Source organism: Peromyscus eremicus, unplaced genomic scaffold, assembly GCF_949786415.1.
Source record: "Peromyscus eremicus unplaced genomic scaffold, PerEre_H2_v1 PerEre#2#chrX_unloc_2, whole genome shotgun sequence".
Lineage (NCBI taxonomy): Eukaryota > Metazoa > Chordata > Mammalia > Rodentia > Cricetidae > Peromyscus > Peromyscus eremicus.
Genome location: NW_026734289.1, coordinates 3,517,874 through 3,589,962, shown reverse-complemented (window position 1 = coordinate 3,589,962; position 72,089 = coordinate 3,517,874). Strand labels below are relative to the sequence as shown.

The 72,089-nt window shown below is 39.9% G+C and overlaps 1 long non-coding RNA gene and 1 pseudogene across 2 annotated transcripts; one reads left to right on the top strand and one right to left on the bottom strand.

The window, feature by feature from the left end:
- Positions 1 to 38,827: 38,827 nt before the first annotated feature.
- LOC131901098 (uncharacterized) lies at positions 38,828 to 59,361 on the bottom strand. 2 transcript variants are annotated; one of them, XR_009376358.1, is made up of 4 exons: positions 59,170 to 59,361; positions 56,557 to 56,607; positions 56,248 to 56,317; positions 38,828 to 38,969 (listed from the first exon to the last, which is right to left on the bottom strand). It is a non-coding gene; the product is annotated as an uncharacterized LOC131901098 (long non-coding RNA). The 2 variants fall into 2 exon arrangements; XR_009376357.1 differs by lacking the exon at positions 38,828 to 38,969 and adding an exon at positions 46,356 to 48,452.
- Positions 59,362 to 68,598: 9,237 nt separating this feature from the next.
- The window catches only part of LOC131901046 (zinc finger protein 431-like), a 12,550-nt pseudogene continuing 9,059 nt past the window's right edge, over positions 68,599 to 72,089 (top strand).

Here is a 72,089-nt window from a genome sequence, read left to right as displayed (position 1 = left end):
TTTTATTTTTTATTTTTGTTTTTTTCTGTAGCTTCAGTGGACCTCCTGGAAGTCATTCTGTAGACCAGGCTGGCCTTGAACTCAGAGATTCAACTGCCTTTGCCTCTTGGGTGCTGGGATTAAAGGCATCCACTACAACCACCTGGTTTCAAGAATTTCATTTTTTTTTTCAGTTTTTCAATACAAATTTCTCTGTGTAGCCCTGGATGTCCTAGAACTCACTCTGTAGACCATGCTGGCCTTGAACTCACGGAGCTCTGCCTTCCTCTGCCTCCCAAATTCTGGGATTAAAAGTGTGCACCACTACCTTCCAGCAAGTATTTCATTTTTTACGCTTTGTTTTATATATATGTGTGTTTACCTGCTTGTGTCTGTGTGCAGTACCTGCAGAGACCAGAAGATGGAATCAGAGCCCTTGGACCTGGAGTTATAAGCAACCATGGTTTCCAGCATATGGAGGTAGCTCATTCCCACAGCTGAGTTATTGTTGAGTACAATTCATGCCAGCTTGTCCTCAGGTACACCTCTAGAATTGCTCTGGCATTTGAACCTTGGGCTTTCACACCCAAAGGTACTTCCCTAAAAATTCTTCAAAACTCCACAACTCTTTGTAGATGCCTGATTGCCTTAGCCTTAGACAGACTTCAGTTCTAGTCTCAGGATCTTCTCATAAACTGGATATCTTCTAGATTCACCACCATTCAGAGCTCCAAACTGAATGTTTTACAGGCATGAGGGAAGCAGAAAGTGATCACATTCAGACAAGTCAGACTTTACTCCTGCAAGTTCCTTTTCTCAAGGAATAAACTCAAGAAGGGGGGAACACCTGACATGTGAGTTTCTGTGCTCCAATTGCTGCCTATTATTACCAGATTGGAGGTAAACTCACTCTTGTGGCTTGGATTAATTGGTCAACCATCTTTTAAAGACTTTTAGTGTCAATTCCTCTCCTCTTTGTATTCTTTATATTTCCCCTCATTTTGTGGAAATTTGGGTTTAGAAAACTCTTGAATCAGTTCTCCTGTCAGGGACAAGGATAGAATCTCTAGTTAGTGGAAAAATACAGACCCTCATAATACAGGGAACTAGATCATCTTACAGTCAGGTTGCCTAGCAACAGGACATTGAGGCAGAGCCCTTGACCCTTTCACCCTGTAAACATCCTGTACAAACATCCTTGGCTTGCCCCACCTTATGCAGATGACAGCTTCTTGCTCCCCCCACCCTGCAGAAACTCTATAAACCCTCTTGGAGAAAAATAAAGTTGCACCTTGATCAGAATCCAGACTTGGTGTGTTTCCTTGTATCTCCTGTCCCTATCATTCTGTCCTTAGGGTGGTTGAGAACCCGTTGAAGCCCTGCAGGCAGGGCATTCTCCCACTGCCCCTGCAGTTCAAGGGGTGGCAGCTAAGGCAGTGCAGCACCATGTCAGGTTCAACATCAAACGTTCCTCCTACCCAGTGACACCACAATCATTGTCTGAGAGAAGGAGTGGTGAAGTCAGAGCCCAAGTGGTGCTCCATGAGACTGTTATCCAAGCCTGCCTCTGCCAAGGTGGATGCAACACTGGAAAAGGCCATGGGAAAGGACAAAGGATCACACAGAAGAGTGCAAACAAAAGGGAAGAGGAAAATAAAGGCAACTGGCTAAAGTGGCTGACCAACAGCTACAGATCTGCCAGTGGAAAGTAGAGACACTGAAAAACAGAGTCCAGTCTCTGAAGTGGAAGAGAAAGAAGCCATCTGACTAACCATCCATCATGACTGTCAGTGTCCCTGCCTCGCTACTTGTACAATCCAGAGGAATGTTTTAACCAATCTTTTTGTAAATGTGTTTTTTAGCAGCTCTAGAAACATTTTTAAATGGTGGGGGAAATCCTATTTCATTCCATATTTTAAATATAAATGATTTTTTAAAAAGTTAAATCACTTGACAGTTTTTGTTTTTTTCATACAATCAGAAAATATCAGGATACTGAATTAGGAGAGGATGTGACTGTCTCAGGGGTCCACCATAACATTCAGTACAGGGGGTTAGTTTTATATCCTACAATACACAGCATTCTAAGTGAAATTTGAAGAATCTTGGTCATGCATTTGTATCCAGAATATGCTTAGTTATATCTGGTCTCATATTTCTAGTAGAAATGTGTCCTAAAAAACCACTGCTTGGTCTTTGCATTTTCAGAACTGGCTCTGGTCATGAAGTCCATTTTCCTAAAATTTGTGATAATGTGCTGTAAAAAATGGAAATTTTGAATATGAACTGTATGTGGCATAAAACTGTGAGTCAATGGAATTGATAATTGTGAGCATTTGATTGTTATGTGAACTCTTAGGGAAAACTTGACAAATTTAGGATGGACCATCACTGGAATAAGTTCAAAGAGAAACACCACATGGCTCTTTTGGATACATGAACACAATGTATGACTCTTAGAGGTTGGGTAGATGTTTCAAAAATTGAAATGTCTGTGTACTCTGCTCCTCAACCAATAAAATCTCATTTGAGAAAGAGTAAAAACAAATTCTTGGAGCACCAAGTCTAAAGTAGTTTCAGGTTCTATCAATCATATATTTCTTCTGGGTGGCTGGGCTGAGTTAAAGATGAACTTTGATCAGCCATCCTCACCTTACTACTTTTAATGACATGTACATAGGCTTGAATAGAAGGCTCAGCACTGAGAACACTATCAGTTCATACACAGGGACTGACTCTCATTTCCTGCACTTACAAGATGAGCTGACAACTGTGAGTACCTCCAGTCACAGGGGATCAGACACCATATTCTGGTCACCATTGGTACCTAGCATGAACTTGGTATACTAACTTGCAAAACTTATGCCCTTAAATTAAATTTCATTCTTTTCTAAGATAACAGACACATGAATAATGACTTTCTTACAATATGGAATTACATTCATATCTGTCTTTTCACCATTTGCATATCTGGTTTCCTAGAGGCAAGGCAAATGCACTCAATGACATGGAAATACAGGTAGATGTGACAAATCTGATGTAGGTGCTGGGAATCCAACTTGACTACCCAAGAAGACCAGTACTACTGAGCCAACTCTTCAGGTCCCAAATATGTCAATATTATTTTGATGATGGAGATGTCCTGCTGATCTTTCTATCTCCTGTGACTTGAAGGTGAGGAAAGTCCTCTCTAGATGGTTGTCAAAGGATTCAATGGATTTCTATACCTCTGTGAATGGACTCTATATTGTTTTTTGTTTTCATTGTTAACACATTTCTTGTGAAGTGAGTAAAGATAACAAAAGCTTTTGTTGAAACCAGTCACAGTCCAGCCAGATTATCTTATGAAAAATTTCATAATTTGAGATATGCTGCTTCTTTTCAATTTTTTTTGAGACAGGATGTGTCCAAATAGGCTACCCTGGAATTCACTATGGGGACCAAGCTGGCCTCAAACTCAGAGTGCTTGGATTGCATTCATGTACCTCTAAGTTCAGAAATATGGGTTTCTAAGTGACCTACAATGGAATTAGAACATGAAAAGATAAAACAATATTTAAAAAGAAACCTTGTTTTAAGGCTGGGCGGTGGTGGCACATGTCTTTAATCCCAGCACTTGGGAGGCAGAGCCAGTCTGATCTCTGTGACTTCAAGGCCAGCCTGGGTTACCAAGTGAGTTCCAGGAAAGGCACAAAGCTACAGAGAGAAACCCTGTCTTGAAAATCCAAAATAAAAAAAAAAGAAAAAAAGAAAAAAAGAAACCATGTTTTAAAGAACAGAATTATTTCTTGAAATTCTTTAATTTAACTGGGCAAATAATTTTATATATTCTCAATAACTGGGTTTTCTTTGCTAATATTTTCATCCACTTAAAAATGTTTGAACTGCATTTGTGTGTCTACATCTGTGCCAGGATGTGTATGTAGCACTGAGAGGACAACTTACATTTCTCTGTTATATACTTCTCCTATGTGAGTTCTAGAGATGAAACCTATGGACTCATTTATTTTCAAATGACATCAATGACACTTATTCAGGTCTAAAAATAATTTATGTATGTGCTGATGTAGGAGTGTGCATATGTCAATGCCCAAGTGTAGAAATAAAAAAAAATTGTAGGAGTAGTATGAATCACCCAAAGATAGAATTCAGGTCCTCAGGCTTAGCAAAAACAATTTTACTGAATGAGGCAATTCTCTGGCATTCCACTGTGGTTCTGAGAAAATGTAATAAACAAATGCTTAGCGCCCATAATCAATTTTGAAAAATATATGGTTGTATAAATATTTTAATATGCAAAGAAAATTTATTATTCAATTTGTCCTTTGTTCTTGTATCCTTCTATGAAATTAAGATTACAAATTGAAAATAAGACAATAATTTAATGTTGTAGTATTTCTACAAATCTTATTTGAGCACCAGTGAAATGGCTTATTGGTAAGGTCTTTGGTGTGCAAAGCTGGAAACTAGATGATGATAATCCTATTAAGAGGACTACAAAGCTGTCTTTTTGTCTTCACATAACTTCCATGAGCCTACAACCCATAATCATATCACACACCACATAAATGTTTCTTACAAGAGATATCTTAGTGTTATTACATTACCTGGCATCTCTCGATAATTCTCTTGGAAGGAAGTACTTGAAGATGAAATGCCAAATTGTTAACTCATGTGGATGGGACAACCATGGAATTTCAAATTATATAAATATACATATATAATAAAGCAAGCTATGGGATGAGGTGCATGGTGGATTGCTTATTATCCTACTTTTTACATCTTTATCAGATAAATGAAAATAATGCTTTGAATAAACACATGAGGTATTGAATGTTTCTTTTATTCTCTTCCATTAAGCATTATAACATTACCATAGTTAAATTTTGTTGAAAAAAGCATACATGATGGGAGTACATCATCTACCTTTGGACTTGTACTCAGAAGGTGGATACATGAGGAATCTAAGTTCAAATGTATCCCTGAATTATTACTAACATTCAAGCAAAAAAGAATTACAAGCACATATCTCAAGGGAATTCATGAAAATCAGAAAAACAAAGCCAGCAAAAAAAAAAAAACCACTACCATTTTACAGATAACCTTACTTGAAAGGTATGATCACACACTGCCTGATATTTAAGTAAACAGTGGACCACTTAGATTGTGGGTATACCATTCTATACACTACAGAAGGAAAATACCTATCACTATACAAAATGAACAAAAGGCATAGGATAAATAAAAAGGCAAAAAAATAAACATCACTAAATGTACTTGTCACATATATAGAACACTTTAGTATCTACTTCAAAAGTTTCAAGATAGAAATCACAATGCACTGATCTCCACCATTAACCCTGAGTGAACATGGTAAGTAATTTATTTCCTTCAAGTGTGTGATGAAAAATAAATGAAACATGATTTTTTTCTCTTGAAGCCGAAGACAACTGTGATGTCTAAAGTCTTTACCAAATTATTTACATGAGTAGGGTTTTTCTTTTGTGTGAGTTTGTCCTCATTTCCACACTTCAAAATGACACAAATAGACTTTAAAAAATTACAGCACTAGAGATATGACTGGGAAGTTAAGAAATGTTCATTCCCACAACCAAGGTCTGATTTTTGACAACTTCCTGTCATTCATCGACAAGATTCAATGGTCTAACATTTTCAGTAACCAGATTGCATGATCACATACCCACACAAACACAGCGACATCACATAATTACAGGTACAACAACTTTTTAAAGAAACAATTTTATATGAAGGTTTTTCTTCCTTTAAGCATTAATTACTGTAACAGGTATTTAGGCATCCAACTGCTTTCAAAATTTTTCTTCATCATGAATTGGTTCATGTAACAGAAAACTAGCATGTAGGCTTGAAGCCAGGGTAATCAATCCTTCTAAGTTGGTGGTATCCTTTTGGAATTTTTAGGAAATGCTGCCCTGCTGGAGTAAATATGTGACTGGAGGGAAGGCTTTAAGAAATTACATCCACACACCATTTCCAGGTCCCATTCTGTGCTTCAGGCTGCAATTTAAAGATGTGAGTTCATAGCCTCCTGCTTTACCTGCCATGTCTGACACATATTGCCACGCCACTTTCATGCTGATATTGTATCCTCTGGAACCAAGGGCCAAATTATACTCATTTATAAATTGATCTGGACATTATATCTCAACAGAAAAGAAAATAATACAAATACATAAAATTTTATACCTGAATTAGATATTTCATGCAATTTAAGAGAAGTACAAAATCTAATAGTTATATTACCATTTAAATCAATAGTACAAGTTCCAAAATTACACAAAGAAACCTTGTCACGACAAATCAAATAAATAAATAAATAAATAAATAAATAAATAAATAAATAAATAAATAAATAATGCAAGTTTTTACAGTTTTGGAGGGAAAGATACCCCAACTGTCAAAGGTCAGCTTTTACTTAGAGCTATGAAGGGAAGATATCCTGGATGCCTACTGCTGTGAGGGAAAAGGTAACCTGAATATTGAGAAGTCAGGCTACACCTGATGCTGTACTTCAGTGGGAAACAGTCTCCCTGCAAAAGGTATTAATCCTGCTCCTCTCCAAAAGAGAGCCCTTACAGTTGGACTCTGCTCCACAATGCTAAGAGAGTTTCCCAAGAAAGATGTCCAGTGCTGCTCTCCTCCACTCCCCTGAGGGAGTTTTTAAACAGAGCTGTCAATTTGTTTTCTGTTCTGCTCTATTAGTTTCTAACAAAGACGTCCATTTCTTCTCATCTAGAGCTCAAATTCTTACTTCTATGCTTCACTCAAAAAGAAGTGAAATGCTGCAGAAATGTAGCAGTCTTTGGTGAAAAGTTGTTACTTCTGCTCCGATCTTTTAAGGGAGTTTGCCAGCAGAGGGGTCTGCTGCTTCTCTAATCCAATCCTATAATCAGCTTCTCATCTACTCCAGTAAAAACTCTTCATGCAAAATGCATTCAAGATATATATTTGGTAGGAAGGAATCTAGGAGAGCTCCAGAATCTCTCAGGCAGCTGCCAAATGAACAGACACAGGGCTTGAAAAAGTTGAAATATTGGTTGGATTTCATGCTCATGAATTGGTTGATTTCAGGCTCATGGAATGGTTGGATTTGTGCTTCCTTGGTCAAGTTTACAGTGTGTTTCTTTAGCTCTGGTTTCAGGTCCAAAGTGTGTTTATTTTAATGCCCCCTTTTAAAATTTTGATTCTGGTTTCATAACCACGGTGTTCCTATAACTGTTTCTGGATTCACGAACAAAGTGTGTTTCTTTGACTCTGGTTTCTGTGTCAGGATGTTTTTCACTCTGATTTCAGGGCCAAAGGGTGTGTCTTTCACTGGCCCTACTTTCAGGGTCAGTGTTTGTTTTTGTGGCTGCCTCATTTACCCTATACAAAAGGCTTCATAAATTCATAAATGTGTTGTTTCCATGAATGTGCTGCTGCGAACAATATAAAAGCAGATACTATAATGCTTGAACATTTTTTGACACTGTCAAATACTTTTCTATTGAAGACATACTCTTCTGTAACTGATCATAAGTGTGTTGCCTAAAAATCTTACCAAACCCTTTATAAGCAGATGGCCACCGTAACTTTTTCATATAGTCAAGGACTATTGTAATATATGGAAAGGCTTTAACAGACTAATTACACACAAAAGTATTATTCCCATATAATGTGAAAACTTAATCACATTGACTATGCCTGTACGGTTTTTATGCAGTATGAGTTTGAGAAATCTCAAGATTTTTAAGACACATACAGAGGCTTTACCATAGGGCTTCTCTCCAGTATGTTTTCTTTTATGCATTTGAAAAATTTTGAGACATGCAAAGGCTTTACCGTATTTATTACATTCATAGGGTTTCTGCCCAGTGTGTTCTTTTATGCATTTGAATGCTGAGTTGTGCAAAAGCTTTACCAAACTGATTGCATGCATAGGGTTTCTCTCCAGTATGTGTTCTTTCATGCCTTTGAAGAGTACTCAGAAGAACAAGGGCTTTACCACAGTGATTGCATTCATAGTTTCTCTCCAGTATGTGTTCTGTAATGCATATGAAGACTTTTGTGATATACAAAGGCTTTACCACATGCATGACATTCACAGGGTTCTCTCCAGTATGTGTTCATTTATGCATTGAAGACAATTAAGTTGTGCAGAGGCTCTACCACATTGATTGCATTCATATGGTTTCTTTCCAGTAGGTGTTCTTTTATGTATTTGAAGATTGTTATGACATGAAAAGGCTTTACCACACTAATTACATTAATAGGGTTTGTCTCTAGTATTAGTACTTTTATGTATATTGAAGGGTACTGTTTTGGGCAAAGGCTTTACCACACTAATTATATTCAGAGGGTTTCTCTCCAGTATGTCTTCTTTTATGCCTTTGAAGATTACTAATAAATGCAAAGACTTTACCACACTGATTACATTCACAGCGTTTCTCTCCAGTGTGTGTTCTTTTATGCATTTGAAGAGTACTGTTTTGAGCAAAGGCTTTACCACACTGATTGCATGCATAGGGTTTCTCTCCAGTATTTGATTTTTTATGCCTTTGAAGGCTTTTGACATGTAAAGGCTTTACCACATTGATTACATTCATTGGGTTTCTCTCCAGAATGGGTTCGTATATGCCTTTGAAGACTACTGTTATACAAAAGCTTTGCCACACTGATAACATTCATAGGGTTTCTCTCCAGTATGTGTTCTTTTATGCATTTGAAGATTACTGTGCCATGAAAAGGCTTTACCACAGTGATTTTATTCATAGGGCTTCTCTCCAGTATGCTTCCTTTTATGTTGTTGAAGATTACTTAGATGTCCAAAGGCTTTACCACACTGATCACATTCATAGGGTTTCTCTTCAGTATGTTTTCTTTCATGTGATTGTAAAACTTTGTAACATGCAAAGGCTTTACCACATTTTTTACATTCATAGGGTTTCTCTCCAGAATGGGTTCTTGTATGCATATGAAGATGACTGAATTGTGCAAAGACTTTACCACACTGATTACATTCATAGGGTTTCTCTCCAGTATGTGTTCTTTTATGCATTTGAAGATTACCCTGGCATTTAAAGGCTTTACCACAAAGATTACATTCATAGGGTTTCTCTCCAGAATGGATTCTTGTATATCTTTGAAGACTACTGAATCTTGCAAAGGCTTTACCACATTGATTACATTCATAGGATTTCTCTCCAGTATGTGCCTTTTCATGCATTTGAAGAGTACTCAGATATGCAAGGTCTTTAACACATTGAATATTTATAATATATTTCTTTCCAGCTTGATTTTCTTCATCACTGCAAAAATAATGGGACATGTAAAAGCATTATCACATGTAATATACTGTTTAATCTTTATATCTGTATGAATTAATTTTACAATTTGGTTCAATTGTAAAGAAGAACCATATCTTAAGCTTTTATCATTGTTCACACTCATGTTATTCCACTATATTAAGAGTTGATTTGCATTTGTGAAGATACTTGTGTGGGTAAGATCCTTTGTTACATGGTTCACACATACAGAATATTTTTATATATGAGATTATTCACAAATTTGAAGAAAACTGGAAAGTGACAGAGCTTCAACATCTGCATTGCATTAATAAATTTTCCTATACTGTGGTATAGGGATTAAGGTTTCTTCACAATAACTGAAAATAGACTCTTGACTCTAACTGCCCCCCTCTCTTAGGAGCACAATCACAACAAGTATACAAACTACATTACCATTACTATTCACTATTTGCTTATTAAAAAGCTTTAAAAATATAATTATCAACTCTTCATTATGTATACTTCTATAATATGAATAGGAAGAAATGAATTGATTAGCAGTTCTATGGAATATTTCCCGTGGTGCTATGATCCAAGTTGAGATATCTGCTAAAGCAATGTCCCTTGTCTTTTTTTTTTAAAGAATGCCTGGTAAATTTATTTCAACAACCTAAAAGAGACCTGCTGGCCTTGGTGTCACAGGTGGTCATAGCCATGTTGGGCCAGCTTGACACAGCCTGTGGCTGGTAGGTAGCACAGCAAACAGGGTAGCACCAGAGATGCCACTCAGGGCACTTAGGTCCCTTCTACCTAGACTAACCTATTATTCCTCAGATCAATTCCGAGATCTCTAGGAAGAGAAGCCAAGCTGAGATGACTGCCTTGATGGGAGCCTGTTACTGCCATCACCTTAGCAGTCCTTTTGGGGGTTGGAGCAACGGAAACAGGCACAGGAATTGCTTCTCTGGTCCTGTCCAACCAACATTACTCTGAACTTCGACTGTCCATAGACAAGAATATTGCCCAATTTGAACAGGGAATTTCTGCCCTCGAGACATCCCTTTTCTCCCTAGCTGAGGTAGTTTTACAGAACAGGAGAGGCCTGGATCTCCTCTTTCTATAACAGGGTGGCCTTTGTACTGCGCTCAAAGAGGAATGTTGCTTCTTTACCGACCACACCAGGGTAGTCAGTAACAGTATAATAAAGGTCAGAAAAGGACTAGAAAAAGAGAAAAAGAAAAGGAGAACAAGAGCTTGGATGGTTCCAAAATTGGTTTTCCAACTTCCCTTAGCTAACAACCCTTCTTTCCTCCCTCCTCGGACCTGTTATAGGCCTGCTCCTGGTCCTTGCCTTTGGGTCATGGGCACTTTCCTGGCTCACTCAGTTCATCCAAAGCCAAATAACAGACCTGCAGGCCAGGCAGATCCAGGTTCATTACCACTGCTTTGATATGCAGGACTCGAGGGTTGAAATTTCGTCTGACGAGAGATGCCCCACATAGACCCCTTCACTCGGGGGAGGCTGCACCTGTGTGTGGGAAAAAGGGTCACTCAAGGCATGATTGGAGTGCAGCTGGAACTGCACAGGCTGGGGACCATGGTACACCAAAATCCTGAGAGCCTGGATTATGTGCCCTGTTGCATAGCACTTGTGCAGTAGCAACCTTGCGCTTACCCATTTCTGCTCCCTCAAAAAACTGCACTGTCCATTGATTCCCACACTATGGGGACGCCTGTGGTGCTTGAGTCTGGAGAGACATTCCCTCTTGGACCCTTTTTTATCAACCTTTAGAGGGATAGGGCCTCTGTAATCCTCCATGCAAAGCCTCTTTCAGAGCCCTCCTTTTAGACCATTTGAACTCGGTTTATGTTGGCTCTTAGATTTATTACTAAGAAGGGGGAGATGTCAGGATCAAGGACAGAATCTCGAAAGACAGGCAACTAGATCATCTTGCCTAGCAACAAGACATTGAGGCAGAGCACTTGACCCTTTCACCCTGAAAACATCCTATATAAACATCGTGTTAGCTTGCCCCACCTTATGCAAATAAGAGCTTCTTGCTCCCCCCACCCTGCAGGAACTATATAAACCCTCTTGGAGAAAAATAAAGTTGCACCTTGAACAAAATCTAGACTTGGTGTATTTCCTTTGTATCTCCTGTCCCTATAATTCCATCCTTAGGGTGGTTGAGAACCCGTTGAAGCCCTGCAGACAGGGCAATGAGAGAAATTGTATGAACTAACTACAAAGAAGAAATAAGATAGACAAGCTATTGGCTAATGACTTTAATCCCAACACACCAAAGCCAGGTGCAGGTATATCTGCCTCTGAGTAGAATGCCAGAATAGTCTATGTAATCAGGTCCAAGACAGATAGAACCAAGACGAGCAATTGTCCTTGTGGTAAGATGGAAGAGTAACATTGGGTATATACACAAAGTGGTATAACTGGATCTTGAGGTAGATTGATTCCCAAATATCTGAGGATATCATTGATTTCCACGGTGCCTGTATAAATTTGAACCTGTGACAGCAATGAATTCCCTTGCTCCATATCCTTTCTAACATTTGCTGTCACTTGTGTTATTGATCTTGGCCATTCTTACAAATGTAAGACGAAAGCTCAGAGACATTTCAATATGCATTTGCCTGATGGCTAAGAATGTTGAACATTTTTTCAAGTGTTTCTCAGCCACTTTAGATTCTTCTACTGAGAATTCTATTTAGAGGTATACTCCATTATAATTGCATTATTTGGTTTGTTGTTTAGTTTCTAGAGTTCTTAATTTTCTTTTGTGAGAAAACCCAGAAGCACATAGACAAACATGTTGTACTCACTCATACATGAAAATTAGCTGTTAAGTAAAGTACACTCACAATAAACATAGTTAATCACAGTACAATCCACAGATGAATAGAGGCTAAGTAAGAAGAGCAGCTCTAGGATATATGCATGAATCTCACTGGGAGAAGTATATAGAATAGATTTTGTGGGTGCACTGGAGACAATTGGAGATGGGAACAGGATTCGTCAGGTGAGTAAGGAAGAGACAGAGGAGAAGATAGGGAAAGATAACTGGACTAGGGGAGATTTTAGCAGGAGACATGGACACAGAGCACTGCAAACTTCATGGGACCTAATAGGGTGACCCTAGTGAAGAGTCCTAGTTATCAAGAATTCAGAGGCTGGCTGGGTAGTGATAGCACATACCTTTAATCCCAGTACTCAGAAGGCAGAGGCAGGCAGATCTCTGTGATTTTGATTCCAGGTTTCCCTAAAAGTTGAGTTCTAGGACAGGCTCCAAAAGCTACACAGAGAAAAAATAAACAAACAAACAAAAAGAATACAGAGGCTGAACCAACCATCTTCTCTAACCACACAACACTTCCAGTGGTAGTATCGGGACACCAAGTTATACACAAAACACTCAGCTAACACTTGTCTTGCCTGAAAGATATGCTGGAGCAATGGTGGCTCAGAGTGTCTAACCAATGAATGACTAGTCTAAATTGATGCCCAAGCTATTAAAGGAGGCTCATGCCTTACAAAGCCTATATGGATAGGAGCTTAAATAGGATGGTCCAGAAAACTAGGAAAGGACCAAGTACAACTGACAAAGGAAAATACAATGTGATGATCTATAACTATATTCTGTTATAATCCAAGATTTGTGCCTAGCCTAATTGTCATCAGAGAGGCTTCTTTCAGTAGATGATGGGAACACATGCAGAGATCCTTACCCAAACATGAGGATGAGCTCTAAGAATCCTGTGGAAGGAGAGAATGAATATTGTAGAATACAGAAGGGTTGTGAAAACAAGGAAATCTTGGCCCATAGAATCAATAAAGCAGGGTGCATAGGGGTTCAGAGAAATTGAAGTGGCAGTCATGAAGCCTGTATGGTTCTGTGCCAGGTCGTCTGCATACATTCTATGGTTGTTTAGCTTGGTGTGTTTGTGGGACTTATAACTGTAGGAGTCCTGGTGTCTGGCTCTTTTGCTTGCTCTTGGGACCCCTTTCCTCCTATTGGGTTACCTTGTCCAGCCTTGATATGAGGGTTTGTTCCTAGCCTTACTTCACCTTGTTATGATGTGTTTGGTTGATATCCCTGGGAGGCCTAATATTTCCTGAAGAGAAACAGGGTAGCAGTGGATTTGGAGGAATGAGGATTTCAGGGTGGTGACTAGAAGGAATGGAAAAAGGGGAAGGAAGCTGCAAGTTAGGATGTATTGTATGAGAAAAGAATAAATACCAAGAGAAAAAGAAAAAGGGAAATGCATTTAATCTTAGTACAATGATCCTCATAGTCTGTATCAGCCCCAAACACCTCAAATATCCAGTTTCTTTTGACACTCAAGATAATCTCTTGCCTGTCACATCTTGTACAAATAAAGAGACAAGGATTTCCAACAAATAATGGGACAGTATATATTCCAATTCAGAGAAAAATGAATGTTACTGTGTTCCTGGACCCAACACATGCAGACATCCCCAGCTCATGTGCATGTCACACCAGCCAGAAGGTTAGGTAGCCAGGCCACCAGCCCATGAAACTTCCACCATCCCCACATACCCACAGACACAATCCTCCACCAAACATACAGCTGCCACACCCAAATCCATGTCCCCACTCCAAAATGGATGGATATCCTCTGCTCGAAGGCAAGCCACACCAGCCAGAAGAACAGGTAGACAACCTGAGGTAGAGATGCCCTGCTGGAACAGAGGCAATGCCAGCCACCAGAAATCCATGTAACCTGCTCACTTTTGGACATCCTGCAGTCTTTCAATAATCCCCTAACAATATCCTCAATCCCACTTCTCTCTTCATCTCTGTGTTGTTGCCTCAAAATTGGGTTGAATCCTTTCTCTAACAAAGGACACACAATCTTCCAGATGTCTATGCAGGCCACCTGCCCATAGAACTCCCCTACTTTCTCAATGCCACCTCAACCCTGTCCCCAAACTTCCTCTTCTGCTCCCTTTGGTCATCCTGAAACTTGGGCAGATACCCTCTGCTGGAACAAAAATAACACTGCAAGATTTCAAGGCCACAACTTGGGATGAGAACCCCTGTTCAATCATAGACCACAAAGAAGAGAAGAACAAAGAACAAATAGAAACCAAGGAATAAAAAACCCATCCAAGGGCTGGAGGGATAGCTCAGCCATTAAAGGCTAGGCTCACAACCAAAAATATAAAAAAACCCATCCAAAAAAAACAAACTGAGAAATCAGCACCCACAGTCACAATCACCTCAAATCCAGATACCTGGACACCACCGTAAGAACATAATCAACATCAGCTGGAGCAATGTTTCACTACCAGATTCCTGATATCCTACTACAGCAAGCCCTGGATATTCCATCACAGGTGAAGGACAATTAAGACAAATTTTATAAGGAGTTCTTAAGGAGGAAGTGAATGAATATGTTTAAAGAAAGCAGAGAAAGGATAAATTTAATATTAGAAAAAATTAACAAATCCCTTAAAGAAAACCAAAGACAAACAAACAGTTGATGGTAATGAATGATCTCTTCAAAAACTGATAATGGAAATAGAAGCAATTAAAAAATGCAAACTGAAGAAATTCTAGAAAGGAAAATCTAGGTATTCAAACAGGAACTACAGAGGCAAGCTTCACCAAAGGAATACAAGACATAGAATAGAGAATTACAGGCTTTAAAATTATGACAGAAAATATGGCTATATTGATGAACTAAAATGTTAAATTGAAAGATTTCCTGAAACATAAGATCCAGGAAATCTGCAACACTATTAAAAGACCAAACCTAAGAATAATAGGAATAGAAGGAGGAAAATCTCAGCTCAAATCCCAGAAAGGATTTTCAAAAAAAAATTCTTAAATAAAAGAACAGAAGAGAACGTAGCCCAGATAATCTACTAAGCAGAGCTCACAGGGGCTCACAGGGGCTCACAGAGACTGAAACAGCATTTACTACCTACATGGGTCCACACCAGTTCCTCTACATATGTGTTACCCTTGTATAGCTTGGTGTTTTTGTGCAACTCCTCACAGTAGAAGTGGGTGGTGTCTCTGACATCTTTGCCCGCTCTTGAAATCCTTTAACTCCTACTAGCTTGTTTCATCCAGCTTTGATATGAGGGTTCCTGCCTAGTCTTTTTGTCACTTGTTATGCAGAGTTTGATTGATAACCCTGGGATATCTGCTCTGTTCTGAAGGGAAAAGGAGGAGGAGTGGATCTGGTGAAAAAGGAAGAAATGGAGAGGATGCAGAGGAGTAGAGGGAGGGAAAACTGCAGTTGGGGTGTATTGAATGACAAAAGAATAAAAAAAATAAAAAAGAAAGATTGAAATGTGGACACAGAGTGGAAAAACAACAAATCCTGTAGCTCTGTTTCAGACAGGTGTGGCTTCATTCTCAAAGAGCTTAGTTAGCTCTGTCCATGAAATGTTTCTTACATGTCTCTGGCTTGCAACTTCTACTCCTTTTGGTATTAAAAAAAGGAGAGACAGAGACAGAGAGGCAGAGAGACACAGAGAAGAGAGAGAAACACAGAAAAAGAGAGGAGCTCCCAAAAAACTCACTGAACTGGAACTTACAATGTCCTCAAAATTGTAACAAGACTCTGTATTAATTAAGTGTAGCTCCCCCTCACAAAATGACACTTTCCCAAAGTCCCTACTTCCTACCAATATCTGTGTTAAATACATTTTTAAAAGTCTCTTTTTTTCCAAGTCTGGACACATGAAGCCGAAACTGGTGGATCTCTTCAAGTTCCAGGCCTAGCCTATCTACTACTTAGTGAGTTCAAGGCAAGACAGGGTTAGAATGTCAGACCATGTCTCAAAACACACACACTCAAAAATTTCTACTCAATAAACTTCAGGGCTGTTAAAAAGGTTTGACAAATAAAGTACTCACCTTGCAAATATTCCTTTACTTCTGTCTTATAAAAACAGTTGCCACAATGCATGCTTCTAATGCAGTAATTTTAAGGCAAGATAAAAGGCAGACAGAAGAAATCTTGCAAGGTTATTTACATGTGATAGTAAACTAAGGACCCTGTCTCAAACATGCTAAAGGGAAAAGACCAACAAGCAAAAAGTTCTCTATTATAACTAAACCACAAAACACATGAATACCTATTCCCATATAAATTAGGACACAGATAAAAACAGTCATAAGCCAATAAATAATAAAATTACAATTGAATGATGTGGCACATGACTTTTATTCCAATACTTGGGCAGCAGAGGTAGGCAGAGTTATGGGAGTTTGGGGCCAACCTCATCTATATTCTGAGTTCAGGGACAGCTAGAGATACACGGAGAAACCCTGTCTCAAAGTAAAATTTCAATTCTGATTTGTATTTTCTCATCCTGAAATCATTTTCCAAAATGAATTGAAGTGTCCCAGCTTAACCTCTGCAGAGGTCTCATGGTTCAGGACAATATCTCTTAAAATACTTTCAGGTGTCAGCCACTGGTCCCTGTCAAATCATTCTCAGAAATAAATATAGCTTAGTATGGTAGCAGAGCCAAGCAGTTCTCCTTGAATTCAAGACATTTTGGTCTATGAAGGGAATATGATAGTAAGACATTCCTCAATAAACACAGACACAGATACAGACACACATACACTCAGACACAAACACAAACACACACACACACACACACACAAATATAGTTTAATGTATTTTGCTTTGTTATTTGAGACAAGGTCTCATTAGAAAGCTTCAACTAGAATAATCCTCACACTGTATAGTTTAATGGATAATATCTATTGAATATTTTTAAACAAATCCCAGAAAACATTTCATTCTATACCATTGGCCCATTATTCAAAGAAGGACAGTTTTCTGAACAGGAGGGATCATTCAAAAATGATCTTTATATTTCCTTAAACTTCAGAAAATCTGGAAGTGGGAGAAAATTTATACTGTTTACATTCCTAGGTTGTTTCCCCTCCATCCAATCATTCTATGAAATTAATATCCATCTTTCCTTGAACTTCTTCTAATTTAGAAACATTTTAACTAATTTATTTGTAAATTGAGGTATTTCCAGATTTTGTTTTAATGCTAAGACTCCAACTGTGGAAGCTGAAACAATACCTATAAAGTAAATATTCCAGCTACCAGTAACCCAATGAATTCTTAAGAATATTTTTCTAAAATAGCTGGAAATTTTCCAAGTATTGTATTGAAATTTTTGGAATATTTCTCTATTTTTAATTTTACTAGAATCAAAATAGAAGGAGATTGTTGATAAACAATTTTACTATTATTTAGTAGGCTATCAACACTTTGAGTTAAATACCTATTTTTATATGCAAGATGAAATAAAGAATGACTATAGTGGATTACTAGGATTTCAATTAATAAAACATGAAGAGAAATCACATAAGCCTACAGATAATATGATTCTATCAAAAAAAATTAGCAGTGTTTCTCAAAAGTGTTTCCTCCCTAAAGACTAATGAATCAAGTACTGCCTAAGGGAGGGTTTCTATTGTTGTGAATAGACACCATGAACATGGCAACTCTTACAAAGGAAAAATATTTAATTGGCATGGCTTACATTTTTAGAGGTTTAGTCCATTATCATCATGGTGAACATAGCATCATGTAGGCAGACATGGTGCTGGAAAAGGAGCTGGGCATTTACACCATGACCTACAGGTACTCTGGGAGTCTGGACATAGTTTAAACATATATGAGATCTCAAAGCCCACCTCCACAGTGACACACTTCCTCCACTAAAGCTGCACCTTCTATAGTGCCAACCCCTATGAGCTTATGGAGGAAAATTCTATCCAGACTACCACAGGTACTAAATATTGAAGTTCACAAAGAAGTATGATACGTCCTGTGTGAGAAAACAATGAACCCATTCTATTGATAAAGACTAAAAGTATAAGTTTGTTTCTATACCACTATTTATTAGACCATGGAAATTTTGGTAGGGCTCACCTAAGGCCCCATGATAGATTAAGTAAAGAATTCAGCTCACATTTAACCCAATGTGGGAATAATGACAAGGTAGCTCCTTGTCCTCGAAGTAAACAGGGAGTGTAGTTGTATACTTCTTCAGCAAACATACTTAGAACAGGTGAGCAGCCTTGAGGAAGGAGTCTTAGGACCTTAGTTAGAAATTAAGAGTGTGAATTTTGTGTGATGACCATCAGCATCATAAAATATAATTTTTGTCACACTAACTACACATATCTTTCTTGCTCATGACATTACTCTTTTGCCCCAGTTCTTCTCCAGCACTTGTTGTCAGTTGTTTGGCAGGCCTTTGCCATTCTGAATATAATTACCACAACTCTTTCCAACAGACCAAAACCACAATCTATAGAAACAACAATAATTTATAATATCAACAAGCTCCATAATTCTCATGATAGCCAATATAACAAGAGTTTTAAATACAAAATAGTAAATGCCTCAAACAACAGTAATGAGATTATTTGCCTTATAACATTTCCAGTTTTACCAAGGAGCTCACCTATGAGGATTACCCATGCTGTCTCAGGAACATCCAAGACTGAAGTTTCAGAGGCAATGGGGGCTCCTGGGAAGCTAAGTATGGCAGCTGGGCAACCAAGAAGTATTTAAAAGGCATATGGAATCAAAAAAGGATCTGGAGATTGGCTTATAGACTAAAGAATCAGAAGACAACCTGGTGGCAAGAAAATCCTTTAAAAAGGTGGGTGGATTTCTGTCTCACTTTTCCTGCATCAGGTTCTCACCTATATGACCATGGCAAGCTCTTCACACATTATTCCCACCACCCAGCTACTTCTGGCAACTACAGCAGCAACACTGTTACCTTCACATCTCTGGGTTTCATCATCAGCCTTGGTTGACTCCTTGTCCAGCTAGATCCAGGTACAGGGGTTTCCAGGGACTAGTTCCAGGGCTGCAAATGATCAGGTCAGGTGACACTTCATGAATACCTCCTTCAGTTCCACAGATATTTGAGATAGGCAAGAGAAGAGCAGTGTTGGTGTACAAGGCCTGTGAACTTTTGCAGCCCTGCATTCCTACTTCCCTGGGCCAAGCCCACAAATCACCTACTAATCACACCCTCTCCCTAAAGCAAACTCAACTGAAATTCCTCCAGTCCTCTCCTCACAAGCACTGCAATCTTTAGATGCATCCCCCCAGGCAAGTCCCTCACAGACACACCCACAAAACATGCTCACAGACATTCCTCCTCCCTGGAAATGACCTTCCAGACACTATTTTTTGCCTGACTCAGAGAATATGGAAATCCTGTGGTGACATCAGTTTTTTGGTAAGTAGCAGAATGGGGAGAGCTTGGCAGCTAAACTGGAGACCTGCTCTAAGATCAAGGCCAGAGGAGACAGCAGGGCCGCCCATCTACTACAACCACAGGGCTCTGGAAAAGGAGACCTACTCCATAGCTGCATTCATACAGGATCTGGGAACCCAAAGCCACAGCTGACAAAGTACACAGACCCTGAGCCCTGCAAGAAGATCTCATGTGGAAGAGTAGACATGGCCAGTAGACATAGTAACATAGAAGGATTGTAGGGATCTAATGAACCCTCTCCCTAGACCAATAACTATGGGAAACTAATGACTATTGAGAGGCAGAATTGCTTTTCCCAGAGATGAGCCTCCTAGTTGGTTATCCAAAATGAAGTGGACTGCACTGAAATCATATAAATAAAAAAAAATACCAAATGGACTCAGCAGCTCATATTTATTTATGTTCATAGACATATAAATATATATGCAATAGTAATATCAAAAGAGAAAACCCCTTTGAGACAGAGTGAGTGGGGGCATGTAGCAGGCTTTCATTTAGGCCACCAACCAGCTCCGAAATCATGACACAAAGACCTCTTATTAGCTATGAATGCTTCCTGGTCCCATGGATTATGGCACAAGATGTGGATTCTGCCCTATCCACCCACACTACATGATGCACATCTGAAAAATTTCTGCAGATCAGAAACTGATTTTGTCCCCTGGAACTAAACTTCACCAAATCATACTACTATAGCTGGTTGTAGTAAAGTTAGAAGCATTCTAATGATATATTGCTGAAAGATAATGCATAACACCATATTTCTATCAGTTTCTAAACTATTTGTAATATTTTTAAGACAAATCTGAAAGTGGAGTGCAGTGTTCAGAACTTCTAGACACCAGACTTTCAGTTTTCCAATCTGTCTTCTTGCTACACACCAAAAGTTTGGTCGTGTGTGCACACTGGACAGTGATATTACAAGCATCATATCCTTCCATGCCAGGGCGGCAGAGTGTCCACATACCCAGGAAATCCATACACAGGAAGGCTCGGAGGACAAGGACTACTGCCCAGGTCACCACATGGACCAACAAAACCACAGTCTAGATCATGGTTCATCCAAGTCCCAGCAGAAATGACAGCTCAGCAGATCTGCTCTGAACATGCTACACTCACCATGGCATGGCTTGGACTTTCTTACAGCTCCCTAGAGCAGAACAAGAGGAGAATCCTGGAAAGAACTTGGAAGCTCCCTCATCAGCTACATTAGCAGTTTCCCTACTGGGTGAGCAGAGTTCAAAGGACTCAGAGAGAAAAAAAACCTCCCAGGTGGGTCCTTCCACACTGTGATTGGATAGGACACTAACCAGGAGATTTGGTAGTTTAGTAAAATTCTCTAATCTCCTAGAGCACTTAATGTGTTTTTCCAATGCACAGGGTCCTTTGGGTACACAGTTTTTTACATACTCAATGTCCACTGCAACCAACCTCTTGTTTCATAGCTGAGGAATCCTGCAACCAAATACACATCACATTCAAACAGTAACCGTTCTTAAACAAAAAGAAGTCATGGATTAGAACACAATGAAGGGTCTATGGGAGGGTATAAAAGCAGGAAAGACATAGTGATAATAATGTAAATATAATCCCAAAACATTTTATTAAAAAGCTGAAACAGGCCATGTGCTCCAGAACCAGGGATTTGTATTAGAGGACACCAAATACTTCTCACACCATTTCTCCTAGGGTATAAGTCTTAAACCCGGAAAACACAGTCATGTCAGGCAGGTAAACACCATTCTATCCAGTTCTATTTCTTAGGTTCAAATGATGTAACTACTCTAATTTGGTTTCACAAAATATCTTTTTGTTTTATCCAGATTCTTGATTGCCTGGTCTGTGGACCCAAGAAATGGCCAGTGAGAACATTTATTGATCTTGTAACATTGATTATCTCACTACTTATTGCTAAGGTCAACTACTATCACAGCAGGAAAGTTTTCACTCTCTTTCTTGCTCATCCCTCACTCTGCTGTGACTACACCTGCTTTATAGTTGGTCAGTGAACTCAATTCTTACACAAGTTCCACATCATTTGTAAATTCATGATAAAATCTAGAGAAGTTGGAGGATACTCCTTCACTGGTCTCTTTTTCCTTCCTACAGACCAGTCAAGGCCCAGCCTGGAAGGAGTTGCAGGATTCTCTTTCCAGTACTGGGAGGCAGAGGCAGGATTAGGTGTTCAAAGCAATTCTCAATTATATAGTGTGAGGCAAGCCTGGGTTACAAGAGATATTGACCTGAACCAATGGTTCACAACCTTCCTAATGCTGTGACTCTTTAATACAGTTTCTCATGATGTGGTAATACCCCAACTATAAAATTATTATCTCTGCTACTTCGTAACTGTAATTTTGTTCCTGCTATGAATTATAATATAAATATCTGCACTTTCTGACAGTCTAAGGCCAGTCCTGTGATAGGGTTATTTGATCCCCCAAAGGGAGCCATGATCTCCAAAGTTGAGAAGCACTGCTATAAACTGACATAAATAAATATATAAGCAAACACCAGTTAACAAAAAGGTGGAGTAAAATTCTTAAACTGGGAAACATAGAAAAAATTATCAGCAGAGCATTAAAAGAAAATGAATATTAAAAAGGAAACCAATAATTGATGTTTTAAACTGAAAAAAATATTTGAAAGCATATGTAGCTATACTGACTTTGAATCAGAGTAGGCACCTCCATGGTAGAGTGAATACCATTAATAAGAGACTGTATGACTTTGTCCCACATAAAATGATAGCAACTGAGTGTTGTAACACATGGAATTCTAACACATGGAATTACAGCCAGTGTCCTGCATCTCAAATCTCTCAGCTGACTTCACTGTATCAATAAAGATTGCACATATCTCCATAGGAGAATTCACTATTTGGAATCTGAATACTTAAGCAGTTCAAGCTATCCTCCATAAATTGTACACCATCCAATAGTGTCAGTCTTCATTCACATGGGAGGAATCAATACATGCAGGTAAATTATAGAGAAAGTCACTCACCATGCCCCATCAGTCCTTCTTTGTATTGGAGACCCCTGCAGCTCACTGCACTCAATTTCAGTCTGTGATCAAGCTATAGCCCAGTCTAATGCCCCCTACAGTGTACCCTGTCTGCCCTGTCTGCAGGCCTCAGCCCTGTCTGCATGTCAATTCCACTCTTCATCCCCTTCTGGTCTGAAAGAAGAAGCCATTTTCCACACACATTTTCTTTCCCTGTTGTGCATTGGAAAGTCCACTATGTGACTCAAAGTGGTAATTTTAGAACTCTGTGGTGGTGCAGACATTTAATACAGAATTTAGGGTGATTAGTTGGAGATAATAAAGGCAATGCTTTGTGGGGATACAGACAGGGTTCAAGTCCACCTCAACCAATGTAGGTGATCTTGACTTAAAACTGCTTTTCAAAAAGACTGGAGACTCCATGTTCTAGAATTTATAAACCTCCATGGCATACCAGGACTTAATGTTAGTTGTGACCCTGTAACTGTCTCTTGAGGAGCATGTTAGAGGCCAGGATTTTAGTGGAAGGATGGGCCTTTCTACTGGTTGTAAATCAAGGTTGTCTCAATTGTTACGGAATGTAGCTGGTTAATCCTGGGGAACAAACTTTTACATCTTATCATAGTAATTTCTAACCAGAATGGTTAGCATACTGCTTATCTTTGGGGTATTTGGGATGCAGCCCTCTCTTACCTAAATTCTACTTTGTGAACTAATGTCTCCTAGAACTGGAAAAACCATGTACCATTAATTCTATTACCATCAATTCTACTCTTCTACATCACAGTTTAGCATTGGAGTGCAACTTTACACAGGAAACACTGTTTACAAGCTCCTAAAATTAATTCCACTTAGATTTTAAATCTTAACGTTAAATGTTCAAAGTGTAGAACTTCTGGAAGATAAGGGAAGGACCAAGCCTCTTTCACTTTGGAAATCTGTGTTTCATAGAAACAACACACACATGGTGATGGCATTTCACAGTGATGTCAACAAGGACATTTCAAAGCACAGTCTAGCTCCCAATGTCTGCACAGGTGCAGCTAACAGAAAGACATTATTCAGAGGCTGACAGCGGGCCCCAACACATATTATGAGGGACCACATACTGGAGCATGCAGGATGAGCAGGACCATGCTGGACAATGCAAGACAAGGAAAGAACAAGCAGAACTCTGCATCTGACCACTTCCTCCCACCCAGCAGGGGGAGAACCCGACACACTGACTCCATGACTCAACTGAGCACTCCTCCCAGTCTGGGGACAGCAGCCGCATGCTCACCATATTGTAGATTTCCAGCTCTGCCATGCTCTGTTCAGCTTCCAGCAACAACAGCAGCAACACTCTCAGCATAGCACACAAAATGACAGGGACAGATTCTCTTGTTAGCCAATTCTGAGGCAGGAGGCAGGAAAGACTCTGTAGAACTTCTGACTGGCAGGTCACCTGGAGTGCCTGATTGGCTAGTGAGGCCTGAGTGACAGGAGCAGCTCCCATAGGGTTACACTGGGCTTAAAGACACAGCACAATGATTCCTGATCCTGCCTTCCACCCCAGACCCAGACCTTTTCTGAACCAGCAAAAATTTGCAATTCAATAGCACTTGCCAATGGTTCTAGTAGCAGACAATGTGATCTTCCTGCTCTCCATAGGCACTCCCCTTCTTCCTCCTGCACACAATGTGGCTAACTAGCTTGTACAACACAGTATACTATGTGGGGTGGAGATTCCCTGTCACACAGGTGGAAGAATACCCACAATATTAACAACTGAAAGAGATTTAACACACAAAGGGAAATGTTTTTTAGGTGGCTTCACAGGGAGGTCCATGAATTCAATGTACTTTTTACCTGCTTGTCACAGGGACTTCAGACAACCAGGAAAAAAAGCAGGAACTAGATCACTAACAGGATAAATAGGTCTTTCACCATCAGAAAGCTGGATTATGGCTCTATTGCTTAAGATGTTTTATTCCTGAAATTCAGGGCAAAGTGTTGGCAAACTATGTAACAATAAAGAGTAGTCTTCATGCAAAGTTGAATACTTAGAGAATAATGGAGCTAGGAAGAAAGCCTTTATGACCACCGTTGTTAGCCAGCACATCTTCCTCAGTGGGGAGATGAAATAAAACTGTATTATTGGATCTCTCCATGTATGTAGAAAGTTGATTTCTTAGAATGTCTTGCAAGTTGTGGTCCAGGTAGTCCAACAATGGCTGCCTTCCAGTGGAAATTTGAAGAAGCCAGTAGTTGTTCATTCCATGAGGCTGCATGTCTCAGCTGGTCTTCAGTATACACCAAAATACCAAGGAAGAAGGATCTAATGCTAGGAAAGTAATTTTCTTGGTAGCCAGTGCTAGGGCAAAGAGGCAAAGAGAGAGAGCTTTCTCATTCAGTATGCTTCATATATGCAGGCTGCCACCAGAGATGCAATCCAAATTAAAGGTGGATCTTAAACTTCATTTGATTTTTATTTTTTGGTGTTTTTGAGACTAGATTTTTTTCTGTGTAGCCTGGGAACTCCTTCTGTAGGCCAGGCCAGACTCAAACTTTGGTAAATCCAACTCTTTCTACCTCCTGAGTGCTTTTGGTTAAAGAGTACATAGACACCAAGCAGCTGAAGGTGGATTTCACCTCAAATGATCCAGATGAAAGATGGATCTTTTTTCAAAACATTCAAAAAATCCATCACAGGTATACCCAACTCTTAGGGTTTTAGTTAATTCCACAAGGAATAGGTGTGACTACAAGAATAGCCCTCACAACAGCCAAGAAAGAAGAAATTTGAAAAGTTATTACCTCTAGGAGGCAGAGAAAGCATGCTTTTCCTAAACAAAGGAAGTGTGTGGATTTTACTTTGGAAAGCTGGACATGTTCACATAGAATTCTCGCTATTCCTAAGCAGGCAAGTAAACAAATCCATTTCTGAACATGATAACAATGTAGAAGCAGAGACATTTAGGGGTATTCTTAGTCCCGTGTCATGCAAAAATGTATGTAAATTATAATAATGATTGGAAAAAATTGTCTCTAGCATGCTGAAAATCAATAAATCACACAGTAAAATAAATATTGCTTTGAAGCTTATGCAACCTGTCAACCTTGATGTTCAGTCTAGAAGATAACTGTACCAATGCAATTCCCATCAGCAGAAAAGATAGAGAACACAAATAAAGAAACTTTAAGAAAAAGACACTTAAAAGCACTGTATACGCTGCTCTTAGATGAATGGTTATGATGAACTATATTAAGCTCAGAATGAAACTGCTTTTGCCTCTGAGCAGGCTGGATCAGTGGAAGGCTTTTTGGAGCCCAGTGCCTAGGGTGTGACACCTTGTGCAGTCTTGGTGCAGTGGGGAGGGCCTTGGACCTGCCTCAGCTGAGTGGGCCAGGATCTACTGACTCCCCATGGGAGATGTTGACTTGGAGGATGTGGGAATACAGGGTATGTTGGGGAGGAATGCTAGGGAGCAGGAAGAGGGAGGGTCTGTAGCTGGTATGTGAAATGAATAGAAACTTTCTTAGTAATAAAAAGGAAGAAAATTGTTGATTACATGTCATAACATTCCTTTTCCCTTTTATCTTTTCATTCACTCCCTTCCAAAATCCCTTCTAAAGTCTTCCTTTTTAAGTGTGAGTGAACAAGTATGCTGAAATACATGAATACAATCTGCTGAATCCATTTTTGTTAGTTGTAAATATATGGAGGTTTGGCTTACCATGTTGTATTAGCCAAATAATTAGGCATCTCATCCCTGCTCTATTCTCACAAATATTGGATAATTCTACTTTGTTATCCATATCAGGTATTTAACCTTGACTAGGCTGCCTTGTACCAGAAATATAAAGAAGAATATAAAAACTTATGGTAGAAAATGCCTTATCATTTAAGAGCACCAAAGTTTCCTTCATAGCACCCAGCTTCCATTCCCAGTACATATAGAAGCTTGCTACTATCTGTAACTCCAGCATCAAGGGCTCTGACACCATCTTATAGTCTTGCTGGCCATTATAAGAAGAGGAGACTTAGACCATTACAACTATTTCTCAAGCTGTGTGGGGTAGTGCATTATTTTAGTACCAGCCATCTGCACACAGAGGCAGAAAGATGACTCTGAGTTTCACAGCCTGTGCTACATAGTCTACAAATGCACACATGGCACACACACTCACACACACATACACAGTAAAAGAACAATACTTAAAAAAAAAACCAAGAACAGGAGAATTGGAAAATTGGAACAATACAATACCTATTAAAATCAATTCAAGTGTCTGCCACTGGTGTCCATAGAACCATTTTCAAAAATAATTATGACCATGCGTACAATCACAGGCCATCAATCCCAGCTACTGAGAGAAACTGAATACTTGTGGGTAGGCCACCACCATACCATGTTACCTGAACTGCCCATGATGAGCTGGGTGTTATCAGACCAAGCAAGTCATGAAGTAAGACACACTGTAGCAATCTCTTATCAAATGGAAGTGGTATATGAATGATTGGGCCCAAGCACGTCGTGAAGGAACAAGCAAGCTCCATGAAGAAGTTGCCAAAATGCCTATGGTTTCTGTTGTGAATATTGCTCTATATGTTGTGACTATGATGCTCTGACTGGTTAATAAATAAAGTGCTGATTGGCCAGTAGCAAGGCAGGAAGTATTCACAGGGCAAAAAGGGACAGGAATTCTGGAAACAGGAAGGCTGAGTCAGGAGACGCCACCAGCTGCTGCCATGAAAAGCAAGATGTAAAGATACCGATAAGTGCCAGGCCACGGTGGTTGTGCACGCCTTTAATCCCAGCACTCGGGAGGCAGAGCCAGGCGGATCTCTGTGAGTTCGAGGCCAGCCTGGGCTACCAAGTGAGTTCCAGGAGAGGCGCAAAGTTACACAGAGAAACCCTGTCTCGAAAAACCAAAAAAAAAAAAAAAATGATACCGATAAACTACAAGCCACGTGTAAAGGTATAGACTTAAAGAGATAGGTTAATTTAAGATGTAAGCTCTAGGTAGTAAAAAGCCTGAGCCATTAGGCCAAATAATTTTAATTAATATAAGCCTCTGTGTTTATTTGGTTCTGAGCAGCTATAAGCCTGGAGAAAAATCCAGTTACAGGTTTCTACTCCTCTTACAATGCCTTCTGCTGCCAAGTATGCACCTAGATTCTCATGGGGTATTCCCTATGATTGGCTGAAGTAAGAGATCACTAGGGTCAGTTGATGGTCCTGTACATCGTGCAGGCACCACCCAGAAGTAGACAGCTGCAGCATTTCAATATCGTTTGGGCACAAGTCTGAAATATATTGGTGAAATGTATAAGAGCCCAAAACAGCTTGACCACACAGCTGTGATGACAGGCTTTGGGACCCAGGTATATCGGTCATAATAGGCTTAGTGGAGGGAACATCTGGATCCTTATGCTGACACCACCCAGGGATCCAACCAAGGATAGGCCAGCATCTAAGGGAAAGTATTTGACATTCCAAACATTCCAATTCTTACATAAAAATAGATAAGATCAAGATTGACAGATGTCTGTGTGAAGGTGTCAGAACCCCTAGATGTGGAGCTACAGACTCCTGATCCTGGAATTACAGATAGTAGTGAGATTCTGTACATACTAGGAATGGAAGCTGGATGTGCTGAAAGAATCTTCAGTTTTCTTAACTGGTAAGGTATTTTCTACCTGAAGTTTTCAGTGAATCAGTTCACTCCAGGTCTTCCACTCTTTCCTGTTTTTGACAACTACATGTAGCTGTAAGAGACAAATTCCTGCAGGCCCACACTTTGTGATTCACACTTGGGCTTTAAAGCTCTTCAGTCCCCACCCTCTCAATCCCTGTAACCTACATTCCTGGTAGGAATAAGGATGTTCTAAAGAGACACTTATATCTCTCCCTTTGTCTAACAACTAGTGAAACAGTGAACCACATGAAATTTTAATTTCACTGAGTGTGTCTTTCTGGGAAAAGACTTGAATCCTCCAGATGAGAATATGGGAGGGTTTTACAGATGGGAAAAATTCATTACATGGCTTTATTAGATTGCTATGTTTTGCCTATCTTTTGCCATCTAAGAACTCAAGGATAGGTTAGTTATCTTGTATTTTCTTTATTGTTACAAATTAGTCAATTTGAATAAATGTCATGTTTTAAATTTTCATTAATAATTTGCTTTATTCCATTTTCTATTTCTGTTTTCTTTTTTTGTAGAGAATAATATTACTATGACTCTTTGGCTGGTCTGGAACTCACACTATAGACTAGCCTGTCCCAGGACATCAGAGAGATCTCATCACCTTGTTACCACAGTGCTTGCATTGTAGCTGGGCATGTCACTCACTGGATAATGTGGTTCATTTGATTGGCTTACTGACAATGAATGACTGAGCCTGCTTAGATAGAGGAGCCAGGACACAGGTTCTGATCCTATCTCCAGTAACAGAAAAAGGTTCCCATCAAATGTAGCCTTCCTGCCTTAATGTCCACTGTCTTCAAACTATGAGAAATTTTATTTTTCTTTATTATTGAGTCTGTTATAACTGAACAATGACCTGGTAAAGTTCTGTCCTTCTTCTGCAGATGGTGAAAGCCAGGCTCACAGAAATAAGTATTTTTTGAATATAGTTAAGTATAAATGTTCATGTAACTCATCCCATCATTTTAATGCCTCACTAAATGCATTTGAAGGAAACTAAGCCAGACATTGTGGCTCAGGCCTGTAATCATGGTACTTAGAATGGGGAGGTAGGAATTTCAAGTTTACAAAGTCATCCAAAATGAGAATGGTCAATGCGGTCTGGTGGGAGGAACACAGAACTAAATAAGACTGTAATTGGCTTAGGAGGGTGTCCATAGTCTTCCCTGCAGCTCCAAAACTTCAGGGTCATGGCATCAGCAATTGTTAGCTGAGGTATTTACTGTTGGTTAGACTGGCACTGCTCCTCGTGGCTGGCTGTTGTCCGCAGTGGCCATGCATGGAGGAGAATCTTGGAGGAGAGTCACAAGCCATAGTTACCTTTTTAGAGCTTTATTAGCATAGGGGGGGAGAGAGGGAAAGAGGGAGTGGTGATGGAAGGGAGGACCAGAGAGGAAAGAGAGGGAAGAGGAAGGGCACACGGAAGGCCCAAACACTTTTTAGCCTGGGATGCCTTCGAAAGCTGATGACGTAATTAAGGACCAATACCTTATATTTACCAACTCAAGTTTACTATTCTGGATAATATTTTCTATTCTTTATAATGTTTTCTGTCCAAGGAACCTAGATAACTTGGGGATAAGATTCTTGTTGCTCATTAAATAGTGGAATAATCCTTCAGGTGGGAGAATTAGCCTCAGGCAACGATGAGATCACCAACTGCATACCTAATACAATGTGTTCATCCTTGAATCTCTATAAACCAACAGAACAACAGAACAACTAACAGAAATGGACTGAGCAGGTTTTATTCATATATATGTGCATAAATATTCTCACATGCTTAACAAGGAAGAAATTCTGTAAGGGAAGAATTTGGGAAGGGATGGTGAGAGGACCAGGAAGGGGAAATTGATTTAATACATATTTTTTTTTTTTGGTTTTTCGAGACAGGGTTTCTCTGTGTAGCTTTGCGCCTTTTCCTGGAACTCACTTGGTAGCCCAGGCTGGCCTCAAACTCACAGAGATCCACCTGGCTCTGCCTCCCGAGTGCTGGGATTAACGGCGTGTGCCACCAATGCCTGGCTGATTTAATACATATTATAGTGAGCACATACTGAAGTTATGGGGGAGGAATAATCACTCTTGATTCAGACTTGGAATAACACTCATTTATTCACACAGTAAGATTACAAGCAATATTCATCCTGTCTTCCAAATGGAAGCAGGGGTACCTCTCTAAGTGTACAGGTCAGGACTCGCCACGTCTGTTCCTCTGGATCTTGGGTCAGCCTTCCTCAGGTAAACCACATCTGCACTGGGGACAGGATCTCACGTCTCTGGCAGAGGAGAATCGTCTTTCATGAGGGTTTGTCGAGCTCTGTTGATCGGGTCTGAGGCTTCATCTTTTATATTCTATTCTGGCTAGGTTTCTAGTCTTATCCCTACTTCCACACATAGCTTATAGCTTATCACTACTCCATTTGTGGTTTACTTACATCACTCTATTGCTTATCACTCCTGACCAGGGTTGCTCACCCTAGGCCTTACATGTTCCTTATACATATTAATTAAAATGTATGAAAATAAATTTTAAATAAAGAAGTGGCCTTGGGAGATAGCTTAAAAGTTAAAAGCAGCACCAGGATGTTACATAGGACAAAGGTTCCATTATATTTAATCATCTCTTGTAACTCTCTTCTGGCCCTGCAAGTCCCCTGCACAGACTCCTGGAGGCAAACACCCTCATACATAAAATAAAATAAAGATTAAAAATGGAATTCTCTGCAATGATGTCCCAGCCCTGAGACAGACAGCAGGCAGGGCTAGTTAAAAGGATCTCCTTCCCATCCTGAATGCTTGTAAAACATTCTATGAAATCAATTTTGTACATACATGGAGAGATTCATTCTAGCAGTCCTGATCATGTAGAGAAGCTTGAATAATACAGTTGTCTTTTTTTTTTTCACCTGCCCAGGAAGGAAGATGTGCTGGCTAACAATGGTGCTCATAAATGCATTCTTCCTAGGTCCATTATTCTCTAAGTATTCAACTTTTCATGAAGACTACTCTTTATTTTACTTAATTTGCCAACAGTTTGCTCTAAATTTCAGGAATAAAACTTCTTAAGCAATGGAACTGTGAGACCAAAATGAGATATCTTAGAAATAAGACCAAAATGCCTTTACCCAAAAACTAAGGCCTAAGATTTCTCCTTTTGGGAATAGGCCATTAGTTACTGAAACCTGTCAGTCCAGATTCCAGAAACCAGGAAGTGTAAAAGTACAGAGTCACAAGATAGTTACGAGGTAATGCCTGCCAGACTATGGAATGTCCTCTCCCTGGTTTCAGGGTAACTGACCATAAAATGACCCCACCTGAGGGCAGCCAATGAGAAATGGTGGCAGGCCACCACTCCCTTAGAAGTAATTTCTAAAATCCCCTAGAAGCGAGCCAATCAGAATTGTACCCATACTAGCACCCCTAAATGATGTAACCTTGTGATTTTTCCCTTTAAAAACTGAGCTTGCGGACAGGCGGGCACTTCCTCCAGCCTCCGCTGTGTTGGATGTGTTGGACGAAGTCCCTGCCTAGGCTTGTATTGCTTTTGGATATCCCAGAATTAAACTTTGCTTTTGCGTTCCGGCATGCTCGTCTTTGGTGATCTCTCTGGGGGTCGTGATCTGGGCACAACATTTGGGGGCTCATCTGGGATCCCCAGAGACCCCCCACCGGGACCCCTAAGAGCTCCAGAGGTCCATCTGCACCGATCCGTAAGAGCATTCCATTTTCTCGTCTTTGCTTTCCTTTTACTTTCATTTTCTTATCCGAAGCCAGCGTTGAATCTGACAGGCTCTCACCTTGGTGGATGCGCCTGTAATGTGACCCTGGAGGAGTTGGTAGCCGTCCCAACCCCTCATCAGGACGTGGGGGTCCCCACAGGTCCCCCTGTCATAGGATGCCAAAGAGGGGTCCGTCTGTTTGGACGCCTGTGTGGGGTCTGTCTGGGGATCGGCAGACTCTGTTGAGTTGTCCCTGTCCCATCCGTACAGTCTTTGGAATAATCGAGGCTCCCTCTCTGGACTCTCATCAGCCTGGACCATCTGTAGGGCCCTTGTTCTTCCTTTTGTCTGCCTTTTTTTCTGCCTATCTTGTTTGTCAGTGTGATTTGTTATACCTATATAAATGTATAAATGTATGAGAACTGTGGCCACATGTGTGAGTGTTTTATGCCTGAGCTTGTGTATGCATTGGGACTTGTGGGCCGGATTGCCAGCCAAAGGGATGGAGACCCCTTTGGTGGTTGAACTGGCATAGAGAAATCTAACATTGCTTCCTTGCTCTCTCTGACCAGAGAGCAGGCAGCAGAACTTCAGATGCCCAGGGTGCCGCTGAGAGAGCTAGGCAGCCTGTGAGCATCACGGGGGGGCCTAGATGCAGTGGATTCAGGGCCCCAGCTCACTCAGAGAGCTTTGGAGTAGAGACTTTACAGCACAATGAGGTGGCAGCCAGATTGGCCCAGAGGTCGCATGGGAACTAGGCATGGCTGTGTGCTGGGGCAGGCGGTGAGCATTGTGGGGCCCAGGTATGGCTCCTGTGTGGACATGGAGCGGGGCTGGAAGGAGCCAGCGGGAGACTCAAGGAGCTCAGTGTGTGGGGGCTGGTGGAGAGCTGGCTGCCCCTTGGGGTCACAGCTGAGGAGTGGCCTACAAGTCTGTGGGCCCAGCCAGGACATTGAGTCACTTTCAGTCTGCCATTCCCGTGTGCTTGAAGATTGAGGTTAACAGCAATCTTTTGTCACCATGGTGCACACCTTCCCGTCAGTCTTCATCTCCCATGCTGTTGGGTGGGGCTCCCAGGACCTGCCCTGGGGCTAAAACCTGATCAAGGTCTGGTTCCAAGAATGGAATGTCACCAACAGTTTCTTGGCTGTGGTACAGTGTTGATGCAAATTGAGAGTTATTCTTGTTATGGTATGTGTATGTATTTCTGTTCTTGTTTAAAATATTGTAACTTTACAATATATTCTAGATTACTGAGGGAAATCATAAGAAAGACTTTGGTAAGAGTATCTGTTTTTTTTAAAAAAAAGAAAAAGCAGAATTTGTCTAGAGTAAATGTCTGAGGGATCAAAGGAACGGACTGAGGGTATATAGAAGGTTGTAGAAAGTCAGAGGGGATGTGATGTAAACTGTTAAGGTTTCTTACACCTGCAAATACTGAATTTAAAAGTTAATTCTTGTTGGTTTTCATTTTAAGAATGGCTAATGATTCTGCAAACTGCTTATGTGTGTATGTGGACAGGTATGTGACTTGGAAATGTAAACAAGCTTTAACTGTACAAATGTATGTGTGTAACTTGGATCCAACTGTGTGTATGTATGCAAGTAATTATTCTTTAGAGAAAATGAGCTTTAAACAGCAACCACGTGGCTCGCTCCATCTTGGCTGATGACCTCATGGGCAGCCATGTGGCTGGCAGCCATCTTTTAATAAGGTTATAAAGATCTACTCAGGTTAACACCTAAGTACTTATGTCTTTACTAAGTGTTCAACAGCATTGTTTTGGAAATGACTCCCATGTTCTCCTTGCATTCTGCAGTTAGGAAATCTTTCTCATTTTATCTGTCTTGTCTGTTGTGATAGCTAATCTTTTTTTTTGTTTTTTGTTTTGTTGGTTTTTTTTTTATTTTTTGAGACAATTTCTCTGTGTAGCTTTGCGCCTTTCCTGGAACTCACTTTGGAGACCAGGCTGGCCTTGAACTCTTAAGAGATCCACCTGCCTCTGCCTCCTGAGTACTGGGATTAAAGTCATGTGCCAACATCACCTGGCCGTGATGGCTATTCTTAATAGTCAAGCTGACTACCTCTTTTTTTTTTTGGTTTTTTGAAACAGGGTTTCTCTGTGTAGATTTATGCCTTTCCTGGAACACACTTTGGAGACCAGGCTAACTGCGAACTCACAGATATTCTCCTCACTCTGCCTCCCATGTGCTGGGATTAAAGGAGTGTGCCACCACCGCCTGGCTTGCTGACTACCTCTTTAATTAATTAAAACCCAAAATATTTGTGTACACCTGTGAGGGATTTTTCTTAAAGGTTTTGAAGTTAAAGACACATCTTTAATATGGATCATTTTAGGTGATAAGATCCACTTTTAACTGCTTGGTGGCAGTGCATAACTTTAACCCCAGGAAGCAGAAGCATTTGGATTTTCTGAGTTTGAGGGCAGCTTGCTCAACAGAATGAGTTTCAGGGCAACAACAATAAAAACTTTCTTGAAATAACAAAAAAAAAATCAACAAAGAATAAGATCCAACTTTAATCTGGGTAGCAACTCTTGGTGTCAGCCTACATATATAAGGGATATTGAGAAAGGAAGTTCTCTTTTCGCCTGCTTGCCGTAGATTTGATTATCAAGTTTTTTAGTTTACTAGCATTAGAACCTACTTTCTTAAAATTGTGGTGTATACTGAAGACCAGCTGAGATGTCCAGCCTCATGTACTTAATAACTACTGGACTTTTCAAATTTCCATTGGTGGACAGCCATTGTTAGACTAGCTCTACCACAGCTTGTGAGACCTTCTAATAAACCCACTTTGTACACACATGGAGAGATTCATTCTACTAGTCCTGTTTATTAATATTTTGATCCTGGACCTAGGTAGCACTCAATGTCCTGACGTAAAAGCTTGTTCTTAAGGGAAATTTCCACCCACTACCCTCTCTCTCTCTCCTGTTTTACTCCCAGGAAGTGTGAGTATATTTGGATTCCTCCCTCTCCCCCCACACTTTTTCCCTCTTTCTCTTCCCCTTCTCTCTTCCTCCACTAAATAGACCTCTTCACTCAGTGCTGTCTGAATGTCGTATTTGTCTGTCACCAGCAGCAGGGAACCTTGGCTTTCTATCTGCCAGACACTTCTTTATACAATTCATAAGACAGTTCATGTTCAGAAGCTTGAATAATGCAGTGTTTTTTTTTGTTTTGTTTTTTCAAATGCCCTAGGAGTAAGATATGCTGACTATTAACAGTGCTTGCAAGCATATTCTTCGTAGCTTCATTATGCTTTAAATATTCAACTTTCCTTGAAGCCTACCCTTCATTATTATTCATTTGCCAACAGTGTGCTCTGATTTTCAGGAATAAAAATCCTAAAGCAATGAAGCCATTTCTGATGGGAGAAAGACCTATTATCTTGTCTGTGATCCACTTCATGCATTTCTTTCCTGGTTGTATGAAGTCCCTGTGACAACTAGGTAAAAAGAGGGTTCAGTTCACCTGACCTCAACTTGAAGTCACAAAAAAAACATCTTTTTTGTCTTTTAATTTCCCTTTAGTTGTTAATATTCTGGTCACCCTTCCACCTGTGGGACGTGGAATCACTCCACCCCACATAGTATAGTGGGCTGTACATGCTAGCCACACTGTGTCCAGGATGAAGAAGGGGAAGTGCCTACCAAGAGCAGAAAGATAGGAGGGTCTGCTATTGGAGCCAGGGACAAGACTTATTGAATGCAAATGTTTAGAAAAGGTCTGGGTCTGTTTTGGAAGGTATGATCAGGGAACCATTGTGCTGTGACTTTAAGCACAGTGTAACCCTGTGAGAGGTGCTCTTGTCACTCAGGCCTCACTAGCCAATCAGGGCCCCCAGGTGACCTGCCAGTCAGAAGTGGTGCAGGGTTCTTCCAGCTGCTAGCTTCAAGCTTGACTTTGAAGAGAAGCTGACAGTAGCAGTTTGGTGTTGTGTGCTGTGCTGCATGTGCTGGTGCAGAGAGCTGAGCAGAAAACCTGGGTGAGTTGGGAAACCACAGCATTGTGAGGAAGGTTCAGGAGCCAGAGTGGTGGGCCTTTCTCAGATCTGGGTGGGAAACTTCAGCCAGAATCCCTGTCCTGTGAGGTCCCATATGGTCCTTGAAACTTCCTATTCCCAGGGCAGGCCTCTGGATAACTTTGCTCTGTGGGCTGAATCTCTTCACATAATTGGGAGTAGGGAGGTGTGTATAGAAACATCTTTGTAGTCAACTTTAACATGCTTTTGGTGCACTCATTGAAAGCAGGCCTACTTTGTCCAGTACCTTCTAGAGGTTCAGCACTTTGTATTTAACTTTCATGTGTAAGATCCATTTATAGTTAATTTTGAGGAGGTTGTAAAAGGCATCTCATGTGTTACGTTGCACTCTACAACTAAGATGTGAGAGAGAAGAGTTGAAATGGTGATATAAGGATTTATTCATTCTTAGGAGATAGTAAGTTTCACAAAATAGAATTTAACTGAGGGAGTACTGCCTCAGAAAAAAAAACCCTGCCAGGCAGTGGTTATGCACACCTTAAATGCCAGGACTCAGAAGGCAGAGCCAGGCAGATCTTTGTGAGTTTTAGATCAGCTTAGTCTGCATAGCAAGATCCAGGACAGGCATCAAAACTACATGGAGAAACCCTCTGTTAAAGAAAAGAAAGAGCCAGGCAGTGGTGGTGCACGCCTTTAATCCCAGCACTCGGGAGGCAGAGCCAGGTAGATCTCTGTGAGATCGAGGCCAGCCTGGGCTACCAAGTGAGCTCCAGGAAAGGCGCAAAGCTACACAGAGAAACCCTGTCTCAAAAAAAAAAAAAAAAAAAAAAAAAAAAAAAAAAAGAAAAGAAAGAAAGAAAAGAAAACCACTCAAAGTTAAGAGTATTGTAGCCAGGCCTGTTAGAGATTAGGACAATAGGATACACATTTGTTTACCAGGATTGTCCAGAATTTTGGCTGCAAACAAAGAATTACATAGGAGTAAACCCTGATTTACAACAAGTCACTAGGCCTAACACTGTATCAAAAATGGGACTCTAACAAGCTGCTCATTGAGGAATTACAGGGTCATAACCAACCTTAAGTCCTCATATGCCAAAAAATTCCACTTTTCTTCTTAAGAAAAACCAAGGTCTGCCATATGGGCAATATGACACCAGGTGACAACTATTTGAAAAGTAAAACACTAGCAGTTCAGTGGTGGTGCATGACTTTGCCCAGCACTCACTCAAGAGGCAGAGTCAGGTTCATCTCTGTGAGTTTGGGGCCAGCCTGGTCTACAGAGTTATGTCCAGGACAGGCTCCAAAGCTACACAGTGAAAACCTGTCTCAATGGAAAAAAAAGAAAGAAAGAAAAGCAGAACACTCTTACATTTCTTTAGGCCTTCAGGCAGGGATTAGGAAAATTCTTGGGAGAGCTAGTAACAGCCTGGGGCCTAGACCTTGGGAGCTTTCCCTAAAGGCATAACATATTTACAATAAAACAGAGCTCATTCCCTAAAACCAGGAATATACTTTGAAGAGCAGGCAATGGTCTTGAATCAGGGCCTTTGTGGTGGGGTAGCTTCAGATCCCAAGAATCCAACTCTTTCACCAAATATGGCTATGGTTATCCATCCACAGATCACTTAGTCAGTAATATGCTTGAGATACCCTTTTTCCCCTTGTGTAGCATGGTTTGTTTAGCTTCCTCTCTGAGTCTATCCTGTTGTATGATACTTTCTGCTGACTTACTAGAAGTTCCCCATTTTCTTCCATTTTGCCCCTAGAAGTAGTATAAAGGTGCTATTCTTCTTAAGAAGCATAGTTGACATGAGACATACCTTGTGCAAGACCTCCCCACCCCAGCTTTTATCTTCTCTACCTTATATTTTGCTTTCTTTCTCGTTCCTTGTGATCTTCACCTCAGGACCCTGTCACTGAAGAATGTCCTGATGTTTCACATCACTGGGTACTTAAGTAATAATTTTGGAAATGTCTTTACTGTGAAAGTTTCCCATGTGTACAAGGGGGTAGACTTGCAGTCTTCTGTCTCTATTTAAGTTGTTCAATGTGCAACCTGGAGCCTGAACCTCTATGTCACAAGGTTGATAGAATATGTGGAATGCAAAATTTAATCACAGCAGGGTAAAAGCAAGGTAGAACAAAAAAATGGAATACCAAATGTGATTTTGTTGGTAGGCAGAACCTGAGAATGTTGTCTTTTGAAAGAATGTGGACGATATCAGTACTTTAGGGGGCAAAAATCATAGAAAGTTTCACAGAGAACTTTACTGACCTGTCTTGATGACCAGGAAGATACAAATGTTAAGAATAATAGCAGAAAGTGGAGATTGAGAGTATAGAATTTCAGTAGGAAATAGACTAAATAAAAAATAAGCAGCCAGGCAGTGATGGCCCATGCTTTTAATCCCAGCACTTATGAGGCAGAACCAGGTGGATCTGTGTGAGTCTGAGGCCAGCCTGGGCTACAGAGTGAGTTCCAGGATAGGCTCAGAAGCTACACAGAGAAACCTTGTCTAAAAAAAAACAAAAAAAACCCATAAATTATTAAGCCTGGCTGTGGTGTTGCACACCTTTAATCCCAGCACTTATGAGGCAGAACCAGGTGGATCTCTGTGAGTTTGAGGTCAGCCTGGGCTACCTGGTGAGCTCCAAAAAACCAAAAAAAGAATAAATGAATGAATGAATAAATAAATAAATAAATAAATAAATAAATAAATAAAATAAGCTAGAGGCCATTTGTATGGTATTTTGACTACAAAATTTTATTTGGCTTTAATTCATGGAAGGATTAAACAAGGTAATTCCTACTCCTAGAAAGCAACTTCATACAAATCCTGCCGCACCTGTGGTCCAAGCATGTCAGTGTGCACCTGAATTAAGAAGTCAAGCTTTGCAGGATCACCCATCATCTACTGGTCCTGGAAACAAGAAAGAATCAATATTTAACATCATGGATTCTTAGTCTGGGGTTCAGTTCAGCATTGTTGCAGAATTCTATGTTTAAGAGTCAGAAACCCAGTGAGGAGCCTGTGAGAGTCCATCGCATGAAGTTGTGAGGATGAAGCCTGGTATTACTGGTTTTTGTTTTTTAACTCTTTACTCTTTTGGGGGCCTGCCACTCAGCTCTCAAAATAAATCATACACAGGGAGGCTTATTCTTTTTAATAAGTGCCTGGCCTTAGTTTGGCTTGTATCTAGGCAGCTTTTTCTAACTTAAGTTCTCTCATGTAGCTTACACATCTGGGCTTTTATCTTTCTCTATTCTGTATACCTTTCTTTACTTTTTACTCCATGGTTTGTTGTGTAGCAGGGTGGCTACCCCCTGCTGTCTTCTCTTTTTCTTGCTCCTTCCTTTTTTCTTTTCAGTTTTCTCTTCCATTTTGTTCTCTCTGCCAGAGAGCCCTGCCTAACTGTTTCTGCCAAGCCACAAGCTCTTAGACCAGTTGGTATTTTAGACAGGCAAAGTATCACAGCCTCACAGAGTTAAACATATGCAACATAAAAGAATGCAAGTTACTTTTGTATCTTAAAATAATTGTTCCACAGCATAAACAAATATAACACATCTTAAAATAATATTTTGCAACAGCCTGGATTACATTTTGTGACCACATGATGTTGGGATACCTAAGATATGGGACATCTCCCATGGAGCACTAGCTGCATATATGGAGATGAGGTAAAGAGAGAATTATATGAGAAGTTGCATGAATAAGGCCATCTGAGCCTGTTGATAATGAATCCTCATGCATCTGAGATAGAGGTAGAGAATTTGATGTCTGTCCTGCTCTATTTCAGTATTGTCTTTCCTAATCTTCCCTTGATATGTCTCCATTTCTCTATGTTATATTTTAAATGGTTTTCTGTACCATTGTATTTTGGAAAGTTATAATCCATTTTCTGATTTCACAAATGTCACCATGAAGAGACCATCTTGTATGTCAGAAGAGGCTTTGAACATTTGAAATAGTGTAGGGGATGTTGCAAACTATGAGGATCATTGAAGTGACTAAATGCATTTTCTTCCTAGATGATCATGAGCTTATAGGTACCTGGTTTAGAACATCTTTAACTAAATGAAAAACCTCTCAGACACAATAATATATGTGAACATGTGTCTCTCCTTGGTGACTTTATTTTGATTGCATCTTTAGTAGGAGGAGCCTTTTGGAAGAAAATTCCTCACTAGTTGTGTGATATGCATGTCTATAGCCTCAACTGATTTCCTGTTCTTCGTGTGTACTGAGTTGTCATTGAAACAAATCAGCCAGCTTCCTTGTATTGTCATGCCTTCACCATCATTAGAAATTCTATCTCTGTATCACATAAAGTTGAGTAGAAGCAATTGCTATTCAGTGCTAAGGCAGTTTGTTAACTTGGTCTTTTAATTATGTTGGTTATTTTTGAATACAAGGTTTGTCTGTGTAGCCCTGAGTGTCCTGAAAGGAGTTCTGTAAACCAGGCTGGCCTGGAACTCACAAATCCCCCTGATTCTGTCTCCCGAGTCACAGATTAAAACACTATTCATGTAAACAATTTGGTAAAGATGTCACAGTTGTCTTCAGCTTCAAGAAAAAAATCATGTTTCATTTATTTTTCATCACACAGTTGAAGGAAATAAATTAGTTACCATGTTCACTTAGGACTAATGGTGGAGATCACTGCATTGTGATTTCTATCTTGAAACTCTTGAGGTTGATACTAAAGTGTGCTATATGTGTGAAAAGTACATTTAGTGATGTTTATTTTGTTGCCTTTGTATTTCTCCTATGCCTTTTTTTCATTTTTTATTGTACATTTCTTAGTGATAGGTGTTTTTCTGCTGTAATGTATAGAATGGTATACCCATAATCTAAGTGGTCCACTGTTTACTTAAATATCAAGCAGTGTGTGATCATACTTTTCAAGTAAGGTTGTCTGTAAAATGGTGGTGGGTTTTTGTTGTTGGCTTTGTTTGTCATATGTTCACAAATTCCCTTGAGATATGTGCTTGTAATTCTGTTTGGCTTGAATGTGAGTAATGATTCAGGGATACATTTGAACTCATGATCCTTATGTGTCCACCTTCTGAGTACAAGTCCAAAGCTAGATGATGTACCCCCATCATGTATGCTTTTTTCAACCCAATTAAACAATGTTAATGTTAAAATGCTTAATGGAAGAGAATATAAGAAACATTACAAACCTCATTTGTGTATTCAAAGCAGTATTTTCATTTATCTGATAAAGATGTAATAAAGTAGGATAATCCGCAATCCACCATGCACCTCATACCATAGCTTGCTATGTTATATATGAATATTTATATAATTTGATGTTTCATGATTGTCCAATCCGCATGAGTTAACCATTTGGCATTTCATCTTAAAGTACTTCCTTCATGAGAATTATCCAGAGATGCCAGGTAATGTAATATCACTAAGATTTCTCTTGTCCGAAACATTTAATGGCATGTGCAATGATTATGGGTCGTAGGTTCATGGCAGATATGTGAAGACCAGAAGACAGCTTTGTGGTCCTCTTAATAGGGTGATCATAGTCTAGTTTCCAACACTGCACATCAAGACTTTACCAGTGAGCCATCTCACAGGTGCTCAAATAAGATTCGTAGAAATACTACAACATTAAATTATTGTCGTATTTTCAGATTGTCAACTTAATTTCATAGAGGGATAGAAGAACAAAGAACAATTTGAATAATAAATATTCTGTGCATATTAAAATATTTTTGCAACCATATATTTTTCAAAATTTATCATGGGGACTAAGCATTTGTTTATAACATTATCTCAGAAGCACAATTGAATGCCAGAGGATTGTCTCAATTTGTAAAACTGTTTCTGCTAAGCCTGAGGACGTGAGTTCTACCTCTGGGTGATCCATACTACTCCTAGAACTTTTTTTTCTTATTTCTATACTTGAGCATTGACATATGTACACTCCTACATCAGGACATATATAAATTATTTTTAAACCTGAATAAGTGCCATTGAGGTCATTTGCATCTAAATGGCTTCATAGGTTTCATCACTAGATCTCACATAGGGGAAGTAGATAAAAGACAAATGTAAGTTGTCCTCTCAGTGCTGCATATATTTCCTCGCACAGGTGTAGATACACAAATGCAGTTCAAACATTTTTAAGTGGATGAAAATACCAGTAAAGAAAATAACCCAATTATTGAGAACATATAAAATGATTTGCCCATTTAAATTATAGAATTAAAAAAAAATTCTGTTCTTCAAAACATTTGTTGTTCCTTTTTGTGCATGTGTTATCCTTTCACTTTCTGATTCCATTGTAGGTCACTTAGAAACCCATATTTCTGGACTTAGAGGTACATGGATGTAATTCCAGCACAGGGAGAATATGTTCGGACAATCTCTGTGATTTGGAGGCCAACTTGGTCCCCATGGTAAATTCAAGGGCAGCCTATTTGGACACATCCTGTCTCAAAAAAATTCCAAAAGAAAAAGCATATCTCAAATTATGGGATTTTTCATGATATAATCTGGCTGGACTGTGACAGGTTTCAACAAAAGCTTTACTTATCTTTACTCACATCAAGAGAAATGTGTTAACAATGAAAAAAACAATATAGAGAGTCCATTCATAGAGGTATAGAAATCCATTGAATCCTTTGACAACCATCTAGAGGGGACTTCCTTCACCCTCAAGTCACAGGAGACAGAAAGAGCTGTAGGACATCTTCATCACCATAATTATGACATATTTGTGACCTGAAGATTTGGCTCAGTAGTACTGCTCCTATTGGGTAGCCAAGCTTGATTCCAAGCACCTACATCAGATTTTTCACATCTACCTGTATTTCCAAGGACTTGAGTGCATTCACTTTGCCTCTTAGGAAACCAGATGTGCAAATGGTAAAAAGACAGTTATGTATGTGATTCCATAGTGTAAGAAAGTCTTTATTTATGTGCCTGTTATCTTAGAAAAGTGTGAAATTTAATTTAAGTGCATAAGTTTTGCAAGTTAGTATACCATGTTCATACTAGGTACCAATGATGACCAGAATGTGGTGTCTGATCCCCTGTGACTGGGGGTATTGTCAGTTGTCAGCTGTTTTGTGAGTGCAGAGAATGAGAGTCAGGCCCTGTGCATTAACAAGTAGTGTTCTCAGTGCTGAGCCTTCTATCCAAGCCAATGAACATGCCATTAATATAGTAAGGTGTGGATGGATGATCTAAGTTCATCTTTACCTCAGCCCAGGTTACCCAGAAGAAATATAAAATTGATAGCACCCAAAACTACTTTAGAGTTGGTGCTCCAAGAATTTGTTTTTACTCTTCCAAAAAATGAGATTTTAATGGTTGAGGAGCAGAGTACACAGACATTTCAATTCTTGAAATATACTCAAACTCTTAAGAGTCATACATTGTGTTCATGTATCCAAAAGAGCCATGTGTTGTTTTTCTTTGAACTTATTCTAGTGATGGTCCATCCTAAACTTGGCAAGTTTTCCCTAAGACTTCACATAACAATCAAATGCTTACAATTATCAATTCCACTGACTCAGTTTTATGCCACATAGAGTTCAAATTCAAAATTTCTCATAGCACATTTTCACAAACGATAGAAAAATGGACTGCATAAACAGAGAAAGTTCTGACAAGGCAAGGACCAAGGAGTGTTTTTTTAGGAAACATTTCTACTAGAAATATACCTAAGGATATTCTGGAGACAAGTGTATGACCAAGAGAGTTCAAATTTCATTTAGAATCCTTTGTGCTGTAGGATATAAAACTAGCTCCCTATACCAAATGTTATGGGGACCCCTGACACAGTCACATCCTCTCCAGATTCACTATCCTGATATTTTCTGATTGTATTAAAAAAACAAAAACTGTCAAGTGTTTTACCTTCATTAAAAATCATTTATACTTAAAATATGGGATGAAATGGGATTTCCCCCTCACCATTTAAAAATGTTTCTAGAGCTACTAAAAAACACATTTACAAAATAGTTGGTTAAAATATTCCTCTGGATTTTACAAGTAGCGAGGCAGGGATACTGACAGACATGATGGATGGTTAGTCAGACTTGGCTTCTTTCTCTTCTACTTCAGAGACTGGACTGTTTTTCAGTGTCTCCACTTTCCGCTGGCAGATCTGTAGTTGTTGGTCAGCCACTTTAGCCTGTTGCCTTTATTTTCCTCTTCCCTTTTTTGCACTCTTCTGTGTGATCGTTTATCCTTTCCCATGGACCTTTCCAGTGTTGCATCCACCATAGCAGAGTCAGGTTTGGATAAGAGTCTCATGGAGCATCACTTGGTCTCTGACTTCACCACTCCTTCCTCTTTGGCAGTGATTGCGGTGTCACTGGGTAGAAGGAACGTGTGATGTTGAACCTGTCATGGTGCTGCACTGCCTTAGCTGCCACCATATGAACTGCAAGGGCAGTGGGAGAACTGGTCCAAGAGTTTTCTAAAGCCAAATCTCCACAAAATGAGGGGGAAATGCAAAGAATACAAAGAGGAGAGGAACTGACAATAAAAGTCTTTAAAAGATGGTTGACCGTTTAATCCAAGCCACAAGAGTGAGATTATATCCAATGTGGTAAATAGGCAGCAATTGGAGCCCAGAAACTCACATGGTAGGTATTCCCCTCCCTGCGTTTATTCCTCCTGTAAGGAGAGAAAAGGAACTTGCAGGCATAAACTCTGACTTGTCTGAATGGGATCATTTTCTGCTTCCCTGATGTCTGCAAAACATTCAGTTTGGAGCTCTGAATGATGGTGACTCTATAAGACATCCCTGTTATGGGGAGATCCTGAGACTTGAACTGAAGTCTGTCTAAGGCTAAGGCAATCAGGCATCTACAAAGAGCTGTGGCATTTTGAAGAATTTTTAGGGATGGAACTTCAGGTGTGAAAGCCCAACGTTGAAATGCCAGAACAGTGCTTGAGGTGTACCTGAGGACAAGCTGGCATGGACTGTACTCAACAATCACTCAGCTGTTGGAGTGAGCTACCTCCATATGCTGGAAACCATGCTTGCTTATAACTCCAGTTCCAAGGGCTATGATTCCATCTTCTGGTCTCTGCAGTTACTGCACACAGACACAAGCAGGTAAATACTCCTATACATAAAACAAAGCTTAAAAAGTGAAATTCTTGCTGGAAGTTGGTGATGCACATCTTTAATCCCAGAACTTGGGAGGCAGAGGAAGGCAGATCTCTGTGAGTTCAAGGTCAGCATATTCTACAGAGTGAGTTCTAGGACAGCAAGTGCTACACAGAGAAACATGTTTTGAAAAACTAAAAAAAAAAATGAAATTAAAAGCCAGGTTCTGGTAGTTCAGGCCTTTAATCCTAGCACCCAAGAGGCAAAGGCAGGTGAATCTCTAAGTTCAAGGCAAGCCTGATATACAGAGTGAGTTCCAGGAGTGGCACTATAGCTACAGAAAACACACAAAAAATGAAATTCTGTACAGTAATGTCACAGCCTTGAGATAGACAGCAGTCAGGGCTTAGTTAAAATGAACTTGTTCTGGTCCTTCATAGAAACATTTGTGGTTTTCTGAACCAGCTTACTTGTAGGCAAAAGAAGCCTTATTCTCAGGTTAGAATAGCTTAGAATAGCTGTTCATTTAAGACCACCATTCACAGTATGAATAGGTAACTTTCCCATGCCTGTTTTTGTATTTGTGTTCTGTCCTAAGTGGCTAAACTTGCATTCTCCTGGCCCTATTTAAATTGTTCAATGTGCTACCCCAGGCCAGAACTTAAGAGAGACTTAAGGATGACAGCACAAGTGTCATGTAAAATCTGTGCCAGACTGGCTTCTCTTTTGACATTAACCACCACTTGATGCCTGTTGTTATTTAAGATATTCTTGTTCATTAAACTTTTAGGTGTGTGGAAAAATTTATCCCTGGGGAGGCATATTCTCTAAGAGCAGTACCTCCAGCCTTGTAAAAAATTTCAGAGACAAACATTCTTATGTTGGATCAGGTAGCCATGAGTACAATATATTTCATTGTGTTGTCCTTATGATTAAACCACCTACAATTTTAGATTGAAGAACTCAATTACCACTGAGATTTTAAATTAAAAATTTGGATTATATAGTCAACTGTAGGTGTAGTTTTTCTGCCTGGCCAACAGTCAGGACAAATCTTTGTCACTCGCCAGTCCAACAGCCGCTCAGACCCAACCAAGTAAACACAAAGACTTATATTGCTTATAAACTGTATGGCCATGGCAGGCTTCTTGCTAACTGTTCTTATAGCTTAAATTAATCCATTTCCATAAATCTATAATATGCCTCATGGCTTACCGGCATCTTCACATGCTGCTTGTCCTGGCAGCAGCTGGCAGTGACTCCTTCTGCCTTCCTGTTCTTTCTTTTCTCCTCTCTGTTAGTCCTGCCTATACTTCCTGCCTAGCCACTGGCCAATCAGTGTTTTATTTGTTGACCAATCAGAGCAATTTGACATACAGACCATCCCACAGCAGTCAACTGTCCATTTGAATAAGAGAAAAGAGATTTTTGTGTGCCCATATACTAGAATAGAAAGAATAATTTATTGTGTACACTGCTGGGTTTAACATGGTAGGCAAAGAGCTGCAGAAGTCACAATTCTGAAATAGGACCTGATTGTGGCAGGATCAGTGATTTTTTAATTCCCCAGCATGTATTGATCCATGTCATGTAAGTGAAGGCAGGCTAGATTTTGGGTGTACAATATCGGAAGGTTAGCATGAGCCCATGAATATTGAATTTTGAACAAAGAACTCTCCTTTCCATATGCAGATATTTTCAATCCTGCTTGCCATGATTTTTTCCATTAGCTATAGCTGTGTGTGCCAGGTCACAGGTCTCAGCAGCTAACTTTGCACATAGGGGTGTGGCGATATGATATCTTATTAATACCATTCCCTCTACCAGAGAACTGTGTTCTCTTTTTGAAAGTCAGTAGAGCCTTGTGTTTTTTTCAATTCTGTTTATTTTTTAAAAAGACAATTATTTGTTTCACTGTTAAAATTTGATTTTGTTTAATGCATCTCTGCTCTAATCTCTTATTTTCTTCTATTCCCCATTTTTTTCAGGTCATTAATAATTTCTTTCCATTTTTCTCAAGGGAGTTATTTCTGTTTAGAGCAATGTCTCTTGTTACTTTGGCTTGCCTCATACTATGCAGTTGAGAATTGCTTCGAACATCTAATTCTGCTTCTGCTGCCAAGTGTGGGAAAGAAAGTTCTGCAAACTGCTTCAAGACTAGACCTAACTGGTCATTGTGAAGTAAAAATAGACTGGTAAATGAGTGTCCTCCAACATCTCTTGATTGTATTGCAAACTTCCATATGAAAAAGGACCTGTGTAAGAATTGAGTTCACTGACCAAATTTAAAACAGGTGTACTGTCCTTACAGAAAGGGATGGGCTAGAAGAAGCATCAAAGGTCTTTGCCTTTGACTGTAGCTCACATTAGAAATAAGTAGTGAGGTGATCAATTTTATGTATTTTAGATGATTATTAATTGTTCTGACTGGCCATTTGCATCCACAGAACAGGAAATCAAGAATCTGGATAAAGAACTGAACTTATCACAAAACCAAACTACCGTACTTACACTAGTTTGACCAAAATAGAACTGGATAATATGGTGTAGCCCTGCCTAAAGTACAATTATTTTACAAGTTTAAGATGAACAACCTGAGAGAAAATGCGTGACTAATACATATTGTGCTCTAACACAAACCCCTAGTCTCTGAAGCACATGGCCATGTAGCTTGTTTCAATTTTTTAAAATAATTTTTGGGGATTATATTATATCATTTGCATTATTGCTTTTCTACTTCTAAGCCATTCCATAGACACTTCATTGTTTTTTAATTCATGATCTCCTTTTTCTTTAACAGCAGTTCTTGTTTTATATGACTTAGGTTTGGCTACAGAATTTCTGAGCTATGAAGGAAATGGTAGCCTGCACTGGCCAGTGACTGTGTAATAAAACACACACCTCTTGGAAGAGGAACAGAAAGTGCTCTGAGAGACTGGAATAGTTTCTACTAAAATACATATTTCCCAGACTAGAGCCCTGTCTCTCCCTAGGGTAGAATCCAGAGCTGTGAAGCCCTGTGCTGCCTTGGTCATTTGATCTCTGCTCATCTAGTAGAGGAGCTGCTACTGTCCTGAAGCCCTGTTGCAGACAAGCTATTAGCAACTTTGGGCAAGCCTAGCAATCAGGAGCACCAGTGGGAGGTAGATTATGAGTTTTTTCCAGGGTTCTCCTCTAATTAAGATATATGGAACCATGAGGTAGACCATCAGCAATGCCATGGTGAGTAGAGGTACTTTGCCTTTCATGCAGGAGGAGCAGGATGTCTGAGCTGTCAGATCTTCTGGGAGTTCAATGGATCGTGTGACAGACTGCTTCTGTTGGAGAAGCAAAGAATAGAAAGGAAACTGTCACCAAGAAGCATTCTCAAAAAAATAGAGGGTTGGCTGAATGAGAGTTTTACTAGCATGTGTGCATCCTATATTCAACTTTATCATGAAAAGGTAAAAACAAAAATTTGAGCTAGTGAGATGGCTCAGTATGTGGGTAAAGGTGCTTGGCCCCCAATCCTGCATCTGCAGGACCAGTGTGGTGGAGGGTGAGAACCAATTTCCATAAGTTGTCCTCTGACAGCTCTATGGACATTTTGACTTGAACCCTGTCCCTAATAAAATAAAAATGTCATGTCTTAAAATGTCACCACAAAACTCAGTATTTGCACAATCAATGCTAATTAAAATGGTTCAGCCAGGTGATGGTGGCACATGCTTTTAATTCCAGCTCAGGAGGAAGAGGCAGACAGATCTCTGAGTTTGCGGCCTGGTCTACAGTCCAAGTTCCAGGACAGTCAGGGATACATACAGATACTCTGTCTTGAAAAAAAAACCAAACCAAACCAAAAATTAAATACATAAAAATAAATGTTTCCAAAGCATATCCTTAATAATTTCAGAGTGAAAATACCATGTTTTGTAACCAGAAACCACACCTAAATATCATGCATGAAGCCCTTTAGGAAACTGGAGAATAGCAATATGGTAAGGCAGGACATAGTGTTCAGGGCCTCGATGACGCTCAACATCAGCACACCCTTGACACTGACTCATGATTTCACAAAGTCAAACCATGGGAAGGTTCTACACTCTCACATGGAATATGGATGGCCTGGGTTACATCTCCACAGGCCTGTGAACACCCATGACCAACAAGCAGGGTTGGATATGGTAGCCCAAGACCTTAATCCCAGCCTTCAGGCAGAAAGAAGCAGATGGATCTCTGAGTTCCAGGCCTGTAAAGAGTATGTTGAGAGACCCTGTCTGGAAAAGAAAAAGAAAACTGCATAATGGAATATTTGTCTTTTTGAAAGCAAATCAAGAAATTCTGCTCATCAAGAAACAACTGCCGGTTGCAGCTGCTGGCAAATGGCTGTAAATAAACCCTCAGACAGTAGTGAGAAAATGTCCAACTTAGAAAATATTTGAACAGAAAGGGCAGCAATGATATGAGAATATAATGACCAATAAGTGGAGCTGTGAAGACACTCGGAGGGTTTGAGCAGTCACTCTGCAATCCTAAGGACCTGAGTGTGAATCCTCAGCACCTACATAAAAACAAATCCTGGAATGTCGTGGAAGCCTCTAACCCAAGCAAGGGATGAAGTACATAAAAGTATCCTGAGAGCATATGGTTCAGTGAAACCCTGTCACAAAATGAAGATACATGTTATTTCTCTCTGGTATCCATGTTTGCACATAGGGTTATACAATCTGGCATGGTCACACCTGTGTCACACACACAACACACACACACACACACACACACACACACACACACAAGACAAGCAATGGGTAGAGGGCAATGCCCACAATCAACTGATGTGGCGATTGAAATTAGAGGAGAAACTGGAGCACCTGACCAAGAGGACTGCCCCAGTGTACCTGAGGGAAATGGGAAATGTTGTGGCAATTTGAAAAACCACTGGGTAGGTTTGGTGGCAGCCAAACATGGGTCCCTATGAGGCAGCTTCTGGGAGAAATGGAAACATAATACAGGCTGAGCAACCTTAATCCAAAACCTGAAATCTGGAGTTCGAGAAACTGAATTTCAGATACAAGTGTCCCTGTGCCTCATTATAGTAATTAATTGTCCTTTGTTTATGACTTCTCATCATAAACTGCCTGCCCAGTCTCAGGAAACTGAAATTGAGGTCTCATCTGTGAGAGGAGATTGATCAGCCTGTTTGAGCCTCTTCTTGCTCCTCTGATTCCCCCCATGAGTAGTGCATGAACTCAAATCTTGGAGATGTTTCTAATTGGTAAAAAAAAATTCATCATCAGGGTAGGAGACTATCATGGAGACTCATTGGACCAGGATGCAAGAGTCTTTTGTGTGATTTAAAATCTTAACATTAACATAGGGGGTTTAAGCCAGAAGTATAGCTCATCAGGTATCTTCTAGTGGGATAAGAAAGCTGGGTCCCATTGGCATCTAAGTGAACTTGCAGAGTTGGGAATAGCCATGCAGACATTGTTCTAAACAGAGACCATTTTCCCATTACCAGTGGCAAAATGAGCCTCCCCTTATTTGGTTGTGGTAATCTGCAAGCTTGTCGTGGGTTTGGTCCAAGGGCTGACAATGGCACTTTAGCATCATCAGTTTAGTGGTACCCAGACAGGAATTATCATTGAGTTAAGGCATCAGTGATGCAAGAGCCAACAGCAATTAACAGAAGCAGAAAGGCCAAAAGCCTTTGATGGTTGACAGACTTCCTTATCGAGAAGGAACTTGGAAATGAGAATGAGCATCAGTAATTATTATTATTATTATTATTATTATTATTATTGGTTTTTAAAGACGGTTTCTCTTTTTAGTTTTTGTGCCTGTCTTGAATATTGCTCTGTATATCAGGCTGTCCTTGAACTCACAGAAATCTGCCTGGCTCTGCCTCCTGAGTGCCAGGATTAAAGGTGAAGATCAATAATTACTTTATCTCAGGTTCCATATGACAAGAAATTACCTTTAGCTGTAACATTCCAAGGGGAGAGGTTGAACAAGGGCAATGTATTGGCTCATATAATTACTTCCTGCTGACACTGGCACATTATTGTAAGGGCCTTGGAAGGCTAGAATGTTAGTCAAAGGTAAGGAGGCAATTTAGAAACTTCTGGTTCATTGAACAGCTGAAGAAACAGCATTTGCATCAGTTGGATTAGTTTATATCAGCTTTCATGAAGTTCAGGGCTCATACTCATGTGGAGCAGGTTGTCATTAACAATTGATGCTTGGATGTGTCTGTCAGCAAAGTGCAAACCTGTGGAGACAGATATAAACTAGGAACAGAAGTTAAAATTTATGACCTTATTTGGAACTTTTAGACCCATATAATGCAAGCCTTTATGTCATCAGACCTTTATATTTCTCAGACCCTTGTCAGGACCATCCAACCTGTCAAACAATAGGAGAGTGTGGATTAAGAAAAGACAGAAAAAACAGAGACATACATGAAACACAGGATAGATTTGGGAGGACTGAATAGGAGAGTGTGGATTAAGAAAAGACAGAAAAAACAGAGACATACAAGAAACACAGGATAGATTTGGGAGGACTATCACTGAATACTGTTGTATCCAGTTTATTCTACCCAGTGCTTATATACAGTTGAGCAGTAGACAAGGGAGCATCTGCAAAGCATATTACATTGTTACAGACTTCTTTATCTGAAGGTTCTTTGGGTTCAAGGAGCCAAAGAATAGGAGAGTGTGGATTAAGAAAAGACAGAAAAAACAGAGACATACAAGAAACACAGGCTAGATTTGGGAGGACTATCACTGAATACTGTTGTATCCAGTTTATTCTACCCAGTGCTTATATACAGTTGAGCAGTAGACAAGGGAGCATCTGCAAAGCATATTACATTGTTACAGACTTCTTTATATGAAGGTTCTTTGGGTTCAAGGAGCAGTTAAGCCACTTCCCTGCAACACAGATCTTAAAAAGTTTTATTAATAAAAACGAAGAGCCAGATATTGGGGTAAAAGCTGAAAGATTAGAGAGGTAGAAAGCAAGCTACTACATCTTAGCCCTATGAAATCCTCTGCCAAAAGAGAGAGTTAGCTTCTCTATGCACCCTGCCTTATTACTTCCTCTCTTTAGAACCTCTCGAAATAGTTACTGAATCTCAGTATGCAGAAAAAGTGGTTCTACATATTGAAACTGCAGAATTTATCCCTGATGAGACAGAATTAACTTTGTTATTTATTCATTTACAAGATATAATCAGAAACAGGAAGTATCCCTTATATATAACTCACATCCAATACCATATGAGTCTGTCAGGCCCTTTAGCAGAAGAAAATGAGGAGATTGATCAACTATTGATAAGAAATGTACAGGAGGCCTCAGAGTTTCATAAAAAAATCATGTCAATAGTGAGGTTTTAAAAAAGGAATTTTCCATAACCTGGAAACAAGCTAAGGAAATTATATGGAAATATCCTACTTGTTCATTTTACAATCAGACTCCACTACCCAAAGGATGTAACCCAAAGGGCACTCAGAGGAATGAAATCTGGCAGATGGATGCATTTCATTTTGTAGAATTTGGAAAATTGAAACATGTGCACCACACCATTGATACCTACTCAGGATTTCCATGAGCAACTGCTCTGAGTTTCAAAAAGGTTGATTCTGTATTCCAGAAGTTGCTAGAAGTTATGGCCATCATGGGTATACCTATATATGTTAAACCTAACAATATCTAGCCTATGTCTTTGGTAAAATGAAACAGTTTTTTGCTTATTACAATATAAAACATATTACAGGTCTACCATGAAATGCTACAGGAGAAACAGTCATAGAAACATCAAATTGAACTCTAAAGGGTATGCTAAATAAACAAAAAGGAGCAACAAAATCCCCCAGAAATAGATTACATAATGCTTTATTAACTTTGTATTTTCTCAATGCTAATGAGAAAGGAATAATAACTGCGGAGAGACATTGGACATTAAAAAAAAAAACTACAGAGTTAAATCAGCCTGTATATTTTAAGGATGTGCTGACCTCAGAATGGAAACCAGGATATGTGTTACGTTGGGGATGAGGTTTTGCTTTTGTTTCTATCAGAGAAGGTAAGCTATAAATACCATCAAAATTGATAAAGGGCTGGGCAGTGGTGGTTGTGGTAGTGGCGGCGGCGGCAGCGGCGGGGACGGCGGCGGTGCACGCCTTTAATCCCAGCACTCAGGAGGCAGAGCCAGGCGGATCTTTGTGAGTTCAAGGCCAGCCAGGTCTACAGAGCGAGATCCAGGAAGGGCATAAAGCCACACACAGAAACCCTGTCTCGAAAAAAAACAAAAAAAATTATGTGATCAGGGATTTAGCTCAGTGGTAGAGTGCTTGCCTAGCATGCACAAGGCCCTGGGTTTGATCCTCAGCTCCAGAAAAAAAAATTGATAAAAGTTCAATTTGAACAAGACAGACCTCTTAATTAGAAGAAGTGATAGTTTCTCAACCAGCATGACCATCCAATTGAAAGTAACTTGGCCTATTGGTATTACATCACACATAAAATTCATAAGTCTTCCTAAATGTTTGTTTTTGCTCTTTTCTACAAACACTTATCACAAATGGTGTTTATGTAGTCCAGATCAATTAAAAATTAAAGCTGGCTTTGAAGTTAGATAATGACTCTCTCCTTCTTTAAAGCCAAGCATGTTGTTAAAAAGAAAATGCATAATCTCTGTATCATGTCAGAAGAATCAACTGATATGGGGCAGAAGAAAGCCAAAATTAAGGGACGATTCTATTGCCACTGTTCTCATAATACTTTGATGCTATTTTGATTCTTTAAACTTTCCTTAAAGTATGAATTTTATATATGAATATGGCGATTTCTTAGAAAATTGGGAATCAATCTCCCCCAAACACAGCTATATAACTCTTGGGCATATACCCAAGGAATGCTCAATCATACCACAAGGGCACATGCTCAGCTATGTTCATAGCATTATTATTTGTAATAGCCAGAACCTGGAAACAACCTAGATGCCCTTCAACTGAAGAATGGATAAATAAAATGTGGTACATATACATAATGGAGTACTACTCAACAGAGTAAAACAATGACATCATGAGGTTTGCAGGCAAATGGATGGATTTAGAAAAAAAATCACCCTGAGTGAGGTAACCCATACTCAGAAAGACAAACTGGGTATGTATTCACTCATAGAAGGATAATAGATGTAAAACAAAGGATGACTAGAGTGCTACTCACAACTCCAGGGAGGCTACCTAGAAAATAGGACCCTAAGAAAGACACAAGGATCACCCAACAACAGAGAAATGAATGAGGTCTACATGAGCAAAGTGAACATGAGGGGAGTTAATGAAGGGCAAGTGTCGGGAGAAAGAAAGCTTAGGGGAGCAGGAGGTCCCAGCTGGATCAGGAACAGAGAGGGAGAACAAGAAAAAAAAGATCAAGATAAATGGAGACCCCATGGGAATAGGAAGAAGAAAAGTGCTAGAGACGTCCCCAGAAATCAACAAAGATACCTCCACAATAAACTGCTGGAAATGGTCAAGAGAAAGCCCAAACTGACCTTCTGTGGTGATCAGATGGCTAAACACCCCAACTGTCATGCTAGAACTCTCCTCCAATGACTGATGGAAGTGGATGCAGACATCCATGGCCAGGCCCCAGGTGGAGCTCCAGGAGTCCAATCAGCAAGAGAGAAGAGGGATTGTATGAGCAAGAGATATTGAGACCATCATTGGAAAAAGCACAGGGACAAATAGCCAAACTAGTGGAAACACATGAACTATGTACCAATAGCTGAGGAGCCCCCAACTGGATCAGGCCCTCTGGATAAATGAGACAGTTGATTAGCTTGAACTATTTAGGAGGCCCCCAGGAAGTGGGACCAGAACCTGTCCTTAGTGCATGAGCTGGTTTTTTTGGAGCCCAGAGCCTATGCTTGGACTCTTTGCTCAGTCTGGGTGAAGGGAGGAGGGGACTGGACCTGCCTCAACTGAATCTACCAGGCTGAGCTGAATCCCAAGGGGAGTCCTTGCACTGGAGCAGATGGGGATGGGGGGTGGATTGGGAAGAGAGCGAGGGGGGGCCCATAGAAGGGAGGACAGGGGAATACATGGCTGATAGGTAAAATTAAATTAATTGTAAAATTAAAGAAAATGAAGTGCTTCTTCCATCAAAGTGCTAAAAGAAAAAAATCTGTTTTGCAAGCTTTGCTGACTCTGATGTCTGCCCCCAGCATGTAACAGGATCCTCTTAAATTCTGATTTTTTTTCCAGTGGAAAAACTTTTACAACTCCCAAACATATTCTGTTACAGTAGTTTATTTAAAAATTTAAATTGGGGCGGTTCACTTCCACTCAAACAAACAAATGTTTCAAATAAGAATAGCAAGACAGAGAAGAAAATATTAATAGCTGTACTCAATATATAATACATGAGTTATAGTAAGTCACCAAAATCGTTTATGTGCTTTTATTAAAATACAACAATGGGCACAGGTGGCATTTATTTGTTATTAGATTAGCCAGATAAGGATTAGAATTCTGAGATTGGAACAGGCAAACAAAACTCTATATTTAGGATCAAACATGTTGATTTCTACCTTCCCTCTCCATCTTCTTTACTTTTAGCATCTGAAAGTGGCTAATCAATAAAGAATAGCTAGCTGGTGAGTCTTTCCAAATGGCAAAGGACAGGAGCCAAGGACAATATTTGGTAGTGGTCATGAAAAGAAGTGTTATTTTTTTTCAACCAAGTGAAGTGATTCTCTGCTCTAAAGTATCATTTTCAGCATTTTTGCAAGTTTAATATCTGATTCCTTTGTTCCCAGAAAAAGATGTTCTCCAGAAATAGATGTGCAGCTTAGGTCATATAAATGCTATCTTGTAACTCCACACACAAAAAGAAACATGAAAAAAAAAACAAAGTCCCACTGATGAAGGAAGTGATTTTGTAATTCATGCCTTGTGACAGCACCCATCTCCATGGTGTATCTCAACCCATCTTTCTCTAGGTAGAAGAAACTGGCATGCTGAGAGGCTAAACTACCAAAGACATAACCAAGAATTTCCTGGGTGTGCCTGCTGTCCTGCCCTTGTTTTGCACTCTGTTCCTCAGACCTGCATTCTAAAGCCTTACCTGTGGCTATTTCAGACCTTATTCTCCTTGGATAACCTTTCATGTAGCTCAAAAGGGCCTGTTTCATGTCCTAGGAGGAGAAGAAAAAAAAAAATCAAAGTGACTTTCCACATCTGATAAGGTCTATTTACTTTGAAAGGAAGAAATTTATCAAAGATCCGTTTACAGAAACCTTCTTGAAGAGGCACAGAAGTTAGAGTGATACCGACAAGTTTTTACAGGGATCTACATACATCAGCCCTGGAGTTAATCTCCAACATAAGGTAACTAGTGGACACATTGCCAGTCATTACTTACACCCCCACTTACCTGGAATTTATGGTGCTACATTGCTCTCAGCTTTAAGGAGCCTCTTCTGACCTTCAAGGAAGGACATAGCATAAGATTGAAATTCATTGTCAAGGCAGTGAATTCAGACCCAGTTCCCCATATCTGAAAATTCCAATGGTCAGGAAATTCAAGGAAAAATACATTCATTGAAGTGAAGCTTGTATGTAACATACTAGAAGAATTTAGCATGGTACTTGTTATGGCAAGACAATATCAGGGGACACTTAGTGACAGGATGAAGTGGTTTGTGAGTCTTTGGGTGTCTCTGGGTCTTTGTAAAACTGTGACAGGGAAACACAGGTTGGGTACAGGAGGAAGTAGAATCTCTTCTTCTGAGACAGATAAGGTGCTGTTCAGCATTTCATGAAACACATATCTCACTGACTTGTGAAAACCCCTCTGTCATATAGTGCTTTCTTAATATCTTTGTTACACTGAGTTATCAGGCAGAGCAACTTTGAATGGAAAAAATTGATCATAGCCCACAATTCCAGGTAATAGTTCCATTTTGGGAAAATCAGGATAGGAACTCAGCTAATCGTAGTGCTGTGAGATGGTCTGTATGTCAAATGTGTTCCTGATTGGTCAATAAATAAATCACTGATTGGCCAGTGGCCAGGCAGGAAGTATAGGTGGGACAAGGAGGAGAATAAAGCTGGGAAGTGGAAGGCTGAGTCAGAGAGACACTGCCAGCCACCACGATGACAAACAGCATGTGAAGATGCTGGTAAGCCACGAGCTATGTGGCAGGGTATAGATTAATGGAAATGGATTAATTTAAGCTGTAAGAAAAGTTAGCAAGAAGCCTGCCACGGCTATACAGTTTGTAAGCAATACAAGTCTCTATGTTTACTTGATCGGGTCTGAGCAGCTGTGGGACTGGCGGGTGAGAGAGATTTGTCCTGACTGTGGGCCAGGCAGGAAAACTCAAGGTAGATCATATCACATCCACAGCCAAGAGCAGAGATAAACAAATGTACCCATGCTGCCTGTTTGTTTATGCTTATGATCTAGCTTCTTCATACTTACACAGTATAGTGTGCAGACAATGCCCATTTTAGGGAGTCTTATCTCAATTAACAATTAATAAAATCCCACAGAGACAAGTTCAAAGAAAAATCTGATCTATATAATTCCTCATTGAGGGTCCCTTTTCCCAGGTGACTAGTTTGATTCAGTCTGATAATAAAAACTAAGAATCACACTGCCCCACCATCACTGCCAGGATTTGAGATTTCTGCCTGCATTCAGAGCTGTGTTCCTCAGCCTGTGTGGGTCACCACCCCATTTAGAGTCACATATCAGATATACAGCACATCAAATATTTGAATTAAAATTCAAAACAGTAGCAAAATTAGGGCTGGAGAGATGGCTCAGAGGTTAAAAGCACGGCTTGCTCTTCCAAAGATCCTGAGTTCAATTCCCAGCAACCACATGGTGGCTCACAACCATCTGTAATGATATCCAGTGCCCTCTTCTGGCCTGCAGGGATATGTGCATACAGAATACTGTATACATAATAAATAAATAAAAATTTAAAAAAACAGTAGCAAAATTAAAGTTAAGAAACAATGAAACAGTTATGTTTAGGTCTCACCACAACACGAGGAACTACTGTTCATGCTATTTAAAGATTTAAAGGGTCAGAGAATTGGAAAAAAAATAGCCATTGATCTAGAGTGTCCAGTGGAACCCGAGTGTCTATGTTGTTAACTATGAAGGTGCTTGCAAAGGAATTTCCTGAATATCCTTTGCTCTAAGGGAAACTCATGTTCTGTGTGGAAGACTCCAGCTATCTGACCATCTTTACTACCTAGTAATAGCAGACCACTTTGAGCTACTGAACAGAGAGTACAACACCCACTACACACATGCTGATGACACAGATTTTAGTCACACTGGGCTCCATGACCATATCACGCTCCTATGGGTACTTGTTCCTAGGCTGTATCAGCCTCTTCCTCTAGCATAACTCTGCCTAGCTGTTTCCTGTAGACTCTTTACCAAGAAGTTGTTTAACAAGTGTCCTTCTCAGTCAGCATTAAGTCTATAATGTCTTGTGGCTAAGGAGATAAGGAGATGTAGGTACTTTTTTTAAAATTTTACATCTTATTTGTATTGTTTTTTTTTCATTTTTCATTATTAAGAAATTTTCTCCTCACCCCACATACTGTCCACAGAGCCCCCTTCCTCCCTCTACCCACCCCCATCCCTCTCTCCCAAGCCACTGCACATCCCCACATCCCCCAAATCGAGGTCTCCCATGTGCAGTCAGCAGAGTCCAGAACACTGAGCCTAGGCAGGTCCAAACCCTCCACATTAAACCAAGGCTGTTCAAGGTGTCACGACAGGCAATGGGTTCCAGAAGCCTGCCCATTGACTTCGGATAGATCCCTATCCCCTGTCTGGGTGCCTCTCAAACAGTTCGAGCCAAACAACCATCTTCTGTTTCCAGAGGACCTAGTTCAGTCTCATGGGGGCTCCACAGCCACCAGTCCACAGTTCATGGGTTTCCACTAGTGTGGCCAGTCACCTCAGTTGCAGGTACTTATGATGAACTTTAGCATATATAAATTTCTATGATATTATTACCTTGTGTACATGAAATTTCAGTAGGAGATAGACATTCAGTTCTACACAGAGAAAGAACTGAAGGATGTTCAATCAATAAGGGAGAGATCTCTGGCTTTGGATGAAGGGGATGCTGAAGGGCTTCTCTTGTATCCAAGCAGAGGCTCCTGCAAAAGACAACTTGTCATCTAGTGTAAGGAAAGTTCTTAGCAATCTCAGTTCCCATGACATCTGCAGCTCTTCCCTAGACATTCTAATGTATCCTGGAGAGCTCTGTGTTGTCACTATGTTGTGGCAACACCCACTGTACTTGGGAAGTTTATTCAGTGCCTTCACCAGTTACTGATGAACATGATGGCATACTGAAGAGTCTAATTCTGAAAGAGAATGGAGATGTTAGAGAAACCAGAGAGTGACTGAAGAAAGCTGACCTTCAACCTCAATGTAAAACATCAAGAAAGAAATGGTCAAGAGAATCATGTAATGAGTTCTGTGCAAGAAAAGGGAATCTTCCTGGAGGAAGTGGGCTTGTGATGAATCTTCCAGTAATGGGGAACAGAATGCTGGAGTCTCTGGGAACCAACAGAACTTCCCTGCTTGTCATGCTTCTTGAAATTCATGGATTCCAGGATATTAATTGTTCTGGCTCAGAAGCTGGGAACTGGTAAGGCCAATGCTTTATGCTGGGAACTCTTGGCTTTCATTCCTTTTGGTAGATAGGCATTGATGTGTGAACATGAGACCGACATTAAAGCGGGAAGGATTAATGAGATGTGCCCATTTCAGAACAGGACATCACTCTACGTCAACCACAGTGGCTAACTTTAGTTACTTCCCAGCTGCTCTGTGTTCCTCAGTTGTCAGTGAGGAGACTTGTTGAGTCTGGTGACCATGTTCTGCCCTTATATGTCTTCTCCATCAACAGTTATATGGTTAGAGTGACCCGTGAAGATATTTGGGGAACCTCTAAATGACTGGAGTGATTATGAACGATGGCAATTTTTTCCTGAATTGTTAATCCAAAGGCTTGTGGACTCTGCAGCCAAGTTGAATTCTGAGTCTGCAGCTGTGAATGAGCCTGAAGAGGCTATCTCCTTGGTTACTTGGAGCATGTGCTATGAGGGCAGAGAAAACCAGATAGCTGGGATAACCACATCCCTTCAAATAGAGGAGATAGCCAAGTTCCCCAGAGGGGGCATCTGAAGCACTGGACAAAATCATTTGCGGTGTCACCAAGTCACTTTTAAACAAGCTTTCTCAAACATTTGATTAGGACTCAGGGTGGTCTGTTTATTATATTTGCCTTGTGATACTGCAAGTTCATTTATGTTCATCTACCCACAAGGAGCACTAGAGAGCCACCATCCCACCAAACCTTCCTCACCAAGATGCAGGTGAAGCAGAAGATGCAGACTGACCACTCAGCTACAGGAGATGACCATTGAAAGAAAGTAGCACTGAGATCACCTGATCTTTATCACAGAAGAGAGAGTGAAGAATAGGTATTCATTCTTTCAAACCCTGTGGTTTCAATCTCAGGTTCACTCTGTCATCATTACTTCATTTTATATAAGGTCTGTGTTTCTGGTAGGCTGCATCTTTAGGGTATGCCTTCAGGGTATGCCAAAATCATGTCTCTGAGCTCCTCCCAAAGGCAGAACCTCAAATGTGGACAGGAATGACATGAGGACAAAGACTATTCTCTTTCCTCTAAAAAGAAACAAAAACAGAGCCTGTGGCATGAGTCATAGTACTCATGGACTGAGGCAGTAGTATGAGTTCCCAGCCTGCATTTGAAGAGATTCTATCAAGTGCTGTCTAGTGTGAGATGTTAGTTGCTGTGAGTTTGAGTTAATTTTTTTGTTACTTACTTTAAAAGGCCTTGTAGTTTGATTCTCCAAGCAGCAGTTGGAGAGGCCTGGTCACACATCTAAATGTGTCCATACAGGGACTCAGACTGATCCCTGCTCCTTTTGTTCCCCTCTGAGAGGACACACCTGCATTCATTTGTTCACCATCCAATTGATAGAGTTCTCCCACTCTCACTTAGTCTCTCTTTCTCTGCAACTAGAATTAAAGATGACTGTGAGCTTTTATGTGTATGCTGGAAATCAAATTCTTGCCTAGGTCCTCTTTACTAGCTAGCCTCTCTGGAGCTGAGTTGCAACCTGGTTATCCTTTGCTTTACATCTAGTATCCACCTATGAGTGAGGACATACTGTAGATTAACCAACCATCTTATTAAATAAGAAACACAGAGCCAATACAGAGATGAAGCCAAGAGATCAGAGCAATAGCTAAGAGCTAAAATCCTTACCATTCACTGTTGCTTTTGTTGTACCTCTCTGAAAAAGAGACCTACTTCCTGTGTCTGTCTTTTTTATAGAGTTTCTGTTCTGCCTTCTCATTGGTTGTAAACCCAAACACATGACCACCTAGTCACTGCCTGCCTATGCAGACCTCCAGGTCTTCTATGGTTGGTATTGAGATTAAAGGCGTGTGTCTCCAATGCTGGCTGTATCTTTGAACACACAGAGATCTTCCTAGCTCTGCCTGCCAAGTGCTGGAATTAAAGGCATGTACCACCACTGCCCAGCTCTCGCTATGGCTTGCTAATCCCTCTGACCCCCAGGCAACTTTATTAACATACAAATCACATTTCAGCACAAATAAAATACTGTTATAACATACCATGTTTGTCTTTCTGAGTCTGAGTTACTCACTCAGGATAATATTTTCTAGTTCCATCCATTTGCCTGTAAACTTCATGATGTCATATTTTTTTCTCTGATCAATAGTACTCCATTATGTATATGTACCACATTTTCTTCATCCATTCTTCAGTTGAAGGGCATCTAGGCTGTTTCCAGGTTCTGGCTATTACAAATAATGCTGCTCTGTTCAAACATGTGTCCTTGTGGTATGATTGAGCATTCCTTGGGTATATGCCCAAGAGTTGTATAGCTGGGTCTTTAGGGAGATTGATTTCCAATTTTCTGAGAAAGCACCATACTGATTTCCAAAGCGGCTCTACAAGTTTGCACTCCCACCAACAGTATAGGAGTGTCCCCCTTGTTCCACATCCTCTCCAACATAATCTGTCTTCAGTGTTTTTGATCTTAGCCATATTTATTTTTGAAAATGATTCTATGGGACCAGTGGCAGACACTTGAAATGACTTTAAGAGGTATTGTATAGTTCTAATTCTCCAGTGCTCATTTCTTTTCTTTTTTTTAAATTATTAATTTATTTATTATGTATACAGTGTTCTGTCTACATGGCCAGAAGAGGGCACCAGATCTCATTACAGATGGTTGTGAACCACCATGTGGTTGCTGGGAACTGAACTCAGAACCTCTGGAAGAACTGCCAGTGCTCTTAACCTCTGAGGTACCTTTCCAGCCCTGCTCCTTTTCTTATATGTAATTCAGTTTTATTCTTTTTGTGTGTGTATGTGTGAGTGTGTGTGTATGTGTGTGTATGTGTGTTTGTGCATGTGTTTGTGCAGACTGTGGCATAGGCTTTAAAATTCGCAGTGATCTTCCTGCCTCTGAGTCCAGTTTGCTGGCATTATAAGAATGCACTGCTGCTTCCAGCTCAAAAAATAATTTTTATGATCTAAGTCGCCTTTTCTTATGGTGGACAGGGAGGCAAGGAGATGTTGTCAGGACCCCTGATACTGGCGTTGCAGATATTAGTGACCATCTAAATGTACTGGGAATGGAAGCTGGATGCTCTGAAAGAATCTTCAGTGCTCTTAACTGGTGATTCATTTTCCTACTTATGTTTTCTCTTCTTGATTATGTTTCCTATCCAAGGTAAACCAGTCAGGGTTACATACTAGATGCTGATGAAAGTGTGGAATTCTCCAGAAAGAATTAACCTCAGGCGAAAATGAGATTGCTAATAGTTTATCCAGTACAACATGGTCAGCCCATTCTCTGTCTCTCTCCCTCTCATATATACATATCCAGCAAAAATGGATGCAGCAGGTGCTACTAATGTATTTCAGCCTAATTCACCTAACTTAATAAGTGAGAAATTGGAAAGGACTTGGGAAGTGATAGAATGAAGAGATAAAAGAGGAAAGTGATGTAATTGTTCTTGCGTATTAATTTACGGAAAGAAATTTTAAATTAAAAAGGGGCTAGATTGACCACTCACCAATTGAGAGAACTGAGTGTTTTTATAGAGGACCCAGGTTCCATTCCCAGAACCCACTTGGTAGCTAACCATTTGTTATAATTTTAGTCCCAGGTAAATTCTTCCTTTTTCTGGTCTTGTTAGACACTACGCACAGACACATGCAGGCAAAACATTGTATACATAATTTTTTAAAAAGATAGAAAAAGGAAAGAATAAAATTTTTTACAGTGATGTCATAGCCCTTAGCCATAAAATAAGCCAGGGCTCATTCAAATGAACTCCTGCTGGTGTAGCATGGAAGCAGCTGTGACCCCCTGGTATGTCAGCCTGCTCAGAGGAAAAACAGTTTTGATCTAAGGTTGATAGAGATCATTATAATCGTCTATCAAGGAGCAAAGTAAACAGTGCTGTTAGGTGACTTTTCCATGAAGATATCTGTATTTGTGTTCTCTATCTTTTGTATCTGTGAGAATTGTGGCAATGGTACAGTTATCTTTTAGATCAAACATCAAGATTGACAGGTCACATTGGCCCCAAAGCAATCTACTTTTTACTGGGTCATTTCCTTCATTTTCATCTAAGACCTTGTGGTACAAGATGAACATGCCAGAGACATTTCTTTCCATCATTTATATATGTTCCTGCACAACTTTGAGGTAGGAATATCCATAAATGTCTCTGCTTTTATATTGTGATCATGATCAGAAGTGGATTTGTTAACTTAGCAAGCTTAAGAATATGCAGAGTGCTACAGGAATGTGTCCAGACTTCCTAATCAAAATCCACATGCTTCCTTTGTTAAGGAATAGCATTGTTTTGGAAATAACTCCCATGCTCTCCTTGCCTCCTGAAGTTAAGAAATCTTTCTCATTTTATCTGTCTTGTCTGGAGTGATCGCTATTCTTAATAGTCAAGCTGACTACCTCTTTAATTAATTAAAACCCAAAATATTTGTGTAAACATGTGAGGAATTTTTTTAAAGGTTTTGAAGTTAAAGACACTTCTTTAATTTGGATCATTTTAGGTGGTAGGATCCACTTTTAGCTGCTTGGTGGCAGTGCACACTTTTAACCCCAGGAAGCAGAAGCATTTGGATTTTTTGAGTTTGAGGCCAGCCTGCTCAACAGAATGAGTTTCAGGGATACAATGATAAAACCTTTCTTGAAATCACCAAAAAAACCAAAGAATAAGATCCAACTTTAATCTGGGTAGCAACTCTTGGTGTCTGCCTACATATATAAAGGATATTGAAGAAGGAAATTCTCTCTTCACCTGCTTGCCCTAGCTCTGGTTACCAATTATTTACTTTACTAGCAGTAGAGCCTACTTCCTTAAAATTGTGGTGTATACTCAAGACCAGCCCAGCTGAGATGTCCAGCCTCATGTACTGAACCACTACTGGACTTTTCAATTTTCCAATGGTAGACAGCCATTGTTAGACTAGCTCTACCACAGCTTGTGAGACATTCTAATAAATCCACTTTGTACACACATGGAGAGATTCATTCTACCAGTCCTGTTTGTTAATATTCTGATCCTGCCCCTTGTAGGCATTCAATGTCCTGACATAAAAGCTTATTCTTAAGAGAAATTTCCACCCATTTCCCTCTCTCTCTCTCTCTCCTGCTTTCCTCCCAGGAAGTGTGCAGACCCTTGCACTCCTCCCTCTCTTTCTCCCCTCACCCTTTTTTCCTCTTTCTCTTCCCCTTATCTATTCCTCCACTAAATAGACCTCTTCACTCAGTGCTGTCTGAATGTCGTCTTTGTCTGTCACCAGCAGCAGGACACCTTGGCTCTCTACCTGCCAGAGCCTTCTTTATACAATTCATAACACTGTTCATGTACAGAAGCTTGAATAATGCAGTGGGGTTTTTTTTGTTTTGTTTTTTCAACTGCCCTAGGAGTAAGATATGCTGACTATTAACAGTGCTTGCAAGCATATTCTTCCTAGCTTCATTATGCTTTAAATATTCAACTTTCTTTGAAGCTTACCCTTTATTATTATTCATTGGCCAACAGTGTGCTCTAATTTTCAGGAATAAAAATCCTAAAGCAATGAAGCCATATCAGATGAGAGAAAGACCTATTATCTTGTTTGTGATCTACTTCCTGCATTTCTTTCCTGGTTGTATGAAGTCCCTGTGACAACTAGGTAAAAAGTGGGTTCAGTTCATCTGACCTCAACTTGAAGTCACAAAACAAACATTTCCTTTTCTATCTTTTAATCTCTCTTTGGTTATTAATATTCTGGGCATCCTTCCACCTGTGTGACATGGAATCACTCCACGCGACATAGTATAGTGGGCTGTACATGCTAGCCACACTGTGTCCAGGATGAAGAAGAGGAAGTGCCTACCAAGAGCAGAAAGACAGCAGGGTCTACTATTGGAGCCAAGGGTAAGTGCTATTGAAATGTAAATGTTTAGAAAAGGTCTGTGTCTGTGGTGGAAGGCAGGATCAGGAACCATTGTGCTGTGACTTTAAGCAGAGTGTAACCCTATGAGAGTTGCTCTTGTCACTCAGGCCTCACTAGCCAATCAGGCCCTCCAGGTGACCTGCCAGTCAGAAATGGTACAGGATTCTTCCAGCTGCTAGCTTCAAGCTTGACTTTGAAGAGAAACTGGCAGCAGCAGTTTTGTGTTGTGTGCTGTGCTGTGTGTGCTGGTACAGAGAGCTGAGCAAAGAGCCTGGGTAAGCTGGAAAACCACAGCATTGTGAGGAAGGTTCTGGAGCCAGAGTGGTGGGTCCTTCTCAGATCTGGGTGGGAAACTTCAGCCAGAATCCCTGTCTTGTGAGGTCCCATTTGGTCCTTGAAACTTCCTATTCCCAGGGCAGGCCTCTGGATAACTTTGCTCTGTGGGCCGAATCTGTTCACATAAGTGGGAGTAGGGAGGTGTGTACAGAAACATCTTTGTAGTGAACTTTAACATGCTTTTGGTGCACTCATTGGAAGCAGGCCTACTTTGTCCAGTACCTTCTAGAGGTTCAGCACTTTGTATTTAACTTTCATGTGTAAGATCCATTTATAGTTAATTTTGTGGAGGTTGTAAAAGGCATCTCATGTGTTGCATTGCACTCTACAAGTAAGATGTGAGAGAGAAGATTTGAAATGGTGATATAAGGATTTATTAATTCTTAGGAGATAGTAAGTCTCACAAAATAGAATTTAACTGAGGGAGTACTGCCTGGAAAAAAAACCCTGCCAGGCAGTGGTTATGCACACCTTAAATGCCAGGACTCAGAAGGCAGAGCCAGGCAGATCTCTGTGAGTTTTAGACCAGCCTGGTCTGCATAGCAAGATCCAGGATAGGCACCAAAACTACATGGAGAAACCCTGTGTTAAAGAAAAGAAAGAAAAGAAAACCACTCAAAGTTAAGAGTATTGTAGCCAGGCCTGTTAGAGATTAGGACAATAGGATACACATTTGTTTACCAGGATTGTCCATAATTTTGGCTGCAACCAAACAATTATAAAGGAGCCACCCCTGATTTAAAACAAACCACCAGGCCTAACACTGTATGAAAGAATGGGAATCTAACAAACTGCTCATTGAGGAATTACAGGGTCATAACCAACCTTAAGTCCTGGTATGCCAAAAAATTCCACTTTTCTTCTAAAGAAAAACCAAGGTCTGCCATATGGGCAATATGACACCAGGTGACAACTATTTGAAAAGTAAAACACTAGCAGTTCAGTGATGGTGCATGACTTTGCCCAGCACTCACTCAAGAGGCAGAGTCAGGTTCATCTCTGTGAGTTTGGGGCCAGCCTGGTTTGAAGAGTTATGTCTAGGACAGGCTCCAAAGCTACAGAGTTAAAATCTGTCTCAATGAAAAAAAAAAGAAAGAAAGAAACCTAGAACACTCTTACATTTCTTTAGGCCTTCAGGCAGGGATTAGGAAAATTCTTGGGAGAGCTAGTAACAGCCTGGGGCATAGGCCTTGGGAGCTTTCCCTAAAGGCATAACATATTGACAATAAAACAGAGCTCCTTCACTAAAATCAGGAATATGCTTTGAAGAGCAGGCAATGATTTTGAATCAGGGCTTTTGTGGTGGGGTTGCTTCAGGTCCCAAGAATCCAACTCTTTCACCAAATATGGCTATGGTTATCCATCCACAGATCACTGTGGGCTTAGTCAGTAATATGCTTGAGATACCCTTTTTCCCCTTGTGCAGCATGGTTTGATTAGCCTCATCTCTGAGTCTATCCTGTTGTATGATACTTTCTGCTGACTTCCTAGAACTTCCCCATTTCCTTCCATTTTGCCCCTAGAAGTAGTGTGAAGGTGCTATTCTTCTTAAGAAGCATAGTTGACATGAGACATACCTTGTGCAAGACCTCTCCACCCCAGCTTTTATCTTTTCTACAGTATATTTTGCTTTCTTTCTCATCCCTTGTGATCTTCAACTCAGGACCCTGTCACTGAAGAATGTCCTGCTGTTTCACATCACTGGGTACTTAAGTAATAATTTTGGAAATATCTTTACTGTGTAAGTTTCCTATGTGTACAAGGGGGTAGACTTGCAGTCTTCTGTCGCTATTTAAGTTGTTCAATGTGCAACCTGGAGCCTGAACCTCTATGTCACAAGGTTCATAGAATATGTGGAATGCAAAATTTAATCACAGCAGGATAAAAGCAAGTTAGAACAAAAAATGGAACACCAAAGGTAATTTTGTTGGTAGGTAGAACCTGAGAATGTTGTATTTTGAAAGAATGTGGATGATATCAGGACTTTAGGTGGCAAAAATCATAGAAAGTTTCACAGAGAACTTTACTGACCTGTCTTGATGACCAGGAAGATACAAATGTTAAGAATAATAGCAGAAAGTGGAGATTGAGAGTATAGAATTTCAGTAGGAAATAGACTCAATAAAAATTAAGCAGCCAGGCAGTGATGGCCCATGCCTTTAATCACAATGCTTGGGAGGCAAAGGCAGGTGGATCTGTGTGAGTCTGAGGCTAGCCTGGGCTACAGAGTGAGTTCCAGGATAGGCACCAAAGCTACACAAAGAAACCCTGTCTCAGAAAACAAACAAAACCCCATAAATTATTATGCCTGGCAGTGGTGTTGCACACCTTTAATCCCAGCACTTATGAGGCAGAACCAGGTGGATCTCTGTGAGTTTGAGGTCAGCCTGGGCTACCTGGTGAGCTCCAAAAAACCAAAAAAATGAATGAATGAGTGAATGAATAAATAAATAAATAAATAAATAAATAAATAAATAAATAATAAATACATAAATAAGCTAGAGGCCATTTGTATGATATTTTGACTACAAAATTTTATTTGGGTTTAAGTCATGGAAGGGTTAAAGAAGGTAATTCCTACTCCTAGAAAGCAACTTCATACAAAACCTGCTGCACCTCAGGTCCAAGCGTGTCAGTGTCCATCTGAATTAAGAAGTCAAGCTTTGCAGGATCACCCATCATCTACTTGTCCTGGAAACAAGAAAGAATCAATATTTAACATCATGGATTCTTAGTCTGGGGTTCAGTTCAGCATTGTTGCAGAATTCTATGTTTAAGAGTCAGAAACCCAGTGAGGAGCCTGTGAGAGTCCATCGCATGAAGTTGTGAGGATGAAGCCTGGTATTACTGGTTTTTGTTTTTTAACTCTTTACTCTTTTGGGGCCCTGCCACTCAGCTCTCAAATAAATCACACACAGGGAGGCTTATTCTTTTTTATAAGTGCCTGGCCTTAGTTTTGCTTGTATCTAGGCAGCTTTTCCTAACTTAAGTTCTCTCATGTACCTTACACGCCTGGGCTTTTATCTTTCTCTATTCTGTATATCTTTCTTTACTTTTCACTCCATGGTTTGTAGTGTAGTAGGGTGGCTACCCCCTGGTGTCCTCTCTTTTTCTTGCTCCTTCGTTTTTTCTTTTCAGTTTTCTCTTCCAATTTGTTCTCTCTGCCAGACAGCCCTGCCTAACTTTTTCTGCCAAGCTACTGACTGTTAGACAAGTTGATATTTTAGACAGGCAAAGAATCACAGCCTCACAGAGTTAAACATATGCAACATAAAAGAATGCAAGTTACTTTTGTATCTTAAAATAATTGTTCCACAGCATAGACAAATATAACACATCTTAAAATAATATCTTGCAACAGCCTGGATTACATTTTGTGACCACATGATGTTGGGATACCTAAGGTATGGGACATCACCCATGGAGCACTAGCTGCATATATGGAGATGAAGAAAAGGGAGAATTATATGAGAAGTTGCATGAATAAGGCCATCTGAGCCTGTTGATAATGAATCCTCATGCATCTGAGATAGAGGTAGAGAATTTGATGTCTGTCCTGCTCTATTTCAGTATTGTCTTTGCCTAATCTTCCCTTGGTATGTCTCCATTTCTCTATGTTATATTTTAAATGGTATTCTGTGCCATTGTATTTTGGAAAGTTATAATCCATTTTCTGATTTCACAAATGTCACCATGAAGAGACCATCTTGTATGTCAGAAGAGGCTTTGAACATTTGAAATAGTGTAGGGGATGTTGAAAACTATGAGGATCATTGAAATGACTAAATGCATTTTCTTCCTAGATGTTCATGAGCCTATAGGTACTTGGGTTAGAACATCTTTGATTGAATGAAAAACCTCTCAGACACAATGATATATGTGAACATGTGTCTTTCCTTGGTGACTTCCTTTTGATTGCATTTTTAGTAAGAGGAGCCTTTTGGAAGAAAATTCCTCACTAGTTGTGTGATATGCATCTCTACAGCCTCAACTGATTTCCTGTTCTTCGTGTGTACTGAGTTGTGTTTGAAACGAATCAGCCAGCTTCCTTGTATTGTCATGCCTTCACTACTATTAGAGATTCTATCTCTGTATCACATAAGGTAGAGTAGAAGCAATTGCTATTCAGTGCTAAGGCAGTTTGTTAACCTGGTTTTTTAATTATGTTGGTTATTTTTTAATACAAAGTTTGTCTGTGTAGCCCTGAGTGTCCTAAAAGGAGTTCTGTAAACCAGGCTGGCCTGGAACTCACGAATCTCCCTGATTCTGGCTCCCAAGTCCACAGACTAATGTGGGTAATTAACATTCCTGGCTGTTTGGTTTTTATATTATTGGATGATGGGCCTGGGATGTAGGATTTTGTAAATGTCAAGCATATGCTGTTGTACTGAGTTCCACACATATCTTGAATTTTTAAATTTGATACAAGTTATCATTCTATTTCTCTATTTGGCATGTATTCATGATATTAACATTCTTGAGCCTTCTGAGTCATTGCATTGTAGGTGCATGAACTTCCTCCTGCCTGTTACATTTGGTTTGAATTTTGAATTGGATATGAGTATTTTATCTGAATGCATGGATATGCACCATGTGGGTACTTGATCCTCACAGTGATCAAAAGATGGTCTCAGTAACCCTGAACTTGGAATAAAGGATAGTTGTGTTCCCTCATAGAAGTACTGGCAATTGAGCCCACCTCTATGCAAGACCAGCAAGAGCTCTTTACTAGCTTGCCTTCTCTCTTGCATAATCTGTGTTGATTATTTATGGTCAACATTTATATGGCTAATGTTTTCATCTTTCCCTTTATAACTATTTAAACATGCACTACTTTTCAGTAAATTTTTACTTATGTTATAGTTTGAATTGTAGCACATCAGGATTTTTGAGGAATACAGAACTAAAGTAAATGCATAACTCTTTGTAGGAACTTCAGTAAAAACTTCTTAGTTCTTGCTTTCTTGTTCTGCTGAATTTTGCTTGGGAGACAGGGTCTTAACATGTACTATAGGATTTCCTAGACCTGATTGCATAGACTAGGCTGGGATTCAACTCAGACGCAGATATACCTGCCTCCGCCTTCTGAGTCCTGCTGTTAAAGGAATGAGCCAATACACCAAGTTTGTTCATCTTATTTTTCCTTATAGTTAGTAATTGTTGATACAATTTCTCTGATGTATACTCTATAATGTTGATATGTTTACTTGTCTCTCTATATTTGTTAATAAGCATTTCTCTTGCAAGGTGATATCCCATTCAAAGGGTACAGAAATGACAAAAGTGATCCTCCTATTCAGCTTCCTTCAAAAGGGACTTGTTGATTACATATAATTTGTATGTCATGAAGTAAGTGTGGGGAGCATCAGAATTATATGACTATACTCTCAAAGAAGTATACATTTACAATGATGTAAGTATTATGGTTTCTCTTGTACACATGTATGGGATATTTTAGAATGCAGTGACCTATGATGATGGGCATGTTGACTTCAATTGGGAAGAGTGGACTTTACTGGATCCTTCCCAGAAGAATCTATACAAAGATATGATGCTGGAAACCTACAGGAACCTCACTATTATAGGTAAGATGGAGTTTTCTTCACATATTAAAATAAGAGGACAATTGTCCTTAGGTTTTGGATGCTCCTCTGTAATTTAATTGAGAAAGAATATTAGGTGAATAAATCAGTCATATTCTAAGTTTCACTGAAAACAGTAACATAAATTTTGGACAGTTTTAAAGAAAATAACATATATTTTCTGGTACTATATTTTAGGATACAATTGGGAAGACCATAATACTGCAGAGCATCTTCAAAGTTCTAGAGGAGATGAAAGGTAATTTTCTTGTGCAAGTTGATACAAATGTGCCTCTGAAGAAACTAAAATGTGTCCTGGAAGTTTTAAACAAAAGCAACAGTGTAAATAACACAGATTAAAGTACATCAATGATTATTAAATTTTCAGAAAACCATATATCTCTTTTAGGTTGTTGAAATAAATTTATGAGGCATTCTTTAAAACAAAAAAGACAAGGGAC